This window comes from Benincasa hispida, chromosome 3 (genome assembly GCF_027475165.1).
Source record: "Benincasa hispida cultivar pf3 chromosome 3, pf3_genome.v1.1, whole genome shotgun sequence".
Lineage (NCBI taxonomy): Eukaryota > Viridiplantae > Streptophyta > Magnoliopsida > Cucurbitales > Cucurbitaceae > Benincasa > Benincasa hispida.
This window is the reverse complement of record NC_143480.1, coordinates 46,742,800-46,814,888: the sequence shown is the minus strand read 5'-3', so window position 1 is coordinate 46,814,888 and position 72,089 is coordinate 46,742,800. Positions and strand designations below refer to the sequence as shown.

Below are 72,089 nucleotides of genomic sequence, written 5' to 3'. Positions count from 1 at the left end.
CCCATTATCAATAATCAGACATTTAAACTGTCCTAAACTTAACCTATGCCAATAATTAGATCATCAAAGGAAGACATATATTATAGGTCATTACTTTTAAGATGTAAAATACACACACAATCTACAACATTTAAATTCCAATCTCTAATATTTGAAAAATATTGTAACTAATTAACAAGACTAATTTGCATATGCTATTTTTAATTTTGTATTCCAAAAAATCAAACAATATACCTTCAACTATGGTAATTGTTTTAAAATCAACAACGAACGACAACCACGCGTCACGTTTGGAACAAGCCTAATTAATTATTTAGACAAAAGCAATCGTTTTGGTAACTAAACAGTTAGCATCACGATTGCGTATTTAGTTGTAAAAGTTCAAATTAATGATTAGCAATTAACGGTTAACGACTAACGATTAACGATTACCGAACAGTAGATTCTATCAAATATATCTAAATTGATTACTACAAAATTTCTTTCCATATAATACATTTTCCTTCTTTCTTCTTTGCATTTTATCCATCTTTAAGATGTACTAACACACATAAATGTCCAGAAAAAAGATCAATTTACAAAATATGTTCATAGTTAAAAAATAAATATTTTTAGATCTTGATATAGATCGTCTCAAATCTAACATGCAAGTACAAATTAACCCTAAACATGGCACAATTCACCCTAATCCCAAATCTTAAACTCGTTAGATGACGATCGATTGGATATTTTGTTGTAAATTTGAATTTCTTGAGATATAAGGAAATATTGAGAAAATGATATTACCGAATAGTAGTATCTAGGAAGTGAAGTGCTTGGTTGAAGACCTAAGCTTAAATTGAGATGAGAGCCTGTTGGATGAAATCTCACAAAATTCCTTGTTATTTCAGGTGCTTGATACAGCTTCAATAGTACCTGTAATTTCAACAAAAACAATCAAATTACAACACAAAAAAGAATAAATAAATAAAAACAAAATCAAACCCTTTCTCTCTAGTTCTCGTTCTCGTTCCCGGTAGGGTTCTGTACTGTTCTTGCTTAGATCTCCAGATCCACCACGACTGATATGATACCATGCTAAAATTTTCTTTTCTGTTCGTTTTAATCATACATTTTACTCCTTTCTTACACAAACAAACACCAAAATCTTTTGGGTTTTTTTTTTTTTTCGAAAAACATTTTATAGATTCAATAATAGTGAAAAAATAGTGAAGTGTAACAAAGATTGAAGCTTGATTTCTTTTTCAATAATAATAATAAAAGAATAATAATACCCCACGAAAATCTCTGAGGAATGTGAGATTCAAACTATGATTTGTTTGTAATAATACTGAGCCACTTTGTCTTGGCCATTGTCTAAACTTTAGCACCATGCTTCCTTTTTCCTTTGCTTCTTCTCTGTTTGTTTCACTGATTTCTTCAATGCAAATCACCATTTCAACCCTAATAAAAAACACTTTGAAGAGAGAGAAATTAGAGGAGGGGAGAGAGAGGGAGAGAGAGCGGTTTAAATTTCAATCCTTTTTTTTAACTCTAAAATAATACTCTATGACCCCACCTACCAAAAATTTAGAGAACACATGACGATCTTCAATTGGTGCAAGATGGTTGGTGCTCCCTCATTCAGATGAGAATCGAGTTGTTTGTTTGTGTTAGCATGTTTTTTGAAGAACAAATTTTCAGATCTTTGTGGGCAAAAAGTTAAAATTTTTTTTGTTATACTTTTGAAATAAATATTATTATTATATAATATAAGGTTTCAAAAATTATTAAAAAAATTTGTAGATGATGGATCATGTGTTTCGGACCAAAAGCACAATTCAAGGACATTTCTTTATAGCTTAAAAATTTTTAATTCTCATCCAAACACTATATATGAAATGAAATTTATGTTAAAAATTTAATATCAAAAGTTTATATTTTATTTTCTCACTCAACTTTCAAAATTAAAAATTTAGTTAATAAACTTTGATTTTTTTCGAAAAATAATGTTGAATTATAAAAAATCTAGTAGAAATAAAACTGAAAGTATATGGACTAATTAGATACACATATTAAAGTTTAGGGATTGAACTTATAATTCACTTGGTCATAAATTGTTTTTTCCTTGAAGAAAATTAAAAAGAATTTGCAAACAATCCCAAAAGTTTGTATTTATTTCCTGTTCAACTTTCAAAATTACAAATGTAATAGATGGACTTTTATTTCAAAATTTAGAGGCTAAACTTGTAATTAATCAACCCATAAATAAATTAGGAAAGAATAATTGTAAATTAAAATATATATTTTTTAATTTTTTTCTTAAAGAAAAATAAAAAACATTTGCAAACAATTCATTTGAACTAACTTACCTTATTTGAGGTTAATTGAGAAATGGTAAATTCACATTTGGAATTCCATAATTTGTTGACCATTTTTGGTAGGTTAATAGTGAATGAATTATCTCTAATGCATGATGGATATTATGTGGCTTCTTTGCATTTATTATCGATTATGTTCATTTCACTAAAAATAATGGAAATTTTGTTCATTTCTTCTTTAGTAAACATAAAATAAAAAAATATTGTTATTTTAATAAGTAAATAAATAAATAAAACCCTAGTTTTAATATTATTCAATCAATAACTTGCTATTATATGTAGTCAAATGATTTTCTCTTTTAATTTGCCGAACATGTAAATGACCACCTAAGATATTTATAATTTTACTTCTTTTATAAACTTTTTTACATCAAATTAAATAATGTAAGTGATTTTTATGATGAAGTAAATAATTGATGGTAGGGATCAATCAACCATTTTATTTAGTAAAACTTTAGTGTTACATTTTTTTTTTTTTTTTTTGCAAACACTAGTAGGAACTAAGCCATTTTAGTTTATGACTTGTATATATTTATTATAAGCTCAATTGTTTATAAGAAATTGATATGTGATGTGGTTGATTTGGATCTCGATTGATAAATTAATAAAAAAAAAATAGAGAGAATGAGGTTAAATTACAAGTTTAGTTTTTAAATTATGAGGTTTTGTGTTTATTCAGTCTCTTAACTTATAAAAGTGTCAAGTTCGTGTCCTTTATGCATCTAAATTGTAAAAATGTCTAATTATAGGTGTTAACGAGATTTCCGAAGAAACTTGTTTCGTGGAGCTAAACTTGAGTTGGTGTTGATGTTGATGTTGTTTTGATATGTTGTGGTTCGATTTCTAACACTTGATCCTCTAATTTTTCTCTCAGTTGAATGTGTGCGCTTGACTTAAAGAAACAAAGTGCAGCTTCACGAGTAGTCTTCTGATTTTATTGATGAATTCTGATCTCCGGACTATGTGAAATGTAGAATTTCTGACTCTTACAAATGAAAAGAAATTTTCTATTTATAGGACTCTCTGGTGGGCTTCTTGGGCTTGGGCTTGGCTGATCCATGGGTTTGATCTTTGGGCCCAATTAATTGGACTTGGGTTTGGTTGGTTAATAGGCCTGACCTTTGGGCCAAATTAATTGGACTTGGGCTTGACTTGTCCATGGGCCTGACCTGGGTCTACTTAATTGGACTTGAGTTTGGTTGGTCAATAGGTTTGGCCTTTGGGCCCAATTAATTAAACTTGGGCTTGGTTGGTCCATGGACCAAATTAAGCCAATTTTCGGGTTTAACTGGACTATAGCCTTGATTATAATATCAAACTGGGCCAAATTAATTTTACAAAGCTTGTGATAAAAACACGTAGCATTATCAGAATTTGTCAACTTCAATTTGGGATACATATCCACTTCTAATTGGTCCCAAATTTGATGATTCGAAATTTCATCATTAATTTAATAAATGATGTATCGATTTGTGATTGGTCCAAAATTCCTCCTTCAATACATTCCCCTTTTCGACGTATGTGTGTGAGTGAATCTCGAAAAAGATCATAAAGTTTGAATAAGATATAGACTTTGGTCCTGCTTGATGTGTCAACCCAATCAAACTATGAATTTGGTACATAGGCTTGACTTTTATGTATGTCTGACACACACATTTTTTTGCCAAATTATCCGATTGTGAATTTAGGTCACGGTTTTGACTTTCTTTCTTGATTAAATTCTAACATAAATTTTGGCAGAATTTATTCTCCACTTAATTCAAATTGAATGTGGAGTAAGATTGAACTTCTATTCAAGCTGTTTGGCTTGAACTTGAAATAGGACTTGAAGATTAGGTTTGAGCTTTATTAAATTTTACTGTGGGATCAAATTATGAATTACACCCACTATTTAAATTTTAGATATATTGAAGGTATTAACCACAATATTGATTTGACTTTATATAAAGTCTTAGCTTAGATGATTTGAATTTGGGATAAAATTTTGGTTATTATTATTATTATTTTGAATTTGGTTTAAAAATTAAAAATTTAAACATAAATTAGGTAATCTAATAAAATCTCATGATTTAAATCAAATATTTATTTGAATTTCTTGATTCACTTTGAGACAGCCTGACGAATCCTTTATAAATAGGACCTAAACCCCTGCACTCTCATCTCAATTAGCTGCAAGGGTAAAGAAAATAAATTTTCTCTCTTTTTTTTTTCGAGCCGCCGAGCCGCCAGCCACGAAGCCGAGCCATGCATCCACGAAGCTGCAAGTCGAGTCATGTCTGCCACTTTCCTCGCATGTGGCAATCTTTAATTAGTGCAAGATGGTTGGACCTACCTCACTCGTATTAGAATCGAGTTGTGTTTGTTTGTGCTGGCATGTTTTTTAAGAACAAATTTTCAAGTCTTTGTGGGCAAAAAATTAAGATTTTTTGTTATATGTTTCAAATAAATAATATTATTATATAATATAAGGTTTCGAAAATTATTTAAGAAAAATTGTAAGTGATGGATCATGTGTTTCAGACCAATTTCAGAACAATTCAAGTGCTTCTCTTTATAGCTTAAAAAGTTTAAATTTTTCATACAAATACAATTTCAGCACAATTCAAGGGCTTCTCTTTATAGCTTAGTTTAAATTTTCATACAAACACTACATATGAAATGAAATTTAGTTTATATTTTATTTCCCCCTCAACTTTCATGATTACAAATTTGGTTAGTAAACTTTAATTTTTTTCAAAAAATAATGTTGAATTATAAAAGATCTAGTAAAAATAAAACTAAATGTATAGGGACTAATTAGAAACATATCTTAAAGAATAGGGGCTGAACTTATAATTCATTTAGTCATAAATAAATTAGGAGAGAATAATTGTATATGAACATATTTTTATTGTTTTTTCCTTAAAGAAAATTAAAAAAATTTGCAACCAATCCTGAAAGTTTATGTTTATTTGCTTGTTAAACTTTCAAAATTATATATGTAATATATGTACTTTTATTTTTTCTATAAAAAAAAACTACTAATAGATCAATTAATTTATGTCTTTTAAGTATCAAGAGACAACATTGAAAAATTATAGATTTACTATCCATGAAATTGAAAGTTTAAGACCAATTAAACAAATATATCAAAATTTAGGAGCTAAACCTGTAATTAATCGAACCCATAAATAAATTAGAAGAGAATAATTGTAAATTAAAATATTTTTATTTTTCTTAAAACAAAAACATTCACAAACAATACCTTTGAACTACCTTGCCTTATTTGAGGTTAATTAGGAAATGATATATTAACATTTGGAATTCCATAATTTGTTGACCATTTTTGGTAAGTCAGTGAATGATTTATATGGATACCTTCTTTGCATTTATTATTTGTTAGGTTCATTTTATTGAAAATAATGAGAATTTTGTTCATTTCTCTTTTGTAAATATAGAAAAAAAATATTGTTATTTTAATAAATAAATAAAACCCTTGTTTTAATATGATTCTATCAAAAACTTGCTATTGTATGTCAGATAATTTTCCCTTTTAATTTGTTGGACATGTAAATGGCCACCTAGGTTATTTATAATTTTACTTCTTTTGTAAACTATTTTCACATCAAATTGAAATAAAAAGAAAACTTTGAAGAGGGAGAAATTAGAGGAAGAAGAGAGAGAGAAATAGAAGGTTTAAATTTCTATCTACATTCTTTGGCTCTATAATAATAATCTAAGGCCTTACTTATCAAAAATTTAGAGGACACATGACGATCTTTAATTGGTGTAAGATGGTTGGTGCTCCTTAATCGAGTTGTTTATTTGTGTTGGCATGTTTTTGTCTTTATGGGTAAAAAGTTAATATTTTTTGTCATACGTTTCAAATAAATATTATTATTATATAATATAAGATTTCAAAAATTATTTAAAAAAATTGTAAATGATGATCATGTGTTTTGGACCAATATCAACATAATTCAAGCGCTTCTCTTTATAGCTTAAAAAGTTTAAATTTTAATCCGAACACCATATATGAAATTAAATTTATATTAAAAATTTAGTGTCTAAAGTTTATATTTTATTTCCTCGCTCAACTTTCAAAATTACATATTTAGTTAATAAACTTTGATTTTTCAAAAAAAAAAAATGTTGAATTATAAAAAATCTAGTAGAAATGAAACAAAAAGTATAAGAACTAATTAGACACAGATTTTAAAGCTTAGGTACTGAGCTTGTAGTTCACTTGATCATAAATAAATTAGGAGAGAATAATCGTATATGAATATATTTTTATTGTTTTTTCTTTAAAGAAAATAAAAAAGAATTTGCACAAAATTCACAAAGGAAATTTATTTGCTTGTTAAGCTTCCAAAATTACAAATGTAGTAAAAGAACTTTTATTTATTTTTTTTTAAAAAAAAAAACTACTCATAGATCAATTAATTTATTTCTTTTAATTATCAAGATACAAAATTTAAAATATAAAGATTTAATATCTATGAACAGAACCAATTTGTAATTAATCAACCCATAAATAAATTAGGAGAGAGTAGTTGTAAATTAAAATATTTTTATTTTTTTCTTAAAGAACAATAAAAAGCATTTGCAAACAATATCTTTGAACTAACTTACCTTATTTGAGGTGGGAAATGGTAAACCAATATTTAAAATAGAATAAAAAATATTGTTATTTAATAAATAAATAAATAAAATCTTAGTTTTAATATGATCAAATAATTTTACCTTTTAATTTGCTGGACATATAAATGGCCACCTAAGATATTTATAATTTTACTTCTTTTATAAACTTTTTTACATCAAATTGAAATAATGTAAGTGATTTTTATGTTAAAGTAAATAATAGACGGTGGGGACTAATCAACCATTATGTTTAGTAAAACTTGTTTCATTTTTTTTTTTTTTTTTTTTTTTTTGCAAACACACCAGTAGGAACTAAGCCATTTTAGTTTATGACTTGTATATATTTATTATAAGCTATGATGTGTGACGTGGTTGACTTGGTTCTCAATTGATGAATTAATAAAGATAAATAGAGAGAATGAAGTTAAATTACAAGTTTAGGTTTTAAATTATGAGGTTTGTGTGTTTATTCAATCTCTTGAGTTATAAAAGTGTCAAGTTCGTGCCCTTTAGGCATCTAAATTATAAAAATGTCTAATCATAGGTGTTCGCATGAGATTTCTGAAGAAACCTGTTTCGTAGAGCTGAACTTGAATTGGTTTTGTTGTTGATATTGATGTTGATTTGACACATTGTGGTTCGATATCTAACACTTGATCATCTGATTTTCGCTCAGTTGAATGTTTGACCTTGACTTGAACAAGCAAAAAACACCACGTTCTTGAAGTCGAGTCTTTATATCTTCAGGAGAATTGTGTCTTCAAAGAGTGTGCAGGTTCATGAGTCTAAAAGTCTACTGATTGTTGGTGAATTCTGTCTAGGCTCTTTGGAATGTAGAATTATTGACTCTTACAAATGAAGAGAGCTCCTCTATTTATAGGGCTCTCTGGTGGGTTTATTGGGCTTGAGCTTAACTGATCCATGGGCCTGACCTTTGGGTCCAATTAACTAGACTTAGGCCTGGTTGGTCAATAAGTTTAACTTTGGGACCAATTAATTGAACTTGGGTCTGGCCAGTCCATGGGCCTGACCTTTGAGCCTAATTAATTGGACTTGAGCTAGGTTAGTCCATGGGCCTGACTTTTGAGCCCTGTTAATTGGACTTGGGCTTGGTTGGTCCATGGGCCTAGCCTTTATGCCAAATTAAGCCAATTTTCGGGTTTAACTAGACTATAACCCAAATTATAATATCAAATTCGGTCAAATTAATTTTACTCAATCCAACACTTGTGATGAAAACACGTGACGTCATCGGCATTTGTCTTTAAGTTCCATTTGGGATATATGTTAACTTCTAATTGGTCCCAAATTTAATGATCGTCATTGATTTAGTAAATGACGTGTCAATTTGTGATTGGTCAAAAAATATCTCCTTCAACAAATGCCTCTTTTCGAGATTTATGCACGTATATGGGTGGGTGAATCTCGAAAAAGATAAAGTTCGAAGCGAAGTGTAAGATATACATTCTCGACTTTGGTCCTGCTTGATGTGTCAACCCAATCAAACTTTGAATTTGGTACATAGGTTTGACTTCGAATTTTTTGTATGTTTGACACGCACATTTTTTCGCCAAATTACTCGAATGTGAATTTAGGTTGCGGTTTTGACTTTCTTTTTTGAGATAAATTCTAATATGAATTTTAGCAGAATCTATTCTCCTCTTAGTTCAAATTGAATGTGGAAATTGATTGAACTTACATCCAAGCCGCTTAGCTTAACTTGGAATAGGACTTGAAGATTCAATTTTACTTTGGATTAAAATATGAATAACGCCCCTGTTGTAAATTGAGATAAATAAGAGGTATTAACCACAATTTGATTTAACTTGATATATAGCCTAAGTTTGGATTATTTTAATTTGGGATAAAATTTGGAATGTTATTATTACTATTATTAGTATTTTTTATTTAATTTAAAAATTAAAAGTGAAATTAAATTGGGGTAATAAAATCTCATGATTTAAATCAAATATTTAATTGAATCTCCTTATTTGCCATGGGACCTACAAATCTTCTATAAATAAGACCCATCTAAATCAACTTGAAAATAAATTCTCTCTCTATATTTTTTCTAGCCGCCGCCTAGGAGCCACTGAGCCGCCAACCATGAAGCCGCAAAGCCAGCTGCTAGCATTGTAGTGTCAGTTGAATGTGTGAGCTTGATTTTAAAAAAATAACAATATACCATGAAAATCTCTTAGGAATGTGATAGACAAACTATGGTTTGTTTGTAATAACACTGAGCCACTTTCTTTTGGCCATTGTCTAAACATTGACACTATGCTTCTTTTTTCCTTTGCTTCTTCTCTATTTCTTTCACCACCATTGCCCTAATAAAAAAAACTTTGAAGAGAGAGAAATTAGAGGAAGGAAAGGGGTTGAAATTTCTATCAATTTTCTTTAATACTATAATAATACTCTAAGACCCCACCTACCAAAAATTTAGAGAACACATGGCGATCTTCAATTGGTGTAATAATGGTTGGTGCTCCCTTATTCCGATGAGTATGAGTTGTTTGTTTGTGTTAGCATATTTTTTGAAGAACAAATTTCAGATATTTGTGGACAAAAAGTGTTTGAAATAAATATTATTATTATATAATATAAGGTTTCAAAAATTATTATTATTATTTTTTTATTTTATTATTATTTTTTTTTGTAGATGATGGATCATGTGTTTCGGACAAATTTAAGCATAATTCAAGGGCATTTCTTTATAGCTTAAAAAGTTTAAATTTTCATCCGAACACTATATATGAAATGAAATTTTGGTTAAAAATTTAATATCAAAAGTTTATATTTTATTTCCTCACTCAACTTTCAAAATTAAAAATTTAGTTAATAAACTTTGATTTTTTTTCAAAAAATAATGTTGAATTATAAAAAATCTAGTAGAAATAAAACTGAAAGTATAAGGACTAATTAGACACATACTAAATTTTAGGGACTGAATTTATAATTCACTTGGTCATAAATAAACAAGGAGAAAATAATCGTATATGAACATATTTTTATGTTTTTTCCTTAAAGAAAATGAAAAAGAATTTGCAAACAATCCCAAAAGTTCATATTTATTTGCTTGTTCAACTTTCAAAATTACAAATGTAATAGATGGACTTTTATTTTGAAGTTTAGGTGCTAAACTTGTAATTAATCAACCCATAAAAAAATTAGAAGAGAATAGTTGTAAATTAAAATATTTTTATTTTTTTCTTAAAAGAAAAATAAAAACCACTTGCAAACAATTCATTTGAACTAACTTGTCTTATTTGAGGTTACTTGGAAATGGTAAATCAACATTTGTAATTCCATAATTTGTTGGCATTTTTGGTAAAGTTAGTACATTATTGTAATGCCTCATGAATCTAATTTGCATTTATTACCTGCTATGTTCCTTTCGCTGAAAATAATGGGAACTTTATTCATTTCTTCTTTAGTAAAAATAGATTAAAAAATATTGTTATTTAATAAATAAATAAATAAAATCTTAGTTTTAATATGATCAAATAATTTTACCTTTTAATTTGCTAGACGTGTAAATGGCCACCTAAGATATTTATAATTGTACTTCTTTTATAAACTTTTTTACATCAAATTAAATAATGTAAGTGATTTTTATGATGAAGTAAATAATTGACTGTGGGGATCAATCAACTATTACATTTAGTAAAACTTTAGTTACATTTTTTTTTGGAAACACACTAGTAGGAACTAAGCCATTTTAGTTTATGACTTGTATATGTTTATTATAAGCTCAATTGTTTATTAGAAAATGATGTGTGACATGGTTGACTTAGATCTCGATTGATGAATTAATAAAGATAAATAGAGAGAATGAAGTTAAATTACAAGTTTAGGTTTTAAATTATGAGGTTTGTGTGTTTATTCAGTCTCTTAATTTATAAAAGTGTCAAGTTTCTATCATCTAGGCATCTAAATTGTAAAAATGTCTAATTAGGTGTAAGTTATGCTTCCAGTCTAATCTTATGGTTATGCTAATGGTTGATGTTGGATGCGACTCTGGCCCTACTGACTGTATGACCCGCTAATCATCAGATGGGTTAGTTTCCGCTTAAGTTCTCATCTTCCTACCAGGGCGGAAAAATTTATGTTGGAAGCATAACGTTTATGCTAATGGTTGATGTTGGATGCGACTCTGTCCCTACTGACTGCATGACCCGCTAATCATCAGATGGGTTAGTTTCGCTTAGGTCCTCATCTTCCTATCAGGGCGGAGAGATTTATGTTGGAAGCATAACCGACCACCACATGTTATTATACGTTTTCGGTCCCAATCATATGTTTTCATGACATGTTGCTTGTGATTGTGCATTTGGTCACTACCCTACGTGAGAACTACTTACTGGGTATATTATGTACTCATCCTATATCTTTACAGACTTTGCAGGTAAGAACACAGCGTAGAGGGTAGAGTTGGACGTCGCTCAAATGGCCAACCATCAAACTCACTATTATAGACACATGCATTTTGTACCACCACGCTAATGTTTATGGATCCTGGTGTTTTGATAAATAAATTTCTATATAGTTTTTTCTATCTAATTAATAAAATTTAGATATGTTCTTTGAAATTTCAACCAAAACTCATCTCATGATAGAAAAGTCTAAGTATGCATGTCGTAGCGGTCGGATCATAAGGTGTAAGGATCCGGGCGTTACATGTTAACTCCTAATTGGTCCCAAATTTGATGATCGTCATTGATTTAGTAAATGGTGTGTCAATTTGTGATTGGTCAAAAATATCTCCTTCAACAAATGCCCCTTTTCGAGATTTATGCACGTATATGGGTGGGTGAATTTCGAAAAAGATAAAATTTGAATCGAAATATAAGATATACATTTTCGACTTTGGTCCTGCTTGATGTGTCAACCCAATCAAACTTTGAATTTGGTACATAGACTTGACTTCGAATTTTTTGTATGTTTGACACACACATTTTTTCGCCAAATTATCCGAATGTGAATTTAGGTCACGGTTTTGACTTTCTTTCTTGAGATAAATTATAATATGAATTTTAGTAGAATTTATTCTCCATTTAGTTCAAATTGAATGTGGAGTAAGATTGAACTTACATCCAAGCCGCTTGGCTTGAACTTGGAATAGGACTTGAAGATTCATTTTTACTTTGGATCAAATTATGAATTATGCCCTTGTTTAAATTTGTGATAAATAAGAGGTATTAACCACAATTTGGTTTGACTTGATATATAGCCTAAGTTTGGACTATTTTAGTTTGTGATGAAACTTGGAATGTTATTATTATTATTATTAGTTTTTTGATTTAATTTAAAATTTAAAAGTAAAATTAAATTGGGGTAATAAAATCTCATGATTTAAATCAAATATTTATTTGAATCTCTTCATTCGCCATGGGACCTACAAATCTTCTATAAATAAGACCTAAACCCTTGCACTCCCATTTAAATCAGCCTGAAAATAAATTCTCTCTCTATTTTTTTTCTAGCCATCGCCTAGGGGCCACCGAGCCGCTAGTCATGAAGTGTCAGTTGAATGTGTGCGCTTGATTTTAAAAAAATAACAATACCCCATGAAAATTTACGAGGAATGTGACAACAAACTATTGTTTGTTTGTAATAACAATGAGCCACTTTCTTTTGGCCATTGTCTAAACATTGGCCCATGCTTCCTTTTTCCTTTGTTTCTTCTCTGTTTCTTTCACTTATAATTCTTTCAAAGCAAATCACCATTTTTAGCCTTAATAAAAAAAACTTTGAAGAGATAGAAATTAGAGGAAGGAGAGGGGGAGAAAGGGGTTTCAATTTCTATCAATTTTCTTTAACTTTATAATAATACTCTAAGACCCCACCTACCAAAAATTTAGAGAACACATAGCGATCTTCAATTAGTGTAAGATGGTTGGTGCCCCCTCATTCGGATGAGAATGAGTTGTTTGTTTGTGTTAGCATGTTTTTTGAATAACAAATTTTAGAATCTTTTTGGGCAAAAAGCGTTTGAAATAAATATTATTATTATATAATATAAGGTTTCAAATATTATTAAAACTTTCTGTAGATGATGGATCATGTGTTTCAGACCAACTTAAGCACAATTCAAGGGCATTTCTTTATAGCTTAAAAAGTTTAAATTTTTATCTAAACACTATATATGAAATGAAATTTAGGTTAAAAATTTAGTATCAAAAGTTTATATTTCAATTCTTCACTCAACTTTCAAAATTACAAATTTAGTTAAAAAGTTTTGATTTTTTTCAAAAAATAATGTTGAATTATAAAAATTCTAGTAGAAACAAAACAAAAAGTATAAGGACTAATTAGACACATATGTTTAAGTTTAGGGACTGAACTTTTAATTCACTTGGTCATAAATAAACTAGGAGAAGATAATTGTATATTGTAACAACCCAAATATTTGCCTAAATTACTAGCTGAAATTTTTTATTTTGTAAGATTTGTTAGAGAAGATCAATTTTAGATTTAATACATAAGGTTAAAAGTTGGTCCATAGATATCCTTGAATAATTAACAAATAAAATCTTAATTAAATAAATATCTAAACAAGTAAATATCTAAGAAATAAATAAAGATGACATCTGAAAAATCTAGTAAGTTTTTAAAGCAAAATAAATTATTATATGACTATGTCGGTTAAGTAAAGAAATAAATTAAAGGAAATAAAAAAAATAAACCAACGTATACATGTATGTCGGTTAAAGTAAATAATAGTAAGTAAATAATAATAATAATAAATAAATAATATGTAGAAGGTTTAAGATAATAATGATACATTTTAAAAAAAAGAGATAAATATAAAACAAGATACACATTAAAAAAAAAAGAAAAGAAAAGAAAAGAAAAGAAAGAGATAAATATAAAAGTAGATAAACATTAAAAAAAAGATTAAAAATAAATAAATATAAAAAAAGATAAACATAAAAAAAAAAGATAAAAAAAAGATAAATATAAAAGAAGATAAAAAAAAAGAAAGAAAGAAAGAAAGAAAGAAAGAAAGAAAAAGATAAACATTAAAAATAAAAGAAGATAAACATATAAAAAAAATAAGAAAAAAAGAGATAAATATAAAAGAAGATAAACATAAATAAACAAATAAATAAATATAAAAGGAGATAAATATAAAATAAGATAAACATTAGAAAAAAAGATAAAAATAAAAGAAGATAAACATAAAAAAAGATAAATATAAAACAATATATATATATATATATATATATATATATATAAGAAGATCGGAAAAACTTCCTTATAAATAGGAATGTAGCGCACTTTGTTAACAAAAATAAAAAAAAATCAAGAGTATTTCAAGACCGAATCATAAGGAACCATTAAGATTGCAGTAAAGGTAAGTAGTTTATCTCACATTCTAGTGTTTTATGGTAGTGTACTTTTAATGTGTTTCTTTATTATGTTTTTACTGTTATATTGCATTACATGTTTAAAACACGTTTCTCTACAAGGGACCCCATGCATTATGTTTATTCACGATTATGTTAAGATCAAGTTTTAATTAGGTATAAGTTATGCTTCCAGGGCTGACTGGGCATGTATGGTTGCACCCCTCTAGGCTCATTCTTACGTTATGTTTATGCTAGGGACTAGTAGGGTATGTATGGTTGCACCCCTCTAGTCCAACCTTATGTTTATGCTAATGATTAATGTTGGATGCGACTCTGGTCTTACTGACTGCATGACCCGCTAATCATCAGATGGGTTAGTTTTCGCTTAAGTCCTCATCTTCTTACCAGGGAGGAGGAACTTACGTTGGAAACATAACCGACCACGTCATGTTATTATAAGTTTATATTTTGGGTCCCAATCATTTGTTGTCATGGCATGATGCATGTGACTATGCATTTGGTCACTACCTTAAGTGAAAACTACTTACTGGGTATATTATATACTCATCCTATTTTACAAATTTTGTAGGTAAGGACACAGCGTAGGTGACATGATTGGACGTCGCTGAAGGGGCCAACCATCAAACTCACTATTTTTGTCATATAGGCATTTTGTTCCACTGTGCTAATGTTTAAGGATCCTGGTGTTTTGTAAAATAAACTTTTGTATATTTTTGCTACTAATTAATAAAATTTTAGATATATTTTTTTTGAATTTTTTACCAAAACGCATCCCATGATAAAAAATCTAAGTATGCATGTCGTAGCGGTTAGACCTTATTATGTAAGGATCTGGTTGTTACATATATGAACATATTTTTATTGTTTTTTCCTTAAAGAAAATTAAAAAGAATTTGCAAACAATACCAAAAGTTATTTATTTTCTTGTTCAACTTTCAAAATTACAAATGTAATAGATGGACTTTTATTTCGAAGTTTAGGAGAGAATAGTTGTAACTTAAAATATTTTTATTTTTTTCTTAAAGAATAAAAAGCATGTGCAAACAATTCATTTGAACTAACTTGCCTTATTTGAGTTTAATTGGGAAATGGTAAATTCACATTTGGAATTCTATAATTTGTTGACCATTTTTGGTAGGTTAGTAGTGAATGAATTATTTGTAATGCATGATGGATATTGTGTTAACTTCTTTGCATTCGTTACTGCTAGGTTCATTTCACTAAAAATAATGGGATTTTTGTTCATTTCTTCTTTAGTAAACATAAAATAAAAAATTAATTGATCTTGGGCCTAGTTGGTCAATGGGCCTGACTTTGGGACCAATTAATTGAACTTGGGCCTGATCTTTGGGCCCAATTAGTTGGACTTGAACTAAGTTGGTCCATGAGTCTGACTTTTGAGCCTAATTAATTGGACTTGGGCTTGGTTGGTCCATGGACCTGGCCTTTGGGCCAAATTTAGCCAATTTTTGAGTTCAACTAGACTATAGCCCAAATTATAATATCAAATTGGGTCAAATTAATTTTACTCAATCCAATACTTGTGATGAAAACACGTGGCGTCATCGAAATTTGTCTTCAAGTTCCATTTGGGACACATGTTAACTCCTAATTGGTCCCATATTTGATGATCGTCATTGATTTAGTAAATGACGTGTCAATTTGTGATTGGTCAAAAATATCTCCTTCAACAAATGCCCATTTTCGAGATTTATGCACGTATATGGGTGTTTGAATCTCGAAAAAGATAAAGTTCGAATCAAAGTGTAAGATATACATTATCGACTTTGGTCCTACTTGATGTGTCAACCCAATCAAACTGTGAATTTGGTACATAGGCTTGACTTCGAATTTTTTTGTATGTTTGACACACACATTTTTTAGTCAAATTATCTGAATGTGAATTTAGGCCGCGATTTGACTTTCTTTCTTGAATAAATTCTAATATAAATTTTGGCAGAATTTATTCTCCACTTAATTCAAATTGAATGTGGAGTAAGATTGAACTTATATCCAAATTGCCTGACTTGAACTTGAAATAGGACTTGAAGATTAGCTTTGAGCTTCATTAAATTTTACTATGGATCAAATTATGAATTATACCCACTATTTAAATTTTAGATATATTGAAGGTATTAACCACAATTTGATTTGACTTTATATAAAGCCTAAGCTTAGATTATTTGAATTTGGGATAAAATTATTATTATTATTATTATTATGAATTTGGTTTAAAAATTAAAAATTAAACATAAATTAGGTAATCTAATAAAATATCATGATTTAAATCAAATATTTATTTGAATCTCTTGATTCACTTTGAGACGGCTTGACGAATCCCTTATAAATAGGACCTAAACCCCTGCACTCTCATCTCAATCAGCCTGCAAGGGTAAAGAAAATAAAATTTCTCTCTTTTTTTTTTCGAGCCACCGAGCCGCTAGCCACGAAACCGAGCCATGCATCCACGAAGCTGCAAGTCGAGCCATGTCTGCCATTTTCCTCGCATGTGGCAATCTTTAATTAGTGCAAGATGGTTGGACCTACCTCACTCGCATCAGAATTGATTTGTGTTTGTTTGTGTTGGCATGTTTTTGAAGAACAAATTTTCAAGTCTTTGGAAGCAAAAAGTTAAGATTTTCTGTTATACGTTTCAAATAAATAATATTATTATATAATATAAGGTTTCGAAAATTATTTTTAAAAAATTGTAAGTGATGGATCATGTGTTTCGGACCAATTTCAACACAATTAAAAGGCTTCTCTTTATAGCTTAAAAAGTTTAAATTTTCATTCAAATACTACATATGAAATGAAGTTTAGTTTATATTTTATTTCCTCACTCAACTTTCTTATTACAAATTTAGTTAGTAAACTTTGATTTTTTTCAAAAAATAATGTTGAATTATAAAAGATCTAGTAGAAATAAAACTAAATGTATAGGGATTAATTAGACATATATCTTAAAGAATAGGGGTTGGACTTGTAATTCATTTGGTCATAAATAAATTAGGAGAGAATAATTGTATATGAACATATTTTTATTGTTTTTTTTTTCCTTAAAGGAAATTAAAAAAAATTGCAACCAATCCTGAAAGTTTATGTTTATTTGCTTGTTAAGATTTTAAAATTATAAACGTAATAGATGTACTTTTATTTTTTCTATAAAAAAAAATTACTAATAGGTCAATTAATTTATGTTTTTTAAGTATTAAAATACAAAATTGAAAAATTATAGATTTACTATCCATGATTTTGAAAGTTTAGGACCAATTAAACAAATATCTCAAAGTTTAGGGACTAAACTTGTAATTAATCGAACCTATAAATAAATTAAAAGAGAATAGTTGTAAATTAAAATATTTTTATTTTAAAAAAAAAATTCACAAACAATACCTTTAAACTAACTTGCCTTATTTGAGATTAATTAGGAAATGATATATCCACATTCACATTTGGAATTCCATAATTTGTTGACCATTTTTGGTAAGTCAGTAATGAATGAATTATATGGATACTGTGTAGCTTCTTTGCATTTATTATTTGTTAGGTTCATTTTATTGGAAATAGAGAATTTTGTTCATTTCTCTTTTGTAAACAAAGAAAAAAATATTGTTATTTTAATAAATAAATAAAACCCTTGTTTTAATATGATTCTATCAAAAACTTGCTATTGTATGTCAGATAATTTTCCCTTTTAATTTGTTGGACAAGTAAATGGCCACCTAGGTTATTTATAATTTTACTTCTTTTGTAAACTATTTTCACATCAAATTGAAATAAAAAGAAAACTTTGAAGAGAGAGAAATTAGAGGAAGAAGAGAGAGAGAAATAGAAGATTTAAATTTCTATCTACATTCTTTGGCTCTATAATAATAATCTAAGGCCTTACTTGCCAAAAATTTAGAGGACACATGACGATCTTTAATTGGTGTAAGATGGTTGGTGCTCCTTAATCGAGTTGTTTATTTGTGTTGGCATGTTTTTGTCTTTATGGGTAAAAAGTTAAGATTTTTTGTTATACGTTTCAAATAAATATTATTATTATATAATATAAGATTTCAAAAATTATTTAAAAAAATTGTAAATGATGATCATGTGTTTTGGACCAATATCAGCACAATTCAAGCGCTTCTCTTTATAGCTTAAAAAGTTTAAATTTTAATCCGAACACCATATATGAAATTAAATTTAGGTTAAAAATTTAGTATCTAAAGTTTATATTTTATTTCCTCGCTCAACTTTCAAAATTACATATTTAGTTCGTAAACTGTGATTTTTCTTTTAAAAAAAATGTGGTTGAATTATAAAAAAATCTAGTAGTAATTGAAACAAAGATATAAGAAATAATTAGACTACTGATTTTTGAAAGCTTAGGTACTTGGACTAAGACTATTTACATGTGAACTTGTAAAATGATATGAACTAATTAACACTTCCCTTTTTTTGAGATGCTGTACAACTCAACCCTAATGACTTTAAAGATAATCGTTCCTAACTGCTCTAACACTGTCTTCTAATGGGCTAAATGAAGCCATGTCTTAGGAAGGATAGAAGATGGAAGCAAGAAGAAATAAGCTCTTGGGTAGCTAAGTGTAAAAGTAGGACAAAACTCGGCTAGGCTAAAGAAGGTCATGCTTGATGATGGAATGCATAATAAGCATATAGATGGGACCATGCCATCTAATGAGGTGTAGTGCTGAAGTAATATTGTGAGTGCAGTTAGTAAAAGAAAATTTGCTAAATCCTAGCCCTTCATCACCAATAGTGGGCAAGGTGGCACAAGGAGGGTTCATGCGAGATTTTGGGCGGTGATATAAGCAAGAAGGTCGAATTCATTGGTTAGTTTGGACAAACTACTTAGGCTATTTGTGTAATTCTAGTGGCATTCGAAAGCTCTGTGTGTCTATTTTCTGTGGCTGTGATGCTGGGAGAAAATTCGTCGGAATGAGGCTGGAGGGGTAAAATAAAGACGAAGGGTACGTTTCTCGGGTGAATCTAGGCCATCAGTGAAGAATTGAAGCTCCAGGACGAATTACAAAGCGTTATAAGCTAAAAATTTAAGGTAATATTTTAACTCAGTTATAAACAACTTTGTAGAAAGAAACTTTTTAAGATGAGGCCCTGAAAATCGAGTTATATATTTTTGAAATTTGAACTGAAAATTGTTGAACAAGTAGGCAACTGCTTGAATTGGGGCCAATGATGAATGTTTGAATCTCCAGATCAAATGACGGAGAATTTTGAGCTTAAACTTTAAGGTAATGTTGCTAACGTGATTCTAAGCAAGTTTGTAGAAGGAAGTTTCTTGAGATGAATTCTGGAAATTTAGTTATGAATTGTTGAAATTGAATCTGTAGCTTGATGGTCCAAAAGTTTTCTAAATGTGGGGAGTATAGGTGATCAAAGGGTGCATTCTTTTGGCATTCAATCCCTCCAAATTGGCTAGGTGTTCGATCTTCAAAGTGAATGGTAGGAGGCACAATGTGATGGTTTGGCATGTGAGCTTGATTTTTTGAGTAGGCCTAAAAGGAAGGCTAATGTAAACACTAAGTAGTATGCTTATATGTGTAGGTTCAACTCCCATGGAAAAGCCTATCAAGCCTTAAGGAAGCAAACTTGAAGGACCTGTGAGTGACTATGTGATAATTTAATGCTTTAATGATTTAGAAACCATGATTTCTTTGAAGTTATTTCTCATGCTAAGTGTTTATATGAAGTGCTAAGCAACATATGTTTGAAACTATTTCTCATGTTAAGTAAATCATGTTCTCCATGGAAATTGACATGATTTAAATATATGATAATGTCCAAATACTTTTAGCATGTTTTAAGTAACTCTGTTTTTATGATGAACTAGTATGATGGATGAATTAGTATGATGATTTGTGCACTAAGCCTTAGTGTTCAACTAAATATTTATGACTAGTTTTACTTAAAACGCGATACCGAAGGACATTTGAAAAGGTATCTGACCAACTTGGTACTGAAGGACATTCGAGAAGGTACCAGACCAACTTGATACCGAAGGACATTTGAGAAGGTATCTTAGCAGATCGATACTAAAGGACATTTCAGAAGGTATCTGAGCAGAAGTACCTAAGGTATGGCGATACTCAGTTATAACCATGTGCACGTAGGTAATACGACGTTGAAGGATTGAGCAAAAGGGTTCTCCCTGACTAAGGTTGACGTTGAGGGTTAGATCTAGTAGTTCACTCTCAACTAAGGATAAAGGCAGTCATATCTTCTCCTAGGCTAAAAGGATAGTTTGGAATTGCTAATTCTTATGAGTGTTTATCAACGTATGATGTTACTAATGTATGAGTTTTCCAAGTATGTTTTCCATATCTAACGCATGCTAATAGTTTTTACAAGCTAGTTCAACACGATTTAAGCCAACTTATTTTATAAAGTATGAAGCATGCGTTAGGGTTAAAACTAAGCTTGATGTGCTATGTTTATATACCTAAGATTGCTAAAGTACATGCGTTGATATTCCTAAACACAATGAAGAGAAGTACTGAAGGTAAGAAAGATATCTGAATAAATGTACCTAAGGTGTTGACGGTACATAGAAACCTCTATGTACACGTGGGTAGTTTTGAATGAGAGGCCGAAGTATGGGTCTCCTAGGCCATAAACCAGCAAAGAGAGGTCGAAACATGGGTCTCATGGCCGATAACAGACGTTGGAAGCTAGAGCGAGGTATGCTCGTTCTCAACTAAGGAATAATGATATTTAATGGTGTTTAAGAGTAGTTATCAATGCTGATGTTTATAGGAAGTTGCTTGAGATGCCCATCGATATATTTTTAAAGAGATCAACACAAGGGTCTCTCCTAGCCATAGTTCAGTATGAAGAGATCGAAGTAGGGGTCTCAATTAAGATTCAGGTTTCAGATACAATGATTGTAAAGGTTTTATGTACACGTTTGCTTGGTATATTTTAATTACAGTATTCTGTTTTTGAGCTTTCAGTTTAAGCATGAGATTTATGTTTTTATTAAGTCACTCACTGGGCTTCTAGCTCATGTTTTCAAATGTTTTCCTTTCAGGCAGCGGTCAGTTCTCAAAAGACTTTTCTGCTGCTGCTCTGCCACTCTAAGAAACAGGTTGAAGGAAGCGTAATTGAAGACCTATATTAGTTAGTACACCTGTGTCTGTCTAGTGGCTAGTATTCTAGATGAGGCTCACTAAGTTGTATTATTCATGTATGAACAATGCTGCAAAACCCTGTAATGTAAATGTGTTAAGTTATGAGTTAATATATTGGTATATTGATGATATGTATGTATTCAGGATTTGAGCAAAATTTAATAGGTTAGATAGCCAGTAAGTGCCAACAAAAGGGTTGATAACTGCTGCAGTCACCATTCCATCCAGGTTAAGAGGGTAATCTGGTGCGGGGTGTGACAGGTACTGAACTTGTAATTCACTTGGTCATAAATAAATTAGGAGAGAATAATCGTATATGAACACATTTTTATTGTATTTTCTTTAAAAAAAATTAAAAAGAATTTGAATAAAATTCACAAAAGTTTGTATTTATTTGCTTGTTAAGCTTCCAAAATTACAAATGTAGTAGATGAACTTTTATTTTTTTTTTTAAAAAAAACTACTCATAGATCAATTAATTTATTTCTTTTAATTATCAAGATACAAAATTTAAAATATAAGGATTTAATATCCATGAAATTGAAAGTTCAGGACCAATTTGTAATTAATCAACCCATAAATAAATTAGGAGAGAATAGTTGTAAATTAAAATATTTTTATTTTTTTCTTAAAGAACAATAAAAAGTATTTGCAAACAATATCTTTGAACTAACTTACCTTATTTGAGGTTAATTGGGAAATGGTAAATCAACATTTAAAATAGATTAAAAAATTTGTTATTTAATAAATAAATAAATAAAATCTTAGTTCTAATATGATCAAATAATTTTACCTTTTAATTTGCTGGACGTGTAAATGGCCACTAAGATATTTATAATTTTATTTCTTTTATAAACTTTTTTACATCAACTTGAAATAATGTAAGTGATTTTTATGTTAAAGTAAATAATAGACTGTGGGGATTAATCAACCATTATGTTTAGTAAAACTTTAGATACATTTTTTTTTTTTTTTTTGCAAACACATTAGTAGGAACTAAGCCATTTTAGTTTATGACTTGTATATATTTATTATAAGCTATGATGTGTGATGTGGTTGACTTGGTTCTCAATTGATGAATTAATAAAAATAAATAGAGAGAATAAAGTTAAATTACAAGTTAGGCATCTAAATTGTAAAAATGTCTAATCATAGGTGTTCGTATAAGATTTCTGAAGAAACCTGTTTCGTAGAGCTGAACTTGAGTTGGTTTTGATGTTGATGTTGATTTGACGCATTGTGGTTCGATCTCTAACACTTGATCATCTGATTTTTGCTCAGTTGAATGTCTGACCTTGACTTGAACAACCAAAAAGCACGACGTTTTTGAAGTCGAGTCTTTATCGATTCTTGGTGAATTATCTCTAGACTCTTTGGAACGTAGAATTGTTGACTCTTACAAATGAAGAGAGTTCCTTTATTTATAGGGCTCTCTGGTGGGCTTCTTGGGCTTGAGCTTAGCTGATCCATGGGCCTGACCTTTGGGTCCAATTAACTAGACTTGGGTCTGGTTGGTCAATGAGCTTGACTTTGGGACCAATTAATTGAACTTAGGCTTGGCCAGTCCATGGATCTGACCTTTGGGCCCAATTAATTGCTAGGTTGGTCCATGGGCCTGACTTTTGAGCCCAGTTAATTGGACTTGGGCTTGGTTAGTCCATGGGCCTGGCCTTTGGGCCAAATTCAGCCAATTTTCGGGTTTAACTAGATTATAGTCCAAATTATAATATCAAATTGGGTCAAATTAATTTTACTCAATCCAACACTTGTGATGAAAACACGTGGCGTCACCGGAATTTGTCATCAAGTTTCATTTTGGACACATGTTAACTCCTAATTGGTCCCAAATTTGATGATCATCATTGATTTAGTAAATGACGTGTCAATTTGTGATTGGTCAAAAATATCTCCTTCAACAAATGCCCCTTTTCGAGATTTATGCACGTATATGGGTGGGTAAATCTCGAAAAAGATAAAGTTCGAATCGAAGTGTAAGATATACATTTTCGACTTTGGTCTTGCTTGATGTGTCAACCCAATCAAACTGTGAATTTGGTACATAGGCTTGACTTCAAATTTTTTGTATGTTTGACACGCACATTTTTTCACCAAATTATCCGAATGTGAATTTAGGTCGCAATTTTGACTTTCTTTTTTGAGGTAAATTCTAATATGAATTTTTGCAGAATCTATTTTCCTCTTAGTTCAAATTGAATGTGGAAATTGATTGAACTTACATCCAAGCCGCTTGGCTTGATGTTGGAATAGGACTTGAAGATTCAATTTTACCTTGGATCAAATTATGAATTGAGCCCCTGTTTAAATTTGAGATAAAAAAGAGGTATTAATAACAATTTGGTTTGACTTGATATATACCCTAATTATTGATTATTTGAATTTGGGATATATTTGGAATGTTATTATTATTATTATTAGTTTTTTGATTTAATTTAAAAATTAAAAGTATAATTAAATTGGGCTAATAAAATCTCATGATTTAAATCAACATCTAAATCAGCCTGAAAATAAATTCTCTCTCTATTTTTTTCTAGTCGCCGCCTAGGAGCCATCAAGCCGCTAACCACGAAGACGCCAAGCCAAACTGCCAACCATGTAGTGTCAGTTGAATGTGTGCGCTTGATTTTAGAAAAGTAACAATACCCCATGAAAATCTCTGAGGAATGCGACAGACAAACTATGGTTTGTTTGTAATAACATTGCGCCACTTTCTTCTGGTCATTGTCTAAATATTGACACCATGCTTCCTTTTTCCTTTGCTTCTTCTCTGTTTTTTCACTGATAATTTCTTCAATGCAAATCATCCTTTTCAACCCTAATAAAAAAAATTTTGAATAGAGAGAAATTAGAGGAAGGAGAGGGGGAGAGATGAGGGTTTAAATTTCTATCAATTTTCTTTAACTCTATAATAATACTCGAAGACCCCAGCTACCAAAAATTTAGAGAAGACATGACGATCTTCAATTGGTGCAAGATGGTTGGTGCTCCCTCATTCAGATGAGAATGAGTTGTTTGTTTGTGTTAGTATGTTTTTTGAAAACAATTTTTTTGATCTTTGTGGGCAAAAAACGTTTGAAATAAATATTATTATTATTATATAATATAAGATTTCAAAAATTATTATTATTATTATTATTTTTTTTTTTGTAGATGATGGATCATGTGTTTCGGATGAATTTAAGCACAATTCAAGGGCATTTCTTTATAGCTTAAAAAGTTTAAATTTTCATCCAAACATTATATATGAAATGAAATTTTAGTTAAAAATTTAATATCAAAAGTTTATATTTTATTTCCTCACTCAACTTTCACAATTACAAATTTAGTTAATATACTTTGATTTTTTTTCAAAAAATAATGTTGAATTATAAAAAATCTAGTAGAAATAAAACTGAAAGTATAAGGGCTAATTAGACACATATGTTAAAGTTTAGGGACTGAACTTATAATTCACTTGGTCATAAATAAACTATGAGAAAATAATCGTATTGTTTTTCCTTAAAGAAAATTAAAAAGAATTTGCAAATAATCCCAAAAGTTTATATTTATTTGCTTGTTCAACTTTCAAAATTACAAATGTAATAGATGAATTTTTATTTCGAAGTTTAGGTGTTAAACTTGTAATTAATCAACCCATAAATAAATTAGAAGAGAATAGTTGTAAATTAAAATATTTTTATTTTTTTCTTAAAGAAAAATAGAAAGCATTTGCAAACAATTCATTTGAACTAACTTGTCTGATTTGAGGTTAATTGGGAAATGGTAAATCAACATTTGGAATTCCATAATTTGTTACATTTTTGGTAAAGTTAGTACACTATTGTAATGCCTCGTGAATCTAATTTGCATTTATTACCTGCTATGTTCATTTCGCTGAAAATAATGGGAACTTTATTCATTTCTTCTTTAGTAAAAATAGATTAAAAAATATTGTTATTTAATAAATAAATAAATAAATAATATGATCAAATCATTTCACCTTTTAATTTGCTGGACATGTAAATGGCCACCTAAGATATTTATAATTGTACTTCTTTTATAAACTTTTTTACATCAAATTAAATAATGTAAGTGATTTTTATGATGAAGTAAATAATTGACGGTGAGGATCAATCAACTATTATGTTTAGTAAAACTTTAATTACATTTTTTTTTTGCAAACACACTAGTAGGAACTAAGCCCTTCTAGTTTATGACTTGTATATGTTTATTATAAGCTCAATTGTTTATAAGAAAATGATGTGTGATGTGGTTAACTTGGATCTCGATTGATGAATTAATAAAGATAAATAGAGAGAATGAAGTTAAATTACAAGTTTAGGTTTTAAATTATGATGTTTGTGTGTTTATTAAGTCTCTTAACTTATAAAAGTGTCAAGTTTGTGTCATTTAGGGATCTAAATTGTAAAAATGTCTAATTATAGGTGTTCGCATGAGGTTTCTGAGGAAACTTGTTTCGTAGAGCAGAACTTGAGTTGGTTTTGATGTTGATGTTGATTTGATGCATTGTGGTTCGATCTCTAACACTTGATCATCTGATTTTCGTTCAGTTGAATGTCTACGCTTGACTTGAACAAGCAAAAAGCACGACGTTCTTGAAGTCGAGCTTTAGAAGAATTATGTCTTCAAGGAATGTGCAGGTTCATGAGTCTAATAGTCTACTGATTGTTGGTGAATTCTTTCTAGGCTCTTTGGAATGTAGAATTGTTGACCCTTACAAATGAAGAGAGCTCCTCTATTTATAGGGCTCTCTGGTGGGTTTCTTGGGCTTGAGCTTAGTTGATCCATGGGCCTGACGTTTGGGCCCAATTAACTAGACTTGAGGCTGGTTTGTCAATGGGCCTGACTTTGGACAGGAAAGATAAGAGGCCATCGAGATTTTGGATAGGAAAGATAAGAGGCCATCGAGATTTTGGACAGGAAAGATCAGGTACTCAGAAATAAGACGATTCCTTTGGTGAAGGTGTTATGGCATAATCATAGGATCGAGGAAGCAATCTGGGAACTAAAGAGCAAATGAGGAAGAGATACCATCAACTTTTCAAATGACATATCAGGTAAAATTTTGAGGATGAAATTTCTTTTAAGGGGGAGATGATTATCAACCCCAAACTTAGGTTCCTTAGATAAGCATGTTTAGCCAAAGGGATGTTATATTACATATTTATTAAATAGAAATTCATGTTGTTTATAGGGATTATGAAGGAATGGAAGGAAAATATATTAAATGAAGAAACTCAATCATTAGTTTAGCTGGAGGCACTAAGTGTGGGGTGACGTGGCAATCTATTCTTTGAACTCAAGAAGCGGCAGAAAGATTAAAAGGGAAGTGAAATTTCAAAAGCATGATTTTGGCAATTGAAAAGAGAAAATTTAGCGAATTTGGTGCCATTTGAAAGCTGGGAGAATCTAGTTTTCAAGGTTGTCCTGCTGGAGAAAGATTGCAAGAGGAGAAGAAAAAAAGTGGAGAATTTGCAGAAGAGGTAGATCCATAGATTAATCATGTTCTAAGGTGAAGTTTGGAAGTTCCAAGCCAAATTATTAGGAATTCTAGGCTGAAATTTTAAGGTAAGGAAGTAACTCAAATCTAAACAAGTTTGTAGAAGGAAGTGTTTTGAAAAGAGCTCTGGATTTTGAGTTAGGAATTTTTGAATTTATAACAGGGAATTGGTGCATAAGCAGACAGTTGCTTGTGATGAATAAGTAAGCAGTTCATCAGGGAGAATTATAGCGAGATTTGGGCATGAGGATCTCGTTTATAAAGGAAATTTCGCTGATTTTGTAAAGAGGATCTCGCTCTAGGGGGAAATCTCGTTAGGAATTGAGATGAGTATCGCTAAGAATTTCACAGAAAAAGCTTGATCTCGCTCTAGAGGATCTCGTTGGTATCGCTCTAGAGGATTTTACTAGTATCGCTCTAGAGGATCGCTAGTATCGCTCTAGAGGATCTCGCTAGCATCGCTCTTGAGGATCTCGCTAGCATGGCTCAGGGGGGATTTCGCTAGCATGTCTCAGGGGGGATCTCGCTAGCATCTCTCAGGAGGATCTCGTTAGCATCGCTCAGGGGGATCTCACTGACCTCGCTCAGGGGGATCTCGCCAGTAAAGCTGTCTGTATTGATGGAACTTCCTTTAATAAATGAATTATTTAAGATATTTTACTAGGAATTCTAAGTAGTTTAATCGGGAATTATATCTTTTCAGGCCAAGAAAAGCTAGGAGAAGCGTATAAACCAATAAGAGCCTGACGAACTGTGAGTGACTCAGTAAACTTAAGGTTTCCAATACTCATGCATATATGATCAAGTAAAGCACAGTGACATTCATGATGTATTTAAATTTCCTCAAGCAACAAATGGTTGGAGAATAACTTAATGCATGTTTCCCGGCTTGTATGTGTGTAACACAGGCCAAGGTATATTGTGTAACCATTACAAAAGCTGTGTTTCTGATTTTGATATATGATTCCTAGAGGAAGGCTATGAGAGAATGAGTTTTTGTGTAAATGAGTGGCAATGAAACAACTATTGTGTAAATACTAGGCAATGGAACTTAATTTGGTGTTACTAAATACACATTTGATACCGAAGGATGTTGAGAAGGTATCTAACCAATTAGGTACCGAAGGACATTTGAGAAGGTACCTGGCCAATTTGATACCGAAGGACATTTGAGAAGGTATCTGGCCAATTTGATACTGAAAGACATGTGAGAAGGTATTATAGTAGCTCGATACTGAAGGAAAAATTTGAGAAGGTATCTGAGCGGAAGTACCTAAAATATGATGGTACTTAGTGTGGCCAAGTGCACGTAGGCAGTTATGAATGAGAAACCGAAGTATGGGTTTCTTGGTTGGTAATAAATGTTTGGGAGCTAGAGTGTTTAGGCTCATTCTCAACTAGGGAATAATAATGTTGAATGATGTCTAAGAATGGTTTACAGCTACATATAGAGACAAATGCTTGAGTCTACGCATTGGTATTTTTACATGTTTATAGTGATGCTACGGTTGTTGCTTTATGATTCTATAGTCACTGACTGAGCTTTTAGCTCACAGAATTTCTGTGTTTTCTCTTTTCAGGTAACGGTCAGTTTCCTCAAGGTTGATCTTGCTACTGCTTGCCACCGAAAGACTCGACTTATTAAAAGACTTAGATTGATAATCCGTTTATGTACACATGTTTTGTGAGGGACTAGGGTTTCTGTAGTAATGTTTGGGCCACTTGTGAATATTTTTCTATAAAAGTGATGTCTTGGCTGTATGCTTGTAATTATGTAATCTTCGTAAGAACTTAAGGGGGAGGTTAGCTGTTTGTGTATATTACTAATAAAATGAATAGGTTGGTAACTAGATTAAAAGGTTTGGGTGGTGAGTGCTGGCAGTAGGGCTAGTAACTACCACGGTCATATCCTCTTCCAGAATAAAAAGGGTAATCTGGGAGTTGCTATCAGAGCCAGCTTTTGAGAATGAGAGGGAAGTTTATGCATAAGTCTAAGTCCCTAAGTGTGAGTCCCTAACATGTGTACATTGTATTAGGTAAAATGTCGAGGCAACGTGGCAGACCGAGTAAGCAGACAGGTGGCAGGAACACTGATCCTACCAATAGGGGCCCGGAGGTTGGGGAGAACCCACCGAGTGGCAAAAAGAAGGTGAATGATCCAGTGGGTCAGGAGACGATGTCCGAGGGAGAGTCTAGTACTCCCCAAGAAAGGGCAGATTTGCAGCTAGAAGATGCAGTGTTTGATAGGATAGTGTAGAGGTTAGCAGCCAGTGTGGGCTCTGCACGAGCCAACCCAGAAAAGAAATATGGTATTGAGAGGTTTAAAGCCCTAGGGGCTGTGACATTTGCAGGTACAACAGATCTAGCTGAAGCTGAGTTATGGCTGGATGTAGTTGAAAAATGTTTCAATGTTATGAGTTGTCCAAAGGACAGGAAAGTGGGATTAGTCACCTTTCTACTACAAAAAGAAGTAGAGAAATGGTGGAAAGTGATATCCGCCAGATGAGTCAGTACAGATGTGATGTTATGGCCTGAGTTCATGAAGGCCTTTGAAGATAAGTATTACCCCAGCTCGTTTCGAGATGCAAAAAGGGATGAGTTCCTCAGATTAACACAGGGAATGATGTCGGTGGCAGAATATGAGCAGAAATTTAAAGAATTATCATAGTATGCCTTGCCGATTATTGACGTGTTAATTTGTGATTGGTAAAAAATATCTCCTTCAACAAATGCTCCTTTTCGAGATTTATGCATGTATATGAGTGGGTGAACCTTAAAAAAGATAAAGTTTGAATCGAAGTGTAAGATATACATTATCTACTTTGGTCCTGCTTGATGTGTCAACCCAATCAAACTGTGAATTTGGTACAAAGGCTTGACTTTGAATTTTTTGTATTTTGGCATGCACATTTTTTCGCCAAATTATCCGAATGTGAATTTAAGTCACGGTTTTGACTTTTTTTCTTGAGATAAATTCTAATATGAATTTTAGCAGAATCTATTCTCCATTAAGTTCAAATTGAATGTGGAGTATGATTGAACTTACATCCAAGCCGCTTGGCTTGAACTTGGAATAGGACTTGAAGATTCAATTTTACTTTGGATCAAATTATGAATTACGCCCTTGTTTAAATTTGAGATAAATAAGAGGTGTTAACCACAATTTGGTTTGACTTGATATAGTTTTGATTATTTTAATTTGGGATCAAATTTGGAATGGTATTATTATCATTATTAGTTTTTTGATTTAATTTAAAAATTAAAAGTAAAATTAAATTGGGCTAATAAAATCTCATGATTTAAATCAAATATTTATTTGAATCTCATGATTCACCATGGGACCTACAAATCTTCTATAAATAAGACCCAAACCCCCTACATTCCCATCTAAATTAGCTTGAAAATAAATTTTCTCTCTAACTTTTTTTTAGTCGCCGCCTAGGAGCCACCGAGCGCCAGCCATGAAGTGTCAGTTGAATGTGTGCGCTTGACTTAAAAAAAAATAACAATACCCCATGAAAATTTATGAGGACTATGACAACAAACTATTGTTTGTTTGTAATAACACTAAGCCACTTTCTTTTAGCCATCGTCTAAACATTGGTACCATGCTTCCTTTTTCCTATGTTTCTTCTCGGTTTCTTTCACTAATAATTCCTTCAACGCAAATCACTATTTTCAGCCCAAATAAAAAAAACTTTGAAGAGAGAGAAATTAGAGGAAGGAGAGGGGGAAGAGGAGTTTAAATTTCTATCAATTTTCTTTAACTTTATAATAATACTCTAATACTCCACCTACCAAAAATTTAGAGAACACATGGCGATCTTCAATTGGTACAAGATGGTTGGTGCTCTCTCATTCGGATGATAATGAGTTGTTTGTTTGTGTTAGCATGTTTTTTGAAGAACAAAATTTCAGATCTTTGTGGGCAAAATGTGTTTGAAATAAATATTATTATTATATAATATAAGGTTTCGAAAATTATTAAATTTTTTTTGTAGATGATGGATCATATGCTTCGGACCAATTTAAGCACAATTTAAGGGAATTTCTTTATAGCTTAAAAAGTTTAAATTTTCATCCAAACACTATATATGAAATGAAATTTAGGTTAAAAATTTAGTATCAATAGTTTATATTTTAATTCCTCACTCAACTTTCAAAATTACAAATTTAGTTAATAAACTTTGATTTTTTTCAAAAAATAATGTTGAATTATAAAAAATCTAGTAGAAATAAAAATGAAAGTATAGGGACTAATTAGACACATATGTTAAAGTTTAGGGATTGAACTTTTAATTCACTTGGTCATAAATAAACTAGGAGAAAATAATCGTATATGAACATATTTTTATTGTTTTTCCTTAAAGAAAATTAAAAAGAATTTGCAAACAATCCCAAAAATTTATATTTATTTGCTTGTTCAACTTTCAAAATTACAAATGTAATAGACGAACTTTTATTTCAAAATTTAAGGCCTAAACTTGTAATTAATCAACCCATAAATAAATTAGAAGAGAATAGTTGTAAATTAAAATATTTTTATTTTTTTCTTAAAGAAAAATAAAAAGCATTTGCAACCATTCATTTGAACTAACTTGTCTTATTTGAGGTTAATTGGGAAATGGTAAATTCACATCTGGAATTCCATAATTTGTTTATTATTTTTGGTAGGTTAGTAGTGAATGAATTATATGTAATGCATGATGGATATTGTGCAACTTCTTTGCATTCGTTACTGCTAGGTTCATTTCACTAAAAATAAAGGGATTTTTGTTCATTTTTCTTTAGTAAACATAGAATAAAAAATATTGTTATTTTCATAAGTAAATAAATAAATTAGGAGGTACATGAACATATTTTTATTGTTTTTTCCTTAAAGAAAATTAAAAGGAATTTGCACAAAATTTGCAAAAGTTTGTATTTATTTGCTTGTTCAGCTTTCAAAATTACAAACGTAAGAGATGAACTTTGAATTTTTTTGTAAAAGAAAAACTACTCATAAATCCATTAATTTATTTCTTTTAATTATCAAGATACAAAATTGAAAATATAGAGATTTAATATCCATTGAAAGTTCAAGACCAATTTGTAATTAATTAACCCATAAATAAATTAGGAGAGAGTAGTTGTAAATTAAAATATTTTTATTTTTTCTTAAATAACAAAAAAAAAAAAACATTTGCAAACAATTCCCTTATTTGAGGTTAATTGTGAAATGATAAATCAACGTTTGGAATTCCATAATTTGTTGACATTTTTGGTAAAGTTAGTACACTATTGTAATGCCTATGAATCTTATTTGCATTTATTACCGGCTATGTTCATTTCACTTAAAATAATGGGAACTTTATTAATTTCTTCTTTAGTAAAAATAGATTAAAAAATATTTTTATTTAATAAATGAATAAATAAAATCTTAGTTTTAGTATGATGAAATAATTTTACCTTTTAATTCGCATGAGGTTTCTGAAGAAACTTGTTTCGTAAAGCTGAACCTAAGTTGGTTTTGATGTTGATGTTGATTTGATGCATCGTGGTTCGATCTCTAACACTTGATCATGTGATTTTCGGTCAGTTGAATGTCTGACCCCGACTTGAACAAGCAAAAAGCGCGACATTCTGACTTATTGTGGTGAATTCTCTCTAGGCTCTTTTGTAGGTAGAATTGTTGACGTTTACAAAAATTTAGAGCTCCTCTATTTATATGGCTCTCTGGTGGGTTTCTTGGGCTTCAACTTAGCTGATCTATGGGTCTGACCTTTGGGCCCAATTAACTAGACTTGGGCCTGATTGGTCCATGGGCCTGACCTTGAGACAAATTAATTGAACATGGGCCTGGCTAGTCCATGGGCCTGACTTTTGGGCCCAATTAATTGGACTTGAGCTAGGTTTGTCCATGGGCCTGTACTTTGAGCCCAGTTAATTGAACTTGGGCTTGGTTGGTCCATAGGCCTGACCTTTAGGCCAGATTAAGCCAACTCCTAATGGGTAATTTGATGATCGTCATTAATTTAGTAAATGACGTGTCAATTTGTGATTGGTAAAAAATATCTCCTTCAACAAATGACCTTTTTCGAGATTTATGCACGTATATGGGTGGGTGAACCTCGAAAAAGATAAAGTTTGAATCGAAGTGTAAGATATACATTTTCGACTTTGGACCTACTTGATGTGTCAACCCAATCAAACTGTGAATTGGTACATAGGCTTGACTTCAATCTTTTTGTATGTTTGACATGCACATTTTTTCGCCAAATTATCCGAATGTGAATTTATGTCACGGTTTTGACTTTCTTTTTTGAGATAAACTCTAATATGAATTTTAGCAGAATCTATTATCCACTAAGTTCAAATTGAATGTGGAGTATGATTGAACTCAAGCTGCTTGGCTTGAACTTGGAATAGGACTTGAAGATTCAATTTTACTTTGGAGCAAATTATGAATTATGCCCTTGTTTAAATTTGAGATAAATAAGAGGTATTAACCACAATTTGGTTTGGCTTGATATATAGCCTAAGTTTGGGATAAAATTTGGAATGTTATTATTATTATTATTAGTTTTTTTTTTTAATTTAAAAATTAAAAGTAAAATTAAATTGGGGTAATAAAATCTCATGATTTAAATCAAACATTTATTTGAATCTCCTGATTCGCCATGGGACCTACAAATCTTCAATAAATAAGACCCAAACCCCTCACTCCCATCTAAATCAGCCTGAAAATAAAATTTCTGAAGAATGTGACAACAAACTATTGTTTGTTTGTATTAACACTGAGCCACTTTCTTTTGGCAATTGTCTAAACATTGGCACCATGCTTCCTTTGTTTCTTCTCTGTTTCTTTCACTGATAATTCCTTCAACGCAAATCACCATTTTCAGCCCTAATAAAAAAAAATTTGAAGAGAGAGAAATTAGAGGAAGGAGAGGGGGAGAGAGGAGTTTCAATTTCTATCAATTTTCTTTAACTCTATAATAATACTCTAAGACCCCACCTACCAAAAATTTAGAAAACACATGGGATCTTCAATTGGTACAAGATGGTTGGTGCTCTCTCATTCGGATGAGAATGAGTTGTTTGTTTGTGTTAGCATGTTTTTTGAAGAACAAAATTTCAAATCTTTGTGGGCAAAATGTGTTTGAAATAAATATTATTATTATATAAAATAAGGTTTCGAAAATTATTAAATTTTTTTTGTAGATGGTGGATCATATGCTTCGGACCAATTTAAGCACAATTCAAGGGAATTTCTTTATAGCTTAAAAAGTTTAAATTTTCATCCAAACACTATTTAGGTTAAAAATTTAGTATCAAAAGTTTTTATTTTAATTCCTCACTCAACTTTCAAAATTACAAATTTAGTTAATAAACTTTGATTTTTTTCAAAAAAAAATGTTGAATTATAAAAAATCTAGTAGAAATAAAAATGAAAGTATAGGGACTAATTAGACACATATGTTAAAGTTTAGGGATTGAACTTTTAATTCACTTGGTCATAAATAAACTAGGAGAAAATAATCGTATATGAACATATTTTTATTGTTTTTCCTTAAAGAAAATTAAAAAGAATTTGCAAACAATCCCAAAAATTTATATTTATTTGCTTGTTCAACTTTCAAAATTATAAATGTAATAGACGAACTTTTATTTCAAAATTTAAGGGCTAAACTGGTAATTAATCAACCCATAAATAAATTAGAAGAGAATAGTTGTAAATTAAAATATTTTTATTTTTTTCTTAAAGAAAAATAAAAAGCATTTGCAACCATTCATTTGAACTAACTTGTCTTATTTGAGGTTAATTGGGAAATGGTAAATTCACATCTGGAATTCCATAATTTATTTATTATTTTTGATAGGTTAGTAGTGAATGAATTATTTGTAATGCATGATGGATATTGTGTAACTTCTTTGCATTCGTTATTGCTAGGTTCATTTCACTAAAAATAATGGGATTTTTGTTCATTTTTCTTTAGTAAACATAGAATAAAAAATATTGTTATTTTCATAAGTAAATAAATAAATACCTCCTGAACATATTTTTATTGTTTTTTCCTTAAAGAAAATTAAAAGGAATTTGCTCAAAATTCGCAAAAGTTTGTATTTATTTGCTTGTTCAGCTTTCAAAATTACAAACGTAAGAGATGAACTTTGAATTTTTTTTGTAAAAGAAAAACTACTCATAAATCCATTAATTTATTTCTTTTAATTATCAAGATACAAAATTGAAAATATAGAGATTTAATATCAATGAAATTGAAAGTCCAGGACCAATTTGTAATTAATTAACCCATAAATAAATTAGGAGAGAGTAGTTGTAAATTAAAATATTTTTATTTTTTTCTTAAATAACAAAAAAAAAAAAAAAAAAACATTTGCAAACAATACCTTTTGAACTAACCTACCCTTATTTGAGGTTAATTGTAAAATGATAAATCCAACTATTTGGAAGTCATAATTTGGTGACATTTTGGTAAAGTTAGTACACTATTGTAATGCATGATGACTCTTATTTGCATTATTACCTACTTTGTTCATTTCACTTATATATAATGGGACACTTTATTCATTTTCTTATTTAGCTAAAAATAGATTTAAAATAAATATTATTTATTTAATAAATGAATAAATAAAATCTTAGTTTTTAGTATGATTGAAATATTTTACCTTTTTAATTCGCAGAGGTTTCTGAAGAAACTTGTTTCGTAAAGTGAACCTTAAGTTGGTTTTGATGTTGATGTTGATTTGATGCATCGTGGTTCGATCTCTAATACTTGATCATTGTGATTTTCGGTCAGTTTAATGTCTGACCCTCGATTGAAACCAAGCAAAAAAGCGCGACTCCTTGATAGTACGAGTTCTTTTGCTTTATATCTTTAGGAGAATTATGTCTTCAAGGAGTGTGTAGGTTCATGAGTCTAAAAGTCTACTGATTGTTGGTGAATTCTCTCTAGTCTCTTTTGTAGGTAGAATTATTGACTTTACAAAAATTAAGAGCTCCTCTATTTTAAATGGCTCTTGGTGGGTTTCTTGGGCATTCAGCTTAGCTGATTCCATGGGCCTGACATTTGGGCCTAATTTAAACTAGACTTGGGCCTGGCTAGTCCATGGGCCTGACTTTTTGGGCCAATTAATTGGACTTGACGATTGGTTTGTCCCATGGGCTTGTTACTTTAAGCTAGTTAATTGGGACTGGGCCTGGTTGGTTCATAGGCTGGGCCTTTAGGCCAAATTAAGCCAATTTTCGAGTTTAACTATGTAGTTAGCCAAGATTTAATATCAATTTATGTCTATTTATTTTTATAAATCCAACACTTGTGTTGAAAAAACATGGCTGCAATTTGTCACAAGTTCCATTTGAGACACTGTTATTCCTAATTGGTCCCAAATTTGATGATGTCATTAATTTAGTAAATGACGTGTCAATTTTGATTGGTAAAAAATTATCCTTCATACTATGCTCTTTTTCGAATTTATGCACGTATATGGTTGGGTGAACCTCGAAAAAAGTAAAGTTTGTATCGAAGTGTAAGATATAACTTCTCGACTTTGGTCTGTTGAGTGTAACCAATCAAACTGTGAATTGGTACATAGGCTTGACTTCAATTTTTTGTATGTTTGAACATGCACCATTTTTTTGCCAAATTATCCGAATGTGAATTTATGTCACGGTTTTGACTTTCTCTTATGAGATAAACTATAATATGAATTTTAGCCGGAATCTATTCTCCACTAAGTTCAAATTGAATGTGGAGTATAATTGAACTCAAGTTGGCCTTGAATTGGTATTAGGACTTGAAGATTCAATTTTACATTGGAGCAAATTATGAATTACGCTCTTGTTTAAATTTGAGATAATTAAGAGGTATTAACCAAATTTGGTTTGCGCTTGATATATAGCATTAGTTTGGATTATTTTTAGGTTTGGATAAAAATTTGGAATGTTATTATTATTATTATTTTAGTTTTTTTTATTTAAAAATTAAAAGTAAAATTAAATTGGGTAATAAAATCTCTTGATTTAAATCAAACATTTATTTGAATCTCCATGATTCGCCATGGGACTACAAAATCTTCTATTACTAAGGACCCAAACCCCCTCACTCCATCGAATCAGCATGAATATAAAATTTCTGTGAGGAATGTGACAACAAATATTGTTTGTGTTTGTATTAACACTGAGACACTTTCTTTTGGCAATTGTCTAAACATGCACCATGCTTCCTTTGTGTCTTCTTCTGTTTCTTTCATGATAATTCCTTCAGACGCAAATCACTCATTTTCAGCCTAATAAATAAAATCTTTGAGTAGAGAGAAATTAGAGGAAGGAGAGGGGTTTAATTTTCATATCAGTTTTCTCATAACTCTATAATAATATTCTAAGACCCAACCTACAAAAATTTAGGAATACATGTCGATCTTCTATGGTACAAGTTGGTTGGTGCTCTCTCTTTCGGGAGTGAAAAGAGTTGTTTGTTTGTGTTAGCATGTTTTTTGAAGAAACAAAATTTCAGATCTTTGTGGGCAAAATATGTTTGAAATAAATATTATTTATATAAAATAAGGTTTCGAAAATTATTAAATTTTTTTTTTTAGTGTGGATCTTATGCTTCGGACAATTTTAAGCCACAATTCAAGGGAATTTCTTTATAGCTTAAAAGTTTAAACTAATCATCCATAACAAATATATATGAAATGAATTTTAGTTGTTAAAAATTTAGTATCAAAGTTTAATATTTTAATTCCTTACTCAACTTTCAAAATTACAAAATTTAGTTATATAAACTCTTTGATTTTCTTTTCAAAAAATAATGTTGATTTATAAAAAATCTAGTAGAAATAAAATATAAAGAGTTATAGGGACTAAAGTTTAGGGATTGGAATTTTAATTCACTTGGTCTTAATAAACTAGGAGAATATAATTGTATATGATTATATTTTTTTATTGTTGTTTCCTTTATTGAAAATTCAAAAGAATTTGCAAAAACAATCCCAAAATATTACTATTTATTTGCTGTTTTCAACTTTCAAAATTACATATGTAATAGATGGATTTTTATTCGATAATTTAAGGGCTAAACTTGTAACTTAATAAAATTCAAATAAATAGAGAGATTAGTGTAAATTAAAATTTCTTTATTTTTTTCTTAAGGAAAAATAAAAAGTATTTGCAAACATATCATTTGAACCTAACTTGTCTTATTTGAGGTTAATTGGGAAATGGTAAAATTTACTTTTGGAATTCTATAATTTTGAAACATTGTTTATTATTTTTGATAGGCCCGTCTTTAGAGTAAGTGAATGAATTATTCTCCTATGAGTTGATTCGAAGCTTAAATTGTGTAACTTCTTCACATTCGTTATTGCTAGGTTCATTTCACCTAAAATTAATGTGATTTTGGTTCATTTCTTCATTTAGTAACATAGAATAAAATATATTGTTATTTTCATGAGCTAAATAATAAATTAGGAGCTGCATCAAAATATTGTTATTGTTTTTTCCTTAAAGATAAATTAAAAGGAATTTTTACTAATCAAAAAGTTTGTATTTATTTGTTTGTTCAGCTTTCAATATTATAAATGTAAGAGATGAACTTTGATTTCTTTTAAAAAGAAAACTACTTATAGATCTATTAATTGATTTCTTCTAATTATCCCACGATACAAAATTGAATGTTGAATTGTTGCCCTATATAAATGAAGGAGAGCTCATATATTTATAGGGTCTCTGGGTGGGCTTCTTGGATTTTGAGATTAGCTAATCCTATGGGTCTGACCTTTGGGCCCAATCAACTAGACTTGGGCTTGATTGATCAATGGGTCTGATTTTGGGGCCAATTAATTGAACTTGGGCCTGGCCTTTGGCCCAATTAATTGGACTTGCGCTTGGTTGGTTCTTGGGGTGTTGGCCTATTGAACCCTATCTAGAATTGAGCTTGGTTGGACCACATGGGCTGGCCTTTGGGCAAAATTAAAGTCAATTTCGTGTTTACCAAATTATAATATCAAATTGGGTCAAATTAAATTTATTTAATCCAACATGAAAAAAGAAATATCATCTAAATTTGTAAGGAGTTCGATTTGCGTTAACTCATGTTAACTCCTAATTGGGTCCCAAATTTTTAATTTCGTCAGTAATTTAGTAAATGACATGTTAATTTGTGATTGGTATAATATCTCCTTCTCAAAAAATGCAAAGGAATGTGACAACAAACACTTTTGTTTGTTTGTAATAACAATGAGCCACTTTCTTTTGGGCCAATGTCTCTTAATAACATTGGCACATGGCTTCCTTTGTCTTTGGTTCTTCTTTTGTTTCTTTCTTCAACACAAAAAAAACTTTGAAGAGAGAGAAATTAGAGAAGGCGAGTGGGAGAGTGGTTTTCAATTTTTCCTATCAATTTTCTTTAACTATATAATAATACTCTAAGACTGCACCTACAAAAAATTTAGAGAACACATGGCGATCTTCAATTGGTGCAAGATGGTTGGTGCTCCCTCATTCAGGTGAGAACATGTTTGTTTGTGTTAACATGTTTTTTGAATAACAAATTTTAGAATCTTTTTGCGCAAAAAGCATTAGAAATAAATATTATTATTATAAAATATAAGGTTTCGAAAATTATTAAAACTTTCTGTAGATGATGGATCATGTATTTTGGACCAATTTAAGCACAATTCAAGGGCATTTCTTTATAGCTTAGAAAGTTTAAATTTTCATCTAAACACTATATATGAAATGAAATTTAGGTTAAAAATTTAGTATCAAAAGTTTATATTTCAATTCCTCACTCAACTTTCAAAATTACAAATTTAGTTAACAAGCTCTAATTTTTTTCAAAAAATAATGTCGAATTATAAAAATTATAGTAGAAACAAAACAAAAAGTATAGGGACTAATTAGACATATATGTTTGAGTTTAGGGACTGAATTTTAATTCACTTGATTATAAATAAACTAGGAGAAGATAATTGTATATGAACATATTTTTATTGTTTTTTCCTTAAAGAAAATTAAAAAGAATTTGCAAACAGTCCCAAAAGTTTATATTTATTTGCTTGTTCAACTTTCAAAATTACAAATGTAATAGATGGGCTTTTATTTCAAAGTTTAGGGGCTAAACTTGTAATTAATCAACCCATAAATAAATTAGAAGATAATAGTTGTAAATTAAAATATTTTTACTTTTTTCTTAAAGAAGAAAAAGCATGTGCAAACAATTCATTTGAACTAACTTGCCTTATTTGAGTTTAATTGGAAAATGATAAATTCAAATTTGAAATTCCATAATTTGTTGACCATTTTGGTAGGTTAGTAGTGAATGAATTATTTGTAATGCATGATGGATATTGTGTAGCTTTTTTGCATTCATTACGGCTAGGTTCATTTCACTAAAAATAATGGGATTTTTGTTCATTTCTTCTTTAGTAAACATAGAATAAAAAATATTGTTATTTTCATAAGTAAATAAATAAATAAAACCCTAGTTTTAATATGATTTAATTAAGAACTTGCTATTATATATGTAATCAAATAATTTTGAAGTTGTTTATTTGTGTTTGCATATATTTTGAAGAACAAATTTTCAGGTCTTTGCGAGCAAAAGATAAGATTTTTTGTTATAAGTTTCAAATAAATATTATTATTATATAATATAAGGTTTAAAAAATTATTAATTTTGTTATGTAAATGATGATAATTTGTTTCGGACAAATTTCAGCACAATTATGGGCTTCTTTTTTAGAGTTTAAATTTTCACCCAAACACTATATATGAAATGAAATTTAGGTTAAAAATTTAGTGTTAAAAGTTTATATTTTATTTCCTCGCTCAACTTTCATAATTAAAGATTTAGTTAGTAAACTATGATTTTTCAAAAAATAGTGTTGAATTATAAAAAATCTAGTAGAAATAAAACTAAAAGTATAGGGACTAATTAGACATGTATCTTAAAGTTTAGGATTTGAACTTGTAATTCACTGGGTCATACATAAATTAGGAGAGAATAATCGTATATGAACATATGTTTTTTTTGTTTTTTACTTGAAGAAAATTAAAAAAAATCTGAAAAAAATCCCCAAAGTTTATATCTATTTGCTTGTTCAGCTTTCAAAATTACAAATGTAATAGATGTTTATTTTTATTTTTATTATTTTTTATTTTTCCTAAAAAAAACTACTAATAGATCAATTCTTTTAATTATCAAGATGCAAAATTGAAAAATTAGAGATTTACTATCCATGAAATTGAAAGTTTAGGGCCAATTAAACAAATACTTCGAAGATTAGGGGTTAAAGTTGTAACTAATACATTCATAAATAAATTAGGAGAGAATAGTTGTAAATTAAAATATTTGTATTTTTTTCTTGAATAAAAATAAAAGGCAAGCAAACAATACCTTTGAACTAACTTCTTATTTGAGGTTAATCGAGGTAAATTCACACTTGAAATTTCATAATTTGTTGACCATTTTTTGTAGGTTAGTAGTGAATAAACTATAATAATGCATGATAGATATTGTGTGACTTCTTTGCATTTATTACTTGGTATGTTCATTTCACAAAAAATAATGGGGATTTTGTTCATTTCATCTTTAGTAAACATAGAATAAAAAACAATTTTATTTTAATTAATAAATAAATAATAAAACCTTAGTTTTAAAATGATTCCATAAAAAACATGCTATTATATGTAATCAAATAATTTCCCCTTTTTAATTTTCATGATATGTAAATGACCACCTAAGATATTTATAAATTTACTTTTTTTGTAAACTTTTTTACATCAAAATAATGTAATTGATTTTTATGATGAAGTAAATAATTGATGGTGAGGATCCATCAACCATTGAGTTTAGGAAAGCTTTAGTTATTTATTATTATTATTATTATTATTATTATTATTATTATTTGCAAATACCAGTGGGAACTAAGCCATTTTAGTTTATAACTTGTATATATTTATTATAAGCTTAATTGTTTATAAGAAAATGATGTATGTCGTGGTTGACTTGGATCTCGATTGATGAATTAATAAAGATAAATAGAGAGATTGAGGTTAAATTACAAGTTTAATTTTTAAATTATGAGGTTTATGTGTTTATACCGTCTCTTAATTTATAAAAGTGTCAAGTTCGTGTCCTTTAGGCATCTAATATGTAAAAATGTCTAATTATAGGTGTTTGCACGAGGTTTCCGGAGAAACTTGTTTCATGGAGTTGAACTTGAGTTGATATTAATGTTGATGTTGATTTGATGAGTTGTGGTTCGATCTTTAACACTGAATTCTCTAATTCTCTCTCGGTTGAATGTGTGCATTTTATTTGAAGAAGCAAAGCGCGTGACATTCTTGAAATCGAAGTCTTGGAAGAGTATTCGTATCTTCAAGTTTTGGAAGAGTGTTTGTATCTTTAGGAGACTTGTCATTTCAAGGAGTGTGTAACTTTAGGAGTCATTTTTTGTGAATTCTCTCTAGGCTTTATAAAATGTAGAATTGTTGACCTTTACAAATGAAGAGAGGTCTTCTATTTATAGGGCTCTCTGGTGGGTTTCTTGCATTTGGGCTTGGTTGATCTATGTGCCTGAGCTTTGGGCCCAATTAATCGAACATGAGCCTAATTGATCCATGGGTCTGGTTGGTCAATGGGTCTGATCTTTGGGTCCAATTAATTCGACTTGGGCTTGGCTGGTTCATGGGCCTGACCTTTGAGCCCAATTAATTGGACTTGAGCTTGGTTAGTCTATGGGCTTGGCTTTTGAGCTAAAAAAACTGGACTTGGGTTTGGTTGGTCGTGGGCCTGACTTTTGGGCCAAATTAAGCTCATTTTCGAGTTTAATTAGACTATAGCCCAGATTATAAAATCAAATTGGGTCAAATTAATTTTACTCAATCCAACGCTTGTGTTGAAAACACGTGGCGCCATCAGAATGTCTTCAAATTCAATTTGAGATACATGTCAACTCCTAATTGGTTCCAAATTTGATGATTTGGAATTTCACAATTAACTTAGTACATGATGTGGCGATCTGTGATTGGTCCAAAATTCCTCCTTCAACAAATGTCCCTATTCCAGATTTATATACTTATATGGGTGAGTGAATCTAAATTTGAATCGAAGTGTAAGATATACTCGATTTTGGTATGTGTCAACCCAATCAAACTATGAATTTGGTACATAGGCTTGACTTATGTTTGACATGCACATTTTTTCGCAAAATTATCCAAATGTGATGTTTGGTCACGATTTTGACTTTCTTTCTTGAGATAAATTCTAATATAATTTTATCGAAATTTATTCTCCACTTAATTCGAATTGAATGTTGAGTAAGATTGAACTTCTACCTAAGCCACTTTGCTTGAACTTAGAATAGGACTTGAAGATTAGCTTTGAGCTTCATTCAATTTTACCGTGGGATCAAATTATGAATTAGACCCCTATTTAAATTTGAGATAAATTGGAGATATTATCACAATTTTATTTGACTTGATATAAAGCCTAAGCCTTGATTATTTGAAATTGGGATAAAATTTGGAATATATTATTATTATTATTATTAGCTTTTTAATTTGGTTTAAAAACTAATAATAAAATTAAATTAAGTAATCTAGTAAAATCTCATGATTTAAACCAAATATTAATTTGAATCTCTTGATTTTCTATGGGACCCGACAAATCCTCAATAAATAGGAACCAAACCCCTACATTCCCATCTCAATTAGTAAAGAAAATAAATTCTCTCTCTTTTTTTGAGCAACCGCCCAGAAGCCGCCAGCCACAAAGCCGCCTAGTCGAGTTGTGCATCCACAAAGGCACGAGATGAGCCATGTCTGTCGCTTACCTTGCCCGTGGCAATCTTTAATTGGTGCAAGATGATTGGGTGCTCCCTCACTCAGATGAGAATCGAGTTGTTTGTTTGTGTTGACATATTTTATAAGAAGAAATTTTCAGGCCTTTGTTTGCAAAATGTTAAATTTTTTTGTTATATGTTTCAAATAAATATTATTATTATATAATATAAGGTTTCGAAAAATTATTTTAAAAAAATAAATTTTTAATTGATGGATCATGTGTTTCGAACCAATTTTAGCACAATTCAAAGTCTTCTCTTTATAACTTAAAAAGTTTAAGTTTTAATCCAAACACTATATATGAAATGGAATTTATGTTAAAATTTAGTGTCAAAAATTTATATTTTATTTCTCATTCAACTTTCAAAATTACAAATCTAGTTAGTAAACTTTGATTTCTTTTCAAGAAAAGAACGTTGAGTTATAAAAAATCTAGTAGAAATAAAACTAAAAATATAGGGATTAATTAGACACATATCTTAAAATTACCGACTGAACTTGTAATTCACTTGATTATAAATAAATTAGGAGAAAATAATTGTAGACGAACATATTTTTATTTGCAAAAAATCCCGAAAGTTTATATTTATTTGGTTGTTTTGATTTCAAAATTACAAATATAATAGATGAACTTTTATTTTTTGTTTTTTCAAAAACAGTACTAATAGATCAATTAATTTATTTCTTTTAATTATCAAGATCGAAAAATTAGAGATTTAGTATCCATGAAATTGAAAGTTAGGACCAATTAAACAAATACCTAAAATTTAAGAGCTAAACTTGTAATCAATCAACCCATAAATAAATTAGGAGAGAATAATTGTAAATTAAAATATTTTTATTTTTTTTCTTAAAGAACAATAAAAAGCATTTGCAAACAATAACTTTGAACTAACTTGCCTTATTTGAGGTTAATTGGGAAATGATAAATAATTTGGAATTCCATAATTTGTGGACATTTTTGGTAAGTTAATAGTGAATGAACTATTGTAATGCATGATGAATACTGTCAGCTTCTTTGCATTTATTATCTACTAGGTTTGTTTTACTAAAAATAATGGAAATTTTATTCATTTCTTCTTTTGTAAGCATATAATAAAAAATACGGTTATTTTAATAAATAAATAAATAAATAAATAAACAAATAAAATCTTAGTTTTAATATATTTCAATCAAGAACTTCTATTATATGTAATCAAATATTTTTCTCTTTTAATTTACTTAACGTGTAAATGACCACCTAAGATATTTATAATTTTACTTTTTTTCGTAAACTTTTTTTTACATCAAATTAAAATAATGTTAGTGATTTTTATGATGAAGTAAATAATTGACGGTGGATCAATCAACCATTGTGTTTAGTAAAACTTTACTTTTTTTTTTTTTTTTTTGGCAAACACTAGTAGGAACTAAGTCATTTTAGTTTATGACTTGTATATATCAATTATAAGCTCAATTGTTTAAAAGATAATGATGTGTGACGTGGTTGCCTTGGATTTCTATTGATGAATTAATAAAGATAAATAGAGAGAATGATGTTAAATTAAAAGTTTAGTTATTAAATTCTGAGGTTTGTGTGTTTATTTCGTCTCTTAATTTATAAAAGTGAAGTTCATGTCCTTTTGGCAACTAAATTGTAAAAATATCTAATTATAGTCGACTTTCAGGAATTGTGGGCAAAAAGTTAAGATTTTTTTTTGATACATTTCAAATAAACTTATTATTATATAATATAAGACTTCAAAAATTATTAACAAAAAAAATTTGTAAATGATAATCATGTGTTTTGGACAATTTCAGCACAATTTAAGGATTTCTCTTAGTACTTTTTTCAAAAAATAATGTTGAATCATAAAAATTCTAGTAGAAACAAAATAAAAAGTATATGGACTAATTAGACACATATGTTTAAGTTTAAGGATTGAACTTTTAATTCACTTGGTCATAAATAAAATAGGAGAAGATAATTGTATATGAAAATGTTTTTATCGTTTTTTCCTTAAAGAAAATTAAAAAGAATTTGCAAACAATCCAAAAATATATATTTATTTGCTTGTTCAACTTTCAAAATTACAAATGTAATAGATAGACTTTTATTTCGAAGTTTAGGAGCTAAACTTGTAATTAATCAACCCATAAATAAATTAGGAGAGAATAGTTGTAAATTAAAATATTTTTACTGTTTTCTTAAAGAATAACAAGCATGTGCAAACAATTCATTTGAACTAACTTGCCTTATTGGAAAATGATAAATGCACATTTGGAATTCCATAATTTGTTGACCATTTTGGTAGGTTAGTAGTGAATGAATTATTTGTAATGCATGAGGGATATTGTGTAACTTCTTTGCATTCGTTACCGTTAGGTTCATTTTACTAAAAAGTGAGATTTTTATTCATTTCTTCTTTAGTAAACTTAGAATAAAAAATTAATTGAATTTGGGTCTAGTTGGTCAATAGGTCTGACTTTGGGACCAGTTAATTGAACTTGGGTCTGGCCAGTCCATGGGCCTGACCTTTGGGCCCAATTAATTGAACTTGAGCTAGGTTGGTTCATGGGTCTAGCCCAGTTAATTGGACTTGGGCTTGGTTGATCCATGGACCTGGCCTTTGGGTCAAATTAAGCCAATTTTCGGCTTTAACTAGACTATAGCCAAAATTATAATATAAAATTGGGTCAAATAAATTTTACTCAATCCAACACTTGTGATGAAAACACGTGGCATCATCAAAATTTTTCTTCAAGTTCTATTTGGGACACATGTTAACTCCTAATTGGTCCCAAATTTAATGATCGTCATCGATTTAGTAAATGACGTGGCAATTTGTGATTGGTAAAAAATATCTCCTTCAACAAATGTCTCTTTTTGAGATTTATGCACCTATATGGGTGGGTGAATCTTGAAAAAGATAAAGTTTGAATCGAAGTATAAGATATACATTCTCGACTTTGGTCCTAATGTGTCAACCCAATCAAACTGTGAATATTGTACATAGGCTTGACTTCGAATTTTTTGTATGTTTGACACACATTTTTTTCGCCAAATTATCCGAATGTGAATTTAGGTCGCGGTTTTGGCTTTCTTTCTTGAATAAATTCTAATATAAATTTTGACAGAATTTATTCTCCACTTAATTCAAATTGAATGTGGTGTAAGATTGAACTTCTATCCAAACTGCTTGGCTTGAACTTGAAATAGGACTTGAAGATTAGCTTTGAGCTTCATTAAATTTTACTATGGGATCAAATCATGAATTACACCCACTATTTAAATTTTAGATATATTGAAGGTATTAACCATAATTTGATTTGACTTTATAAAGTCTAAGCTTAGATTATTTGAATTTGGGATAAAATTATTTTTATTTTTATTATTATTATTATTATTTTGAATTTGGTTTAAAAATTAAAATTTAAACATAAATTAGATATCTAATAAAATCTCACGATTTAAATCAAATATTTATTTGAATCTCTTGATTCACTTTGAGACGGCCTGACGAATCCTTTATAAATAGGACCTAAACACTTGCACTATCATCTTAATCAGCCTGAAGGGTAAAGAAAATAATTTTTCTCTCTTTTTTCGAGCCGCTGAGCCCCAGCCACAAAGCCAAGCCATGCATCCACGAAGCTGCAAGTCGAGCCATGTCTACCACTTTCCTCGTATGTGGAATCTTTAATTAGTGCAAGATGGTTGGACCTACCTTACTCGCATCAGAATCGAGTTGTGTTTGTTTGTGTTGGCATGTTTTTGAAGAACAAATTTTCAAGTCTTTATGGGAAAAAGTTAAGATTTTTTGTTATATGTTTCAAATAAATAATATTATTATATAATATAAGGTTTCGAAAATTATTTAAAAAAAATTGTAAGTGATGGATTGTCACACTCCCTTCCAGATTACCCTCTTAATCTAAAAGAGGATATGACCGTGGTAGTTACTAGCCCTACTGCCAACACCCACCACCTTAGCCCTCTAATCTAAATGCCAACCTGATGTACATTAATAATGTATGAATATGGTGCGCCTCCTTAAAAGTTCAACAAAGTATAATATAAACACATGCATACAACTATGATATAATGTCTAAGGGGAGAAACATTCCCGAATGGGCCCAAACATCTCTAACAGAGCCCTAGTCCCTCACAAAAAATGTGTACATATACAAATAATCAATCTAAGTCCTCTTATTAAGCCGAATCTTTAGGTGGCAAGCAGCAGCAGGATCAACCCTGAGGAATCTGACCGCTACCTGAGAAGGGAAAACACAGAAATTCCATGAGCTAAAAGCCCATTGAGTGACTATAAGATCGTATAACATTACGCATTGCTATAAATATGTAAATATATTAACGAGTATCTCAAGAAATTGTCTCTAAATGTAGCTTTCATTCTTAGATATCATCAAACATCATTATTCCTTAGTTGAGAACGAGCCTAAATGCTCTAGCTCCCAACGTTTATTACCAACCAAGAGACTCATACTTTGGCCTCTCATTCAAAACTTCCTACGTGCACGTGGCCATACTAAGTACCGTCATACCTTAGGTACTTCCGCTCAGATACCTTCTCAAATCTGTCCTTCAGTATCGAGCTACTAAGATACCTTCTCAAATGTCCTTCAGTATCAAATTGGTCATGTACCTTCTCAAATGTTCTTTGATACCGGGCTATTTTGTATCATCAAGTTAAGTTCTGTTGCCTACCATCTACACAAGAACTCATTCTCTCATAGCCTTCCTCTAGGAAGCATATTTTAACATTAGAACTTAACTGTTGTAATGACTACATGAGATACCTTGGCCTGTTCTACACATATATAAGTTGGGAAACATGGTTAAGTTATTCTCCATCTATTTATTGTTTGAGGAAGTATAAATTCATCATTAATGTCACTGTATTTACTTGATCTTATATGCATAAGCACTGGAGACATTAATTCACTTAGTCACTCACCGCTCGTCAAGCTCTTAATGGTTTATATTCCTCTCCTAGCTCTTTTTGATCTGAAAGAATATAATTCCCGGTTAAACTACTTAGAATTCTTAGTAAAATAACTCAATTAATTCATTTATTAAAGAAACTTTCATCAACACAGACAGCTCTACGGGCAAGATCCCCATGAGCGAGGTCAGTGAGATCCTCTAGAGCGATACCAGCGAGATCCTCTTAAGTGATACCAGCGAAATCCTCTAGAGCGACACTAGCGAGATCCACTAGAGCGATACCAGCGAGATCCTCTAGAGCGAGATCAAGCTTTTCCTGAAAATTTTTTATCCTAGCGATACTCACCTTACCAGTGATACTCAGCCCAATTCCTAGCGAGACTTCCTTCTAGAGCAAGATCGGCGAGATTCTCTAGAGCGATATCAGCGAGATTTCCTTTATAAGTGAGATCCTCATCCCCATATCTCGTTATAACTCCCACGGTCAACTGGTTGTTTGTTCATCCCAAGCAGCTGTCTGCTTATGCACCGATTCCCTGTTATAAATTTAAAAATTCATAACTCAAAATCCAGTGCTCTTTTCAAGAAATTTCCTTCTACCAACTTGTTTAGAATTGAGTTAATTTCTTACCTTAAATTTCAGCCAAGAATTCCTTACAGTTTGGCCTGGAACATCCAATCTTCACCTCGGGCTCTGATTAACCCAAAGTTCTGCCTCCTCATTACTTTTTTCACTTCTTGTTCTTCTCCCTGCGAAAACTTCCTTCGGCAAGACAACCTCACAAACTAAATTCTCTCAGTTTTCGAATGGCACCGATTTCACTAAATTTGCTCATGTCAATTACCGAAACCATGCCTTTGAATTTCTTTTGCCAAAAACTTCCCTCTGCCTCCAGAGTTCAAGGGTTAACTGCCACGTCACCCCTCATTTAGTATGTTTTTCCTTCCCTTCCATCATAACTCCTATAAAAAAACATGAATTGCTACTTAATAAATATATAATATAAAATTCCTTTAGCTAAACATGCTTATCTAGAAAACCTAGAGTTCGGGGTTTACAATCATCCCCCCTTAAAAGAAATTTCGTCCTTGAAATTTACATGATATGTCATTTGAAAAGTTGAGGATCTCTTCCTCATTTGCTCTTCAGGTTCCCAAGTAGCTTCCTTGATTCCATGATTACGCCATAGCACCTTTACCAAAGGAATCGTCTTATTTCTGAGTACCTGATCTTTCTTGTCTAAAATCTCAATGGCTTCTTCCTCGTAAGATAAATCTTCTTTGAGCTGTACCGGTTGTGTTGCTAGTATGTGCATAGAATCAGGCACGTATTTCCTTAGCACCGACACATGAAATACGTCGTGAATACGAGCTTGCTCCATCGGTAACTGCAACCTATAAGCTGCTGGACCAACTCAATCCACAATTTCATATGGTCCGATGTATTGTGGATTTAACTTCCCTTTTCTCCCAAACCAGAGAATTCCTTTCCATGGGGATAGCCGAAGAAATACTCGTTCTCCGACTTCAAATTCTAGTTCTCTTCTTTGCTTATCAGCGTAGCTCTTTTGTCTATCACGAGTTGCCTTAAGATTATCCCTGATAAGTTTCATATTCTCTATTGTTTGTTGAACTAGTTATGGACCCAATAATTGTCGTTCTCCGACTTCGTTTCAGCATACTGGTGTCCTGCAAGGTCGACCGTACAATGCTTCATAGGGAGCCATTTCGATAATAGAATGGTAGCTATTGTTGTAGGCAAATTCAATCAACGATAAGTGTGTATCCCAACTTCCTTTGAATTGTAGTACACAAGCTCTTAACATATCTTCCAGTGTCTGTATAGTTCTTTCTGACTGTCCATCTATTTGTGAATGAAAAGCCGTACTGAAATGCAATTTAGTGCTCATAGCCTTCTGTAAACTAGGCCAAAATTTTGAAGTGAACCTCGAGTCCCGATCAGACACTATCGACACTGGGGCTCCATATTTACTGGTTATCCTATCTACATAAATCTTAGCTAGACGGTCTAGTGTAAAAGTAACTTTTACTGGTATGAACTTGACCGTCTTAGCTAGTCTATCGATTATTACCAAAATGCCATCAAATCCTGAGGGTGTCTTGGGCAATCCAAATAGAAAGTCCATTGTCACATGCTTCCACTTCCACTCAGGCATTGGAAGTGGATTGAGTAATCCTTCTGGTCTTTGTCTCTCAGGTTTTACTTGCTGACAGATTATACATCGGTCCACATATTCTGCTATGTCTCTCTTCATCCCAGACCACCAGTAAGATTTCTTCAAAGTTCTATACATCTTGGTGTTACCTTGATGCATAGCATAAGCGGAACTATGTGCTTCCTCTAGAATGACTTGTTTAAGCTGTAGCTTGTTAGGCACACACATTATCCCCTCCTTTTATAGCACATTGTCTGCTCCTAGTGAAAGTCAACCCTGATGCCATTACTTACCTCATCAACAATCTTCTGAAGATTAGGGTCTTCCAACTGATCCTGCTTAAGGTTTTCTACCAAGGTAGGCCTTATCTGGAAAGTAGCTATCATTCCTCCTGACAATTCCATTGATAAGGCGGTTCTAGAATTCCTGAACTCCGGCAATACCATACCTCTTATTGAACCAATAATGGCCTTGGGTCTCGAGGATTTCCTACTTAGTGCATCTGCTACAACATTAGCCTTACCAGGGTGGTACTCGATGAAACAGTCGTAATCTTTAATCAATTCAATCCATCTTCGTTGTTTTAGATTCAACTCTTTTTAATCAAAAATATATTTTAAGATTTTTTGATCTATAAATATTCTACAGCGCTCTCCAAATAGGTAATGTCTCCACAACTTCAGAGCCATAACAACTATTGCCAACTCCAGATCATGTGTAGGATAGATGCTCTCGTGATTCTTAAGTTGACGAGAGGCATATGCAGCCACCTTCCCATCCTGCATCAGTACACATCCCAATCCTTGTCGGGATGCGTCACAATAAATCTCAAATTCTTTACCTGAAACAGGCAAGGTAAGCACTGGTGCTAATACTAATCTTTGTTTTAGCTCCTGAAAACTATGCTCATATTCAGACGACTATTCAAACCTCATGCCTTTCTTGGTCAAGTTCGTCAACGGAAGGGTATCTTAGAGAAACCCTCCACAAATCTCCGATAATAACCTGCCAAACCTAGGAAACTACGTATCTCTGAAACAGTTGTGGGTCGTTCCCAATTAACTATTGCTTGTATCTTCTGGGCATCTACACTAATGCCTTCTGCTGAAACAACATGCCCAAGAAATACCAATTGATCTAAAAATAAATCACATTTACTGAATTTAGCATACAACTGCCTATCTCGCAACGTCTTCAATACTATCCTCAGATGGGTTGTATGATCCTCTCTACTACCAGAATACACCAATATATCATCATCACGAACTGGTCTAAGTAGGGATGAAATACCCTATTCATAAGATCCATGAATACCGCAGGGGCATTTGTTAATCCAAATGGCATTACTAAAAATTCATAATGTCCATATCTTGTTCTAAATGCGGTTTTAGGAATGTCAGCTTCCCTCACTTTCAGTTGATGATAACTCGATCTCAGGTCTATCTTTGAAAACACTGTGGCTCCTTTTAGCTGATCAAACAAATCATTAATCCGTGGTAACGGATATTTGTTCTTAATCGTTACCTTATTCAGCTACCTATAGTCGATACACAATCTAAGTGTACGGTCTTTCTTCCTCATAAACAATACCGGAGCTCCCCAAGGCGATACACTAGGTCGAATGTATCCCTTGTCAATTAACTCTTGTAGCTGAATCTTTAATTCTTTCAACTCAGTCGGTGCCATTCTGTACGGAGCTTGCGATATAGAAGTTGTTCCTGGTACTAATTCAATAGTAAACTCCACCTCCCTGTTGGGTGGTAACCCCGATAGTTCTTCACGGAATATATCTCGAAACTCATTTACCACTGGGACACTTTTGGGTTCATCTTTTTCCCTTGAAAAACCACTACATGAGCCAATAGGCTTTACATCCCTTACTCAACAGCTTCCGAGCTTTCACTGTTGATATTAGATTCCCTGTGGCTAATCTTTTTGTTCCTGTCAGCATTGCATCCTGGCCATTTGATTTTCTAAGTACTACCTTCTTCTTGTAACAGTCTACTAAGCACGATACTTACTTAGGAAATTCATTCCCAGGATAGCATCAAACTCCAACAGTTCTAAGGGAAGTAAATTAGCATAGAAGTTCTGACCATTGATCAGTACCTCACAATGATTATAACAGATATCTACCATTATCACATCTCCCAAAGGGGTAGAGATAAATAACTCTTCAGGCATATGTTCAATCAACCTATCTATATAAATGCATACATGCTAGATATAAATGAATGTGTGGCACCAGGATCAAATAAAACATAAGCAGACTATCCACATAATATAACATTACCGGTCACAACATCTGGAGACTTCGTTGCCTCCTAATGTGTCACGGCGTACACTCGCCCCTACTGTTGGGGTCGACATACGCCATTCTTCTACTTGGCACCACTTGACCTTTTTCCTCGATTTTCAGCACTCTTTGGTTGGTTAACTGTCTGGGAGGTTCGCTGTTGTGCTGTTGAGACATTCTTGTTCACCTGGGGACAGTCCCTCTTGAAATGCCCGTTTGTCCACATTGAAAATATACACCTCTTCCACTATAGCATGCCCCAAAATGCCTCTTGCCACAACTAGGGCACGTCGGTCTCTTGTCTGTGCTGGCTACCGACTCAACAGCTCGTGGCATCTCTGATCGGCTAACTGCACTAGCCGAGGGTCGCGTTTTTCTTTTCTTGGATCCCTGCCAACTGGTTCCCCTGAATAGACTTCCACTAATCTGAGTCGCAACTGGAGGTCGGGATCCCCTGTCTCTAAGCCCTACCACTACCTCGCTGCCTCTTGGCAACTGCCATCTGCCAAACTCTGCTCGACTCGTGTTGCTGTTTCCACTAACCAGTTAAAATTTAGCCAATTAGCCGTAGACGTCACCAGAGTTCTGATTTCCTTCCTCAAACCTTGTTCAAATTTTCTGCATCTATCTCTTTCCTCAGTAATAATCGGCAGAGCATACTGTGATAACTCTGTAAATTTCTGCTCATATTCTGCCACTGACATCGTTCCCTGCGTTAATCTGAGGAACTCATCCCTTTTTGCATCCCGGAACGAGCTGGGGTAATACTTATCTTCAAAGGCCTTCCTGAACTCAGGCCATAACATCACATCTGTACTGGCTCATTTGGCGGATATCACTTTCCACCATTTCTTTACTCTTTTCTGTAGTAGAAAGGTGGCTAATCCTACTTTCCTATCCTCTGGACAACTCATAACATTGAAATATTTTTCAACTACATCTAGCCATAACTCAGCTTCAGCTGGATCGATTGTACCCTCAAATGTCACAGCCCCTAGGGCTTTAAACCTCTCAATACCATATTTCTTCTCTGGGTAAGCTCGTGTAGAGCCCACACTAGTTGCTAATCTCTGCACTATCTTGTCAAAAACTATATCTTCTAGCTGAGAATCTGCCCTTGCCTTGGGGGTACTAGACTCTCCCTCAGACATCATTTCCTGACCCATTGAATCATTCACCTTTCTTTTGCCACCCGGTGGGTTCTCTCCAACCTCCGGGCCCTTATTGGTAAGGTCAGTATTCCTGCCACCTGTCTGCTTACTCAATCTACCACGTTGCCTTGACATTTCACCTAATACAATGTACACATGTTAAGGACTCACACTTAGGGACTTGGACTTATGCATGAACTTCCCCTCTCATTCCCAAAATCTTATGCCCTGATACCAACTTGTCACACCCCCTTCCAGATTACCCTCTTAATCTAAAAGAGGATATGACCGCGGTAGTTTCTAGTCCTACTGCCAGCACCCACCACCTTAGGCCTCTAATCTAAATGTCAACCTGATGTACATTAATAATGTATGAATATGGTGCGCCTCCTTAAAAGTTCAACAAAGTATAATATAAACACATGCATACAACTATGATATAATGTCTAAGGGGAGAAACATTCTCGAATGGGCCTAAACATCTCTAACAGAGCCCTAGTCCCTCACAAAAAATGTGTACATATACAAATAATCAATCTAAGTCCTCTTATTAAGCCGAATCTTTAGGTGGCAAGCAGCAGCAAGATAAACCCTGAGGAATCTGACCACTACCTGAGAAGGGAAAACATAAAAATTCTGTGATCTAAAAGCCAATTGAGTGACTATAAGATCGTATAACATTACGCATTACATTGCTATAAACATGTAAATATATTAACGAGTATCTCAAGCAATTGTCTCTAAATGTAGCTTTCATTCTTAGATATCATCAAACATCATTATTCCGTAGTTGAGAACGAGCCTAAATGCTCTAGCTCCCAATGTTTATTACCAACCAAGAGACCCATACTTCGGTCTCTCATTCAAAACTGCCTACGTGCACGTGGCCATACTAAGTACCGTCATACCTTAGGTACTTCCGCTCAGATACCTTCTCAAATTTGTCTTTCAGTATCGAGCTACTAAGATACCTTCTCAAATGGCCTTCGATATCAAATTGGTCATGTACCTTCTCAAATGTCCTTCGGTACCAGGCTATTTTGTATCATCAAGTTAAGTTCTGTTGCCTACCATCTACACAAGAACTCATTCTCTCATAGCCTTCCTCTAGGAAGCATATTTTAACATTAGAACTTAACTGTTGTAATGACTACATGAGATACCTTGGCCTGTTCTACACATATATAAGTCGGGAAACATGGTTAAGTTATTCTCCATCTATTTGTTGTTTGAGGAAGTATAAATTCATCATTAATGTCACTATACTTACTTGATCTTATATGCATAAGTACTTGAGACATTAATTCACTTAGTCACTCACTGCTCGTCAAGCTCTTAATGGTTTATATTCCTCTCCTAGCTCTTTTTGACCTGAAAGAACATAATTCCCAGTTAAACTACTTAGAATTATTAGTAAAATACCTCAATTAATTCACTTATTAAAGGAACTTTCATCAACACAGACAGCTCTACTGATGAGATCCCCATGAGCGAGGTCAGTGAGATCCTCTAGAGCGATACAAGAAGGAGGTAGTGCTAAAAAAATTAAAATGGCTAAGATGCAATGCTGACAGTAAGCAAACGATTGGTTGCGGGGAATTTGATATCATAGTGAAAGCTCAGAAGTTATTGAGCAAAGGATGTAAAGCCTATTTGGCTCATGTGAAGGTTGCTAAAGGGAAAGAGTTGAACCTAGAAGATGTCCCAGTGGTAAATGAATTTCAGGATGTATTTCCTGAAGAACTATCGGGATTACCACCCGACAGAGAGGTGGAGTTTACTATTGACTTAGTTCCAGGAAAAACTCCCATATCGCAGGCACCGTATAGAATGGCGCCGACTGAGTTGAAAGAATTAAAGGTTCAGCTTCCAGAGTTAATTGACAAGGGATATATTTGACGTAGTGTATCGCCTTGGGGAGCTCTGGTATTATTTATGAGGAAGAAAGACGGTACACTTAGATTGTGTATCGACTATAGGCAACTGAATAAGGTAACAATTAAGAATAAATATACGTTACCACGCATTGATGATTTGTTTGATCAGCTAAGAGGAACCACTATTTTCAAAGATAGACCTGAGATCGGGTTATCATCAACTGAAAGTGAGAGAAGCCGATATCCCTAAAACTGCATTTAGAACGAGATATGGACATTATGAATTCCGGTTAATGCCTTTTAGATTCACAAATGCCCCTTCGGTATTCATGGATCTCGTAGACAGGATATTTCATCCCTAATTGGACCAGTTCGTGATAGTATTCATTGATGATATACTGGTGTATTCTGGTAGTAAGGAGGATCATATTACCCACCTGAGGATAGTATTGCAGACGTTGCGAGATAGGCAGTTGTATGCTAAATTCAGTAAATGCGATTTTTGGTTAGATTGGGTAGTATTTCTTGGGCATGTTATTTCAGTAGAGGGCATTAGTGTAGATACCCAGAAGATGGAAGCAATAGTTTATTTGGAACGACCCACAACCGTTTCAGAAATATGCAGTTTCCTAAGGTTGGCAGGTTATTATCGAAGGTTTGTGGAGGGTTTCTCTAAGATAGCCCTTCCGTTGATGAACCTGACCAAGAAAGGCGTGAGGTTTGAATGGTCATTGGAGTGTGAACATAGTTTCCAGGAGCTGAAACGAAAACTATATCAGCACCAGTGCTTACTTTGCCTATTCCAGGTAAGGAATTTGAGATTTATTGTGACGCATCCCGAGAAGGATTGTATAGCGCCCTAGTTTGTTAGTACAAGGATGAGAAGGTGATTGCATATGCCTTTTGTAAACTTAAGAAACACGAGGGCATTTATCCCACGCATGATCTGAAATTGGCAGCAGTTGTTTTAGCTCTGAAGTTGTGGAGACATTACCTATTTGGAGAGCGCAGCAGGATATTTACAGATCACAAAAGCTTAAAATATATCTTTGATCAAAAGGAGTTAAATCTAAGACAACGAAGATGGATTGAATTGATTAAAGATTATGATTGTTCCATCGAATACCACCCTGGTAAGGCTAATGTTGTGGCAGATGCACTGAGTAGGTAATCCTCGGGACCCAAGGCCATTATTGGTTCAAGAAGAGGAATGCTATTGAAGGAGTTCAGGAATTCCAGAACCGCCTTATTAGTGGAACCGTCAGGAGGATTGAAGCTACTTTTAGATAAGGCCGACCTTAGTAGAAAACCTTAAGCGGGATCACTTGGAAAACCCTGATGTTCAGAAGATTGTTGATGATGTGAGTAAGGGCATCAGGGTTAACTTTCAACTGGGAGCAGATAGTGTGCTAGAAAAGGAGGGGAGAATGTGTATGCCTAACAAGCTACAGCTTAAACAAGCCATTTTAGAGGAAACACATAGTTCCGCTTATGCCATACATCCAGGTAGTACCAAGATGTATAGAACTTTGAAGAAATATTACTGGTGGCCTGGGATGAAGAGAGACATAGCAGAATATGTGGACCGATGTATAGTCTGTCAGTAAGTAAAACCTGAGAGACAAAGACCAGCAGGATTACTCAATCCACTTATAGTGCCTGAGTAGAAGTAGGATCATGTGACAATGGACTTTCTATTTGGTTTGCCTAAGACACCCTCAGGATTTGATGGTATTTGGGTAATAGTCAATAGACTAACTAAGACGACCAAGTTCATACCAGTAAAAGTTACTTTTACACTAGACCGCCTCGCTAAGATTTATGTGGATAGGATAATCAGTCAATATGGAGCCCCAGTGTCGATAGTGTCGGATCGGGATTCGAGGTTCACTAAAATTTTGGCCTAGTTTACAGAAGGCTATGGGCACTAAATTGCATTTCGGTACACTTTTCATCCGCAAACAGATGGACAGTCGGAAAGAACTATACAGACACTGGAGGATATGTTAAGAGCTTGTGTACTACAATTCAAAGGAAGTTGGGATACACACTTATCGTTGATTGAATTTGCCTACAACAATAGCTACCATTCTAGTATCGGAATGGCTCTCTATGAAGCATTGTATGGTCGACCTTGCAGGACTTCAGTATACTGGAACGAAGTCGAAGAATGACAATGATTGGGTCTAGAATTAGTTCAACAAACAATAGAGAATGTGAAACTTATCAGGGATAATCTTAAGATGGATTGCGATAGACAGAAAAGCTACGCCGATAAATGAAGAAGAGAACTAGAATTTGAAGTCAGAGAACGAGTATTTCTCCGGCTATTCCCATGAAAGGAATTCTCTGGTTTGGGAGAAAAGAGAAGTTAAGTCCACGATACATCGGACCATATGAAATTGTGGAACGAGTTGGTCCAGCAGCTTATAGGCTGTAGTTGCCGATGGAGCTAGCTCATATACACGACGTATTTCATGTGTCGATGTTAAGGAAAAACATGCCTGATCCTATGCACATACTAGCAACTTAACTAGTACAGCTCAAAGAAGATTTATCTTACGAGTAAGAGGCCATCGAGATTTTGGACAGGAAAGATCAGGTACTTAGAAATAAGACGATTCCTTTGGTGAAGGTGTTATGGCATAATCATAGGATCGAGGAAGCAATCTGGGAACTAAAGAGCAAATGAGGAAGAGATACCATCAACTTTTCAAATGACATATTAGGTAAAATTTTGAGGACGAAATTTCTTTTAAGGGGGAGATGATTATCAACCCCGAACTTAGGTTCCTTAGATAAGCATGTTTAGCCAAAGGGATGTTATATTACATATTTATTAAATAGAAATTCATGTTGTTTATAGGGATTATGAAGGAATGGAAAGAAAATATATTAAATGAAGAAACTCAATCATTAGTCTAGCTGGAGGCACTAAGTGTGGGGTGACGTGGCAATCTATTCTTTGAACTCAAAAGCATGATTAAAAGGGAAGTGAAATTTCAAAAGCATGATTTTGGCAATTGACAAGAGAAAATTTAGCAAATTTGGTGCCATTTGAAAGCTGGGAGAATCTCGTTTTCAAGGTTGTCCTGCTGGAGAAAGATTGCAAGAGGAGAAGAACAAAAGTGGAGAATTTGCAGAAGAGGCAGATCCACAGATTAACCAGGTCCTGAGGTGAAGTTTGGAAGTTCCAAGCCAAATTATTAGGAATTCTAGGCTGAAATTTTAAGGGAAGGAAGTAACTCAAATCTAAACAAGTTTGTAGAAGGAAGTTTCTTGAAAAGAGCTCTGAATTTTGAGTTATGAATTTTTGAAGTTATAATAGAGAATTGGTGCATAAGCAGACAGCTGCTTGTGAGGAACAAGCAAGCAGTTCATCGTGGAGAATTATAGCAAGATTTGGGCATGAGGATCTCGTTTATAAAGGAAATCTTGCTGATTTTGTAAGGAGGATCTCGCTCTAGGGGGAAGTCTCGCTAGGAATTGAGGTGAGTATCGCTAAGAATTTCACAGGAAAAGCTTGATCTCGCTCTAGAGGATCTCGTTGGTATCGCTCTGGAAAATCTCGCTGGCATCGCTCTGGAGGATCTCGCTGGCATCGCTCTGGGAGGATCTCGCTAGCATCACTCAGGGGGGATCTCGCTAGCATCGCTCAGGGGGATCTCGCCAGTAAAGTTGTCTGTATTTGTAACAACCCCACTTTCTAGGACTACTAAAAAGGGAATCGCTACTGCATGCATGCATAAATATTCTCATTGAAGAAAATAAAGTAAATTAAAGAAAATAATCATAATCTTAAACTGCATTAAGTATATAAAAAAAAATGTTCTAACATATCTCAAAATCTTAAATTGTTCAACCTGGGTATCCTTTTTAACAAGAAAAAATTTATAAAAAAAAAATGAATAAATAAATAGATAAATTAATTAATTAAATTATGATAAATCCATGAATGGATAAAAACAAAACATGCGAAAATATAAACAGTCAAATGCAGATGTGAATTCTAGTTCCTTTGGCACTGTCACAGATTCCTCTTGTCAGTCGCCCGAGTGTTCTTGCCCTTACCTGAAAAAAAATAAGGATAAAGGTTGAGTATAAAATACTCAGTAAGTGATCCCATTACCGGGATCAGACTATGCATCCATGAGCAAAGAAAAAAAAAATAGCCCGTGGCTCATACAGTTACATCGGTTTTTGATGACGAAAGGAAAACCAAAAGACGTACTATCTTACCTTGAAACGCATGTCTAGCGACCCGTAGGCATACCGTCAAACATGATAATAACATGAACGTGAATCCGTCGACCCACGCATGTCTAGCGGCCTGTAGGCACACCGTCAAATATAATAATAACATGAATGTTAACCTTTCGGTTCACGCATGTCTAGCGACCCGTAGGCACACCATCAAAACATGAAACATAAAAATAAAAGTAACATGAACGTAAACCTGTCGGCTCACGCATGTCTAGCGGCCCGTAGGCACACTGTCAAACATGATAATAACATGAACGTTACCCTTTCGGTTCATGCATGTCTAGCTACTCGTAAGCACACCGTCAAACATAGTAATAACACGCATCAAGGCAAGACAATAAACCGCTCTATTGGTCTATTCATGCATCACATACATAATATCAGCACTGATCATAATTTTAACATGCTCATAATACTTGCAACACCATGCAACTAGCAAAACATAATATCAAACAAAATCATGCTCCAGAGTCAACCAAGTAACTTGATAGGTCTAATCTAGATCGCCTGGCACGAAGGCACCAGTAATAGTATCACTTACCTCAACTTGGTCACAAAAGTCCACGCAAATAATTCCTTAAAACCTTTGGAAAACTTGAATCAAACCAAAGTTGTGGCTTGATCCAAGACAAATTCCAAAACTTGATTCAAGTAGCCAATCTGATCAAGAATTAATTCCAAAATCAATAACTTATTTTTTTTTCCACTATTACTCTCAATCCAAAAGAATAACCAACCAGTTTACACAAAACTTACCAAAACTGAAACTCTTCGATGAAGAGAATGGTCCTTTCTTTGTTAGCAACGCCTTGAAATCCAAATCCTAAAAGTCGACACAATGGGTAACACTAAAATCATTTCCAATACAAAGAGGCTTTAAAAAGACTCAATACCAAACCTTGGCCAAAACAATCCAAACTCACCCAATCTCAAAAAGGCAGTGGCGGGCGAACGGTGGCAGAAGCAAAACTGGACGGCGGGGCTGACGTCGGTGAGATGAGTGGCAGTCGACTGGCACAGCGGCGACAACGGAACGGCGAGGCTGGCGGCGCTGCTTGCGGTGTCGATGGATCGGCGAGGTGAGGCTGTTTGCGACGGCGCTGGCAAGGAGGTCACGGTGAGGTGAGGTTGCTTGCGGCAGCTAGGGCTGGAAGGAAAAAAAAAAGAAAAGAAGAAGACGGAGAGAAAAGGGCGGCTTCTTACGTGTGGAGAGAGAGAGAAAAAGAAAATTTACTTTTTTTTTTCTTTTTCCTTTTCTTTTTTCTTTAACCTTTCCACAAATATATATATAACCAAATTAAATTCTTCCTTTTTCCTTAAAAAAACAAATTCCTTAATTATCTCCCAAAAAATATATATACTTATATATTTATTTTCTTTTTCCTAAAAAAAAAAGAATTTAATATACACATTTAATTATCTCCATAGATAACCAAATCTCCCAAAATACAAGCCAAAATAAAACTCAATTAATTCCAAACAATTAAATCATATTTTAGCTTGACAAAAAAAAAAAAAAACATAAAAACATAAATCTCTTATAATTTATCCAAGTAGCCAACAATAATAAAAAAAAAAAACTTAATTACAAAATAAAAAAAATCAGGATGTTACAGTATTGATGGAAGTTCCTTTAATAAATGAATTATTTGAGGTATTTTACTAGGAATTCTAATTAGTTTAATTGGAAATTATATCTTTTCAGGCCAAGAAGAGCTAGGGGAAGCGTATAAACCAATAAGAGCCTGACGAACGGTGAGTGACTAAGTAAACTTAAGGCTTTCAATACTCATGCATATATGATCAAGTAAAGTACAATGACATTAATGATGTATTTATACTTAAGCAACAAATGATTGGAGAATAACTTAATGCATGTTTTTCGGCTTGTATGTATGTAACACAGGCCAAGGTATGTTGTGTAACCATTACAAAAGCTATGTTTCTGATTTTGATATATGCTTCCTAGACGAAGGCTATGAGAGAATGAGTTCTTGTGTAAATGAGTGACAATGGAACAACTCTTGTGTAAATACTAGGCAATGGAACTTAATTTGATGTTACAAAATACACATTTGATACCGAAGGACGTTGAGAAGGTATCTAACCAATTAGGTACCGAAGGACATTTGAGAAGGTATCTGGCCAATTTGATACTGAAAGACATATGAGAAGGTATCATAGTAGCTCGATACTGAAGGACAAATTTGAGAAGTTATCTGAGCAAAAGTACCTAAAATATGATGGTACTTAGTGTGGCCACGTGCATATAGGCAGTTATAAATGAGAGACCGAAGTATGGGTCTCTTGGTCGGTAATAAACGTTTGGGAGCTAGAGCGTTTAGGCTCGTTCTCAACTAGGGAATAATAATGTTTAATGATGTCTGAGAATGGTTTATAGCTACATATAGAGACAATTGCTTGAGTTTACTCATTGGTATATTTACATATTTATACTGATGCTACGCTTGTTGCTTTACGATTCTATAGTCACTCACTGAGCTTTTAGCTCACAGAATTTTTGTGTTTTCCCTTTTAAGGTAGCGGTCAGTTTCCTCAAGGTTGATCTTGCTGCTGCTTGCCATCGAAAGACTCGGCTTATTAAAAGACTTACGTTGATAATCTGTTTATGTACACATGCTTGTTAGGGACTAGGGCTTCTGTAGGAATATTTGGGCCACCTGTGAATATTTTTCTATAAAAGTAATGTCTTGGTTGTATGCATTTATTTATGTAATCTTCGTAAGAACTTAAGGGAGGTTAGCTGTTTGCGTATATTACTAATAAGATGAATAGGTTGGTATCTAGATTAGAAAGCTTGGGTGGTGAGTGTTGGCAGTAGGGCTAGTAACTACCACGGTCATATCTTCTTCCAAAATAAAAGGGTAATCTGGAAGGGGGTGTGACAATGGTAAATTCACATTTGGAATTCCATAATTTGTTGATTATTTTTGGTAGGTTAGTAGTGGATGAATGATCTGCAATGAGTGACGGATACTCTGTAGGTTCTTTGCATTCATTACCTGCTAGGTTCATTTCACTAAAAATAATGAGGATTTTGTTCATTTCTTCTTTAGTAAACATAGAATAAAAAATATTGTTATTTTAATAAGTAAATAAATAAATAAAACCCTAGTTTTAATATGATTCAATCAAGAACTTGCTATTATATGTAATAAAATAATTTCCCTTTATAATTTGCTGGACATGTAAATGACCACCTAAGATGTTTATAATTTTACTTCTTTTGTAAACTCTTTTACATCAAATTAAATAATGTAAGTGATTTTTATGATGAAGTAAATAATTGACCGTGGGCATCAATCAACTATTATGTTTAGTAAAACTTTAGTTACATTTTTTTTTTGCAAACACACTAGTAGGAACTAAGCCATTTTAGTTTATGACTTGTATATGTTTATTATAAGCTCAATTGTTTATAAGAAAATGATGTGTGATTTGGTTGACTTGGATCTCGATTGATGAATTAATAAAGATAAATAGAGAGAATAAAGTTAAATTACAAGTTTAGGTTTTAAATTATGAGGTTTGTGTGTTTATTCAGTCTCTTAACTTATAAAAGTGTCAAGTTTGTGTCATGTAGGCATCTAAATTGTAAAAATGTCTAATTATAGGTGTTCGCATGAGGTTTCTAAAGAAACTTGTTTCGTAGAGCTGAACTTGAGTTGGTTTCGATGTTGATGTTGATTCGATGCATTGTGGTTCGATCTCTAACACTTGATCATCTGATTTTTGCTTAGTTGAATGTCTGCGCTTCATTTGAACAAGCAAAAAGCACGACGTTCTTGAAGTCGAGTCTTTATATCTTCAGGAGAATTGTGTCTTCAAGGAGTATGCAGGTTCATGAGTCGAAGAGTTTACTGATTGTTTGAATTCTCTTTAGGCTCTCTGGAATGTAGAATTGTTAACCCTTACAAATGAAGAGAGCTCCTCTTTTATAGGGCTATCTGGTTGGTTTCTTGGGCTTGAGCTTAGCTGATTCATGGGCCTAACCTTTAGGCCCAATTAACTAGACTTGGGCCTGGTTGGTCAATGGGCCTGACTTTGGGACCAATTAATTGAACTTGGGTCTGGCCAGTCTATGGGCCTGACCTTTGGGTCAAATTAATTGGACTTGTGCTAGGTTGGTCCATGGGACTGACTTTTGAGCCCAGTTAATTGGACTTAGGCTTGGTTGGTTCATGGGCCTAGCCTTTGGGCCAAATTAAGCCAATTTTCGAGTTTAACTAGACTATAGCCCAAATTATAATATAAAATTGGGTCAAATTAATTCTACTCAATCCAACACTTGTGATGAAAATACGTGGCATCATCGAAATTTGTCTTCAAGTTCCATTTAGGACACATGTTAACTCTTAATTGGTCCCAAATTTGATGATCGTCATTGATTTAGTAAATGACGTGTCAATTTGTGATTGGTCAAAAATATATGGGTGGGTGAATCTCGAAAAAGATAAATTTCGAATCGAAGTGTAAGATATACATTCTCGACTTTGGTCCTGCTTGATATGTCAACCCAATCAAACTGTGAATTTGGTACATAGGCTTGACTTCAAATTTTTTGTATGTTTGACACTCACATTTTTCGCCAAATTATCCAAATGTGAATTTAGGTCACGGTTTTGAATGTCTTTCTTTAGATAAATTCTAATATGAATTTTAGCCGAATCTATTCTCCTCTTAGTTCAAATTGAATGCGGAAATTGATTGAACTTACATCCAAGCTGCTTGGCTTGAACTTGGAATAGAACTTGAAGATTCAACTTTACTTTGGATCAAAATATGAATGACACCCCTGTTTGAAATTGAGATAAATAAGAGGTATTAACCACAATTTGGTTTGACTTATATGTAGCCTAAGTTTGGATTATTTTAATTCGAGATAAAATTTGGAATGTTATTATTACTATTATTAGTTTTTTGATTTAATTTAAATATTAAAAGTAAAATTAAATTGGGGTAATAAAATCTCATGATTTAAATCAAATATTTAATTGAATCTTATCATTCGCCATGGGATCTACAAATCTTCTATAAATAAGACCCAAACCCTGCACTCCCATCTAAATCAGCCTGAAAATAAATTCTCTTTTTTTTTTTCTAGCCACCGCCTAGGAGCCACTGAGCCGCCAACCACGAAGCCGCCAAGTCGAGTCGCCAGCATTATAGTGTCAGTTGAATGTGTGCGCTTGATTTTAAAAAAATAACAATACCCCATGAAAATCTCTTAGGTATGTGACAGACAAACTATGGTTTGTTTGTAATAACACTAAGCCACTTTCTTTTGGCCATTGTTTAAACATTGACACCATGCTTCATCTTTCCTTTGCTTTTTCTCTGTTTCTTTCACTGATATTTTCTTCAACGCAAATCATCATTTTCAATCCTAATAAAAAGAACTTTGAAGAGAGAGAAATTAGAGGAAGGAGAGGGGTTAAAATTTCTATCAGTTTTCTTTAACTCTATAATAATACTCTAAGACCCCACCTACCAAAAATTTAGAGAACACATGGCGATCTTCAATTGGTGCAAGATGGTTGGTGCTCCCTCATTCGGATGAGAATGAGTTGTTTGTTTGTGTTAGCATGTTTTTTGAAGAACAAAATTTCAGATCTTTGTGGGCAAAAAGTGTTTTAAATAAATATTATTATTATTATATAATATAAGGTTTCGAAAATTATTTAAAATTTTTTTTGTAGATGATGGATCATGTGCGTCAGACAAATTTAAGCACAATTCAAGGGAATTTATTTATAGCTTAAAAAGTTTAAATTTTCATCCAAACACTATATATGAAATGAAATTTAGTTTAAAAATTTAGTATCAAAAGTTTATATTTTAATTCCTCACTCAACTTTCAAAATTACAAATTTAGTTAATAAACTTTGATTTTTTTTCAAAAAATAATATTGAATTATAAAAAATCTAGTAGAAATATAACTGAAAGTATAGGGACTAATTAGACACATATGTTAAAATTTAGAAACTGAACTTTTAATTCACTTGGTCATAAATAAACTAGGAGAAAATAATCGTATATGAACATATTTTTATTGTTTTTTCCTTAAAGAAAATTAAAAGGAATTTGCAAACAATCGCAAAAGTATATATTTATTTGCTTGTTCAACTTTCAAAATTACAAATGTAATAGACAGACTTTTATTTCGAAGTTTAGGGGCTAAACTTGTAATTAATCAACCCATAAATAAATTAGAAGAGAATAGTTGTAAATTAAAATATTTTTATTTTTTTCTTAAAGAAAAATAAAAGGTATTTGCAACCATTCATTTGAACTAACTTGTCTTATTTGAGGTTAATTGGGAAATGGTAAATTCACATTTGGAATTCCATAATTTGTTGATCATTTTTGGTAGGTTAGTAGTGAATGAATTATTTGTAATGCATGATTGATATTGTGTAACTTCCTTGCATTCGTTACTGCTACGTTCATTTCACTAAAAATAATGGGATGTTTGTTCATTTTTCTTTAATAAACATAGAATAAAAAATATTGTTATTTTCATAAGTAAATAAATAAATTAGGAGGTACATGAACATATTTTTATTGTTTTTTCATTAAAGAAAATTAAAAGGAATTTGCACAAAATTGACAAAAGTTTGTATTTATTTGCTTGTTCAGCTTTCAAAATTACAAATGTAAGAGATGAACTTTGATTTTTTTTTTTTAAAAGAAAAACTACTCATAAATCAATTAATTTATTTCTTTTAATTATAAAGATACAAAATTGAAAATATAGAGATTTAATATCCATGAAATTGAAAGTTCGGGACCAATTTATAATTAATTAACTCATATATAAATTAGGAGAGAGGAGTTGTAAATTAAAATATTTTTATTTTTTCTTAAATAACAATAAAAAGACATTTGCAAACAATACCTTTGAACTAACCTACCTTATTTGAGGTTAATTGTGAAATGGTAAATCAACCTTTGGAATTCCATAATTTGTTGATATTTCTGGTACGTAATGCTGAACCTGAGTTGGTTTCGATGTTGATGTTGATTTAATGCATCGTGGTTAGTTGAATGTCTGATCCTGACTTGAACAAGCAAAAAGCGCGACATTCTTGAAGTGAGTCTTTATATCTTTAAGAGAATTGTGTCTTCAAGGAGTATGTAGGTTCATGAGTCTAAGAGTCTACTAATTGTTGATGAATTCTCTCTAGGCTCTTTTGTATGTAGAATTTTTTACCCTTACAAATGATAAGAGCTCCTCTATTTATATGGCTCGTTGGTGGGTTTCTTGGGCTTGAGTTTAGTTGATCCATGGGCCTGACCTTTGGGCCCAATTAACTAGACTTGGGTTTGATTGGTCAATGGGCCTGACTTTGGGACCAATTAATTGAACTTGGGCCTAGCCAGTCTATGGGCTTGACTTTTGGGCCCAATTAATTGGACTTGAGCTAGGTTGGTCCATGGATCTGGCCATTGAGCCCAGTTAATTGGACTTGGGCTTGGTTGGTCCATGGGCCTGACCTCTGGGCCAAATTAAGCCAATTTTCAAGTTTAACTAGACTATAGCCCAAATTATAATATCAAATTGGGTCAAATTAATTTTACTCAATCCAATACTTGTGATAAAAATACGTGGCATCGTCGGAATTTGTTTTCATGTTCCATTTGGGACACATGTTAACTCCTAATTGGTCCTAAATTTGATGATCATCATTGATTTAGTAAATGAGTGTCAATTTGTGATTGGTAAAAAATATGTAACGCCCGGATTCTTAAACCTTATGATCCGACTGCTACGACATGCATACTTAGACTTTTCTATCATGAGATGAGTTTTGGTTGAAATTTCAAAGAACATATCTAAATTTTATTAATTAGATAGAAAAACTATATAGAAATTTATTTATCAAAACACCAGGATCCATAAAACATTAGCGTGGTGGTACAAAATGCATGTGCCTATAATAGTGAGTTTGATGGTTGGACATTTGAGTGACGTCCAACTCTGCCCTCTACGCTGTGTTCTTACCTACAAAGTCTGTAAAAATATAGGATGAGTACATAATATACCCAGTAAGTAGTTCTCACGTAGGGTAGTGACCAAATGCACAATCACAAGCAACATGTCATGAAAACATATGATTGGGACCGAAAACATATAATAACATGTGGTGGTCGGTTATGCTTCCAACATAAATCTCTCCGCCCTGATAGGAAGATGAGGACCTAAGCGAAAACTAACCCATCTGATGATTAGCGGGTCATGCAGTCAGTAGGGCCAGAGTCGCATCCAACATCAACCATTAGCATAAACGTTATGCTTCCAACATAATGATTCTTTCCGCCCTGATAGGAAGATGAGGACTTAAGCGGAAACTAACCCATCTGATGCTTAGCGAGTCATGCAGTCAGTAGGGCCAGAGTCGCATACAACATCAACCATTAGCATAAACGTTATGCTTCCAACATAAATCTTTCCGCCCTGATAGGAAGATGAGGACTTAAGCGAAAACTAACCAATCTGATGATTAGCGGGTCATGCAGTCAGTAGGGCCAGAATCGCATCCAACATCAACCATTAGCATAAACGTTAAGCTTCCAACATAAATCTTTCCGCCCTGATAGGAAGATGAGAACTTAAGCGGAAACTAACCCATCTGATGATTAGCGGGTGATGCAGTTAGTAGGGCCAGAATCGCATCCAACATCAATCATTAACATAACCATAAGATTAGACTGGAAGCATAACTTACACCTAATTAAAACTTGGTTTTAATGTAATCGTGAACAAACATAATGCATGGGGTCCTTTGTAGAGAAACGTGTTCTAAACATGTAATGCAATATAACAATTAACATAACCATGCAATATAATAAAGGTACACTACCTTAGAACATTTAAAGAGAGGGTGAGATAAACTACTTACCTTGACTGTGATCTAATTATTCCTTATTATTCTTTATGATTTTATCAGCAGAGTTTTCCCTTTTTAAATCAAAAGAAGAAATTTGGGCAACACTTTACCCGAGCTTTTCTTTTCTTCACAGAACTTCCTCACTCACACTTACTTTTTCACACGATACTATGTTACTGAGATTTGTTTGAGAATGGGTTAAATCTTCGGCAAAGGGTCCTATTTATAGTAGTTTTCAGCTCTTCTCAGTGTGACAAATCATCGTACAGGTGGCTTCTTTAAAATTACTTATGGTTTATGGATTCCTCTCAATAAGACACCTAATTTTGGCTAATGTTTGCCCTTACGTCATCATTCTTTGTTTGTATTCAATTTTAGGGTTTTTCCATGTATAATCTATAAGATCGTGGCCAAATTCAACGCATAATTCGCGCTTCTGTCCAAATCTCGCTCACTCTGCTCTTAAAATCTCGCTCTCTCCCGTTTTCTCGCTAGGAATTTACTCTGGAGCTTTCTTGCTGGAAATCCCGCTCTCTCCACTCTCGCTCTCAAATTTTCTCTTCCGTCTCGCTCTCTCCAGCTTTCTCGCTCTCGCTCTTGCTCCCGCTCGCTCCCGCTCTTTCCTACTGTCTCGCTAAGAATAGCTCTCTTTACTCTCGCTCTCTCCAACTTCCTTGCTACAATTCTCGCTCTCTCCAAGTTTCCTTCAATCTCGCTCTTTCTACTCTCGCCAGCCTCAATCTCGCTAGCATCGCTCGCTGGGTTTCTCGCTCTCCAATTCTTCCTTCGATCGCGCAGCTCTCTTCTCAGAATCTCGTTTTCTCCAGTTTTCTCGCTGGTGTGGCTCTCGCTCTCTCTCACTTTCTCGCTCCCGCTCGCTCTCTTATTCACTATCTTTTGGATAATGAATATATTTCCAATTTATTTATTTATTATTATTATTATTATTTTTATTCTTTTTTCTAAATTTCCACCCCTTTAAATAAAATTTCGTCCTGCTTATTATTTGATATTTAATTTCTTGTATGCGTACAGATCTGGGTCGTTACATTCTTCCCTCCTTTAAGAACTTTCGTCCTCGAAAGTTTCTTGGTTCTTAAAAAGATAAGGGTATTTGTCTTTCTTCTCTTCTTCTCATTCCCATGTAGCTTCTTTCACTTGCTGATTTCTCCAGAGAACCTTCACTAAACTTATTTCCCGATTACGAAGCGATTTCTTCTCTTTTGCCAGGATGCAAACCGGAGTCTCCTCATATTCCAAGTTTTCACTTATTTGTAGAGGTTCATAATTTACTATGTGTGATGGGTCAAACACGTATTTTCGAAGCATCGATACATGAAAGATATTATGTATTGTAGAAAGTATGGGTGGTAATGCCAATCGGTAAGCTACTTGGCCAATACGGTCTAATATTTCAAAGGGTCCAATGAAGCGAGGGCTAAGCTTGCCTTTTCGTCCAAAACGCATAATGCCCTTCATTGGTGCTACCTTTAGAAATACGTGATCTCCTACTTTGAATTCCAGCTCTTTTCGACGGTTATCAGCATAATTCTTTTGTCTGCTTTGAGCGGTTCGCATTCTTTCCCGAATTAGCTTAATTGACTCTGATGTTTGCTGCACCAATTCAGGTCCGAGTAGTGTTCGCTCCCCAATTTCATCCCAGTGTACAGGGGATATGCATTTCTTTTCGTATAAGGCTTCGAAGAGAGCTATACCAATTGTCGCCTGATAACTATTATTATAAGCAAATTCTATAAGATGTATCTACAAATCCCATGCTTCAATAAAATCTAAAGTACATACCCTCAACATGTCTTCTAGGATTTGATTAACTCGTTCTGTTTGGCCATCAGTTTGTGGGTGGAAGGCTGTAGTGAAATTTAGCTGTGTGCCCATTGCTTTCTGTAAACTTTTCCAGAACTTGGAGACGAAACGAGGGTCTCGATCTGAAACAATTGATACTGGGATTCCATGTAACCGGATGACCTCTTTTAAGTACATTTGAGCTAGTGCTTCCGTAGTGTGAGTAGTTTTGTATGGTAGGAAGTGGGCTGATTTGGTGAGTCGATCTACAATTACCCAAATGATGTTGTGGCCTTTAACAGTTCTCGGGAGTCCTGAGATGAAGTCCATAGAAATATGTTCCCATTTCCATTCCGGAACACTTAGAGGCTGGAGGAGTCCTTGTGGTCGTTGCCATAGAGCTTTCACCTGTTGACAAACCAAACATTTACTTACATAGTCGGCTATATCCTTTTTCATGTTACCCCACCAGTAATGTGCTTTCAAGTCTCGATACATTTTGGTACTCCCAGGATGTATTGAAAAGCGTAACTCATGAGCTTCCTTCAATAGTTCTTTCTTGATTTCTTCATTATCTGGTACACATAGTCGTCCACGATAGAGGAGTGTAGAGTCTGGGGCTGTAGAGAATTGATTGGTTTCTCCATTTTTTGATTGTCGTTGTTTGTTTAGGTATTTGTCTATTTGTTGTGCATCAATTATTATTTGCCTTAATGCAGGTCTTGCAACTAACTGTGCTATTTGAGTTGTGAAGGTTTCTGGTATTAGTGAGATC

The 72,089-nt window shown here is 32.4% G+C and overlaps 2 protein-coding genes across 2 annotated transcripts in view; one reads left to right on the top strand and one right to left on the bottom strand.

Annotated features, from left to right (window-relative positions):
* LOC150037312 (uncharacterized) overlaps window positions 1-1,512 on the bottom strand; it is a 7,876-nt gene extending 6,364 nt beyond the window's left edge. The window contains exons 1-2 of the mRNA XM_090311648.1: window positions 1,275-1,512; window positions 787-915 (exon numbers count right to left, since the gene is read on the bottom strand). Coding sequence (XP_090167774.1) covers window positions 787-915; window positions 1,275-1,436 — 291 coding nt within the window. The 5' untranslated portion in view covers window positions 1,437-1,512. The remainder of the gene's footprint in view (window positions 1-786; window positions 916-1,274) is intronic.
* A 54,510-nt stretch (window positions 1,513-56,022) lies between these two features.
* On the top strand, window positions 56,023-58,525 carry LOC150037311 (uncharacterized). The gene is made up of 6 exons (XM_090311960.1): window positions 56,023-56,031; window positions 56,127-56,332; window positions 56,751-57,141; window positions 57,503-57,595; window positions 57,682-57,925; window positions 58,419-58,525. Exons 1-6 carry the CDS (start codon window positions 56,023-56,025, stop codon window positions 58,523-58,525), a joined length of 1,050 nt encoding a protein of 349 aa, XP_090168086.1.
* Window positions 58,526-72,089: the final 13,564 nt, after the last annotated feature.

Excerpts from the sequence above, each read along its gene's own strand:
- LOC150037311 (XM_090311960.1), top strand. Across the intron at positions 56,333-56,750 it reads TTAAAGGTTCAGCTTCCAGA|TAAGGAGGATCATATTACCC; the intron begins GTTAATTGACAA and ends GTATTCTGGTAG. Across the intron at positions 57,142-57,502 it reads GCTTACTTTGCCTATTCCAG|GTAATCCTCGGGACCCAAGG; the intron begins GTAAGGAATTTG and ends TGCACTGAGTAG.